The sequence below is a fragment of the Amborella trichopoda genome, chromosome 7 (assembly GCF_054954075.1).
Source record: "Amborella trichopoda isolate Santa Cruz 75 chromosome 7, AtrichopodaSantaCruz75HAP2 v2.0, whole genome shotgun sequence".
NCBI lineage: Eukaryota > Viridiplantae > Streptophyta > Magnoliopsida > Amborellales > Amborellaceae > Amborella > Amborella trichopoda.
The window spans coordinates 4243690-4315778 of NC_142342.1; the positions used below are offsets into that span (position 1 = coordinate 4243690).

Consider the following 72089-nt stretch of genomic DNA (forward strand, 5'->3'; position numbering starts at 1 on the left):
TTTATTTTTGAAGAATTTTTAAAGATATGATAAGCTAATCAAGCCTTGGAGCTGAGGTTTTATGAAAATAAAGTCAAACCTCACCTTGAATCCTTGTTTAGAAAGCATTTTTGGCATCTGGAATCAGATGGCTCTAAAATCAATTTTTAATCCCTACTACTAAAGTTGAAGTTCAAAAAATGGTATAAATCTTACATGAGTTCGTGAGCACTTATTTTTAAGAAGAAATAAAAATTCTAGATAATGTATTACAATATAAACTATTTTAGGTTTTGAAATAATTTTTTTTATAATCCTAGTTGTCAAGACCAAGATGATCAATTTGAAGATTTTCCGACGCCAAAATTATAGTGTTTTGAGGTGAGGCTTTATTTATTTTGATGGACCCTAGCGAAGCCAAAAATTATATTAGCCAAAAAAAAAAAAAAGAAAATTTGAAACCCAACTGAAGGGTTTTTTCGCTAATTTAGAAACCCTTACTGAAGGGTGCATTTTGAAACCCTAACTGAAGGGTTTTTTCCGCCAATTTTCTCCCTCAAAAAATCAACCCATTTCTCCGCTCACTATAAATAGCACTTACATTTTCCTTATATCGTTGAGATCGTTCTTTGCCTATTGTGGAGGCTTCATGACCAGGCTTTTTTCCTACTAAGCTTACCAAATTTCAACACGATTCTGTTTCTGATTCATATAAGGTTTGTGAGTTCAATCTACTAGAATGCTTTTTATCTGCTTCTGATTCATATAAGGTTTGTGAGTTCAATCTACCTGCTGCTTCTGATCCGTCAAGGAACTTAGTCGCTGTTGTCTTTGTGTATTGCAAATTTTTCTCCTGTTTTTGGTTGTTCTATTGCACTTAATGATTTTTTTTGGAAGATTTTTTGTATGATCATCGTTAAGTTATTTTGACGGTGGAAATTCAAGTGGGCGAATTTCTGTTCATCTTCAAATATTGTGTTTTTCTCTGTTTACAGATGTCTATTCGATGTTGATTTAAATGGATAAAAGAATATGAGAGGAAGATTTTTGATTCTGATAAGTGGATTCAGTGTTGCTTTTCTTCGCATTTTGAGATTCTCTGTGAAATTTTGATTTTTGCATTCGGAGAATAATGATTTTCTGCAAGGGGAAACCGTTGTGTAGGAATGGAATTGCTCGTTATTTTAGTGAATTTGTTTGTATTTTTCTGCTATAATTAATTATTTTAGTGATTTTCTCAAAATTACAGAACTTGTATAATTAATTTTTCTGCTAATTTATTTTGACTTATTTCAGTAAATCTGAATCTTTGTTCTTGAAGATCTTAAATGTACCATTCAAGTTCCTTAGTCAATTTTTCCTTTTAAGACTTCATATTTTCCCTTTTTTTTGGCATTTTTATATAGTTGGAAGCTCTAGAACTTTTGATGATGTTCATGCATCTCTCTATTAGATCTTTCCTCATGCATTTTTTTCTCCTATAGAGTCCATCTTTCTTGAATTTTTGTTCAATTTCCCATCTTGTAGTTGAGTCTTTAAATATTTGATGTGTATTTGCTGAAGGTATCTTGGTTTGTTTTGTCAAACTGCTGAAATAAGTGTTTGTTTAGTAGAAGAAAGGTGAAGTTGGCAATGACTAGAGTAATTACTGTTACAATTGCAACAGCAATAAAATGACAATGGAACCTTAAATGTCAAACCTTTTTTTTTTTTTTTGGTGGGGGGGTGGGGTTGTGTGGGCGGGAATCCTTACTTATGGATGTGATGATATTTCAAATTCTATTATTGTATGTATAGTGGTTACTACTTGATATCAATTCAAGGGGAATGGCATTTCCTGAATATTTTGTATTGTAATTGATACCTATTTTTTGTATAATCAGATCAGTTATCTAGATAATAGTCGCATATTCAACTTTTTTTGTGGGAATTCAAAAGTTAATTTGAGCATGGCATGCGATCCGTTATGCAAAAGTTTACGTATTCCCATTAAAATGATTACATGGTTTTGATAAGAACTAGTCGGATTATATCGATCCCTTCTCTTATAAAAATGAAAAGGGAGAATATCAGTGTTGGAATTCTATTGTGTATCACTTAATGACTTTATTCTCGACTTCTCTTTCTTAATTTTGTTTTCCATTGGTTCAGCCGTCAAGATGTCAAGAAAGATGTTGCGTGATGGTGATGTGGATGATTCTATGATAAAAGGCGAGTATGATTATGATTTATTTGTTATTGGAGCTGGTAGTGGAGGTGTTCGAGCTGCTAGGTTCGCAGCTGGTTTTGGAGCTAAGGTAAGCAGAGCATTGTTCTCATGCAGTGTTAAGAAAACCAATGACTCGGGCATGGGCTCACCCAAGTCACTCGAACCTGGCAGGGTAACAGGTGCAGATGCAAAAGACCAAAACTTGGGTGAGTCTCAATGAGTTCTGGTCCCCTTTGTATCTTATCCTGAGACTTGTCAGAGTTGGACCTCTGAGTCGGCTGAATCAGTGGACGATTGGAACTTGGGACCCTGTGGGGTCTGAGCCCATGTCCTTGTTTTAAAGCACTGAAGTCACTATTGTATGTTTCGAGTTTTGCATTTATATATCCTAACTGTTCCTTTTATTTGAACTTCCAAAATGGTTTTTAACTGATATTGATCCATTTGGATTTCTTTGCTCTTTTGAGTTGGTATCTCAATGAATGAGGAAAATGTATGTGCACCTATGGAGTTTGAAAACTTGAACTCTGAGAGTCTGAGTCTCTATTTGAGACATAACTGTGCCGATTCACTGGTCAATGAGTTTTTTCTTTACTCTAAATCTCCAAGCAAGGCTGCATATCATGCTCTAAAATCCTATTAAGGATTTCTTTTATGTATATTTCCGTTGCATTTAAAAATTATTAGATTATTGTTTCTGTGTTGTTATTGTGCTAAGTTGTTTGAGAACTATGCTACAAGGTTGCAATATGTGAACTTCCATTTGATCCTATCAGCTCGGAGGTGATTGGAGGAGTAGGTGGAACGTAAGTGTGTGAACTTGAGAACTTGTCATTGTATGCATCCTATGCCATGCTCTTTCTATGTAGTTGTGGGCATGTCTAAGTTTTATTGCTTTTTTTAATACTATTGGTTGGGACTGTACTTCTTTGGATGAATAAAAAGGTTTAGACTCTAGTTTGACAAAAATTGTTGAACTGCAAAACTTACTCTTCTATGTTTTTCATATTCATGCCATCTGAACCTTGTAGGTGTGTTATTCGTGGTTGTGTACCAAAGAAAATTCTAGTGTATGCGGCATCATTTGGAGGAGAATTTGAGGTGATTTCTCTCTTTAACTTTGAACATGTTCTAATGTCCCTGCTTTAGGAATCCTTTAATTGCATATTACTCAATTTTTTTTATTATGACAAATAAGTTTATTTTATATTATATGCGGAGGTACCAGATATATATTTCTATGATTGTTTTAATGAGAATTTGGATAATTCTCAGCCGCACTGCGGACCATATGCAGTCCTCATTCTGTGCTTTCTGCATCATAAGTTAGAGTCGGCATAATAACTAGATGCTAGTTCATGATATACTGGTACCACTTGGTTTCATCCATCGAGTTGTGCTTCTTGAAGTTTCAAATTCTACTTGCATATTGAGTTAATTCCTTTTTTGGTAAATAATACTACATTGATGTTGTTATAGATTCTTTAGGATTTCACTTTTAGATGCCATGAGGGTCCTCTTCTAGTCTGGAATTCATTGAATGAGTTCACATAATTGAAGTGATGGTATGCTTCTCGAAGCCTCATTACCTTGTCTCTGTTGGACCTTAATTGTCAACTAACTAACAAAGCAAAGATGGGATTGTATGAGTGAACCAACTAACACATTGTCCATGTTTTAGATATATGAGTGAACTAGGAACCACCAAAGAGACTCACTTAACATTCTAGACAGCATCTGCTATTCTCCATCTTCCAATTTATTGGGATTGTTGAGTAGTTAATATTTGCAGCCAAATGGGTCCTTAGTTTTGGAAGTAATCACAGGGCATAAGGATAATCAACTTCTAAGATCATTGGAAAACAAAAATGAACACAGGTTTTGGATTGCCATCTGAATCACAGGACCATGGACTGACTCGGACAAATCAATCGAAAAAATCTTTGAAGTTTGTCATATCCCAGATATGGATTTTTTTTTTTAATTTTAATTACTTAAGTTGGTTTGGGGCTCCCAACTGAATTTTCCGAGTAAATGGACATGCACTAGATCTATGTAGAGAACTGCCAAATTTAATCGATTTTTTCTATGTAGGGAAGGGCCAAATTTAATTAATTCTTTCTATGTAGAGAAGTGCCAAATTTAATCAATTCTTTCTTTTCTATTTTTGGTAGTGCTGCATACTTCCTCAACCAGTAAAATTTGAAATCTAAAACATGGAGAATGTGTTGAAGGTTCCTTAGTTCACTCATATATCTATATATGTAATCGATCTGGATGCCAGTTTATATTTAATCAAGCACATGAAGCTTCTGCTCTTTTTACTGATTACAACTATTATTTGTTAGAGACAGCCTAGACAATTGTATTTGGCCTTACCTTTAACACTACATTATGCATTCTTTTTCTTCTTCTGTTTACCTTGATGGTGTGTATGTCAATTCCTTCTCTCTCTCTCTCTCTCTCTTCCTTGTGGATCTAGAATGTCCAGGTGACTGAAAAGGTGGAATGAGATTTTTTTAAACCTATATTTATGACTGTAATAGTCTTGATAATTTTTTAAGAGATATAACTTTTTTGACTTGATATCTTGCAACTGTCAATCAAGAAGGTGTATGGAAATTGTGGGCATTTCAAACCATTCAATCAGTTAATATTATTTGTTTCATATGAAATGTCATCTGTTGTGTTGTTTCTAAGTTGAAACAGCTTTGTTGGACATGAATTTATTGACTTGATACACCACATCTTTCTCAGGATGCAAAACATTTTGGATGGGAAATTAATGAGCCAGTTGAATTTAACTGGAACAAGCTTTTGCATAACAAGGTAATGCAACACGTGTATCTTCAATAATAAGTTGTTGCTTTTGGTTTCTTATTGTACCACTCCATTTGAGTTGTTTATTCTCCCAGAAGTGATCTTTTTTGCCATAAAAAAAAAGTACCATTCTGCTCGAGTTGCCATAATAAAAAGTACCATAAAAAAAGGTGATTCTCTTGTCATCTTGAGCTTTGATCATGCTATGTCTGGGCATGGCATATTATTTGTAAGAAGTTGGTTCCTGGAAACAAAATCATAATTGAGATTTAGTACGTCCTCCTGAGGACAATAATCTGATTGGATATCTTCTTCCTTTTTGTGTGGTTGGGGTTAGGGAGGGAGAAGATAGTTATTATGGTTTTTTTGTCTTTGTATTATTTGAGTGAAAGTTCTCAAGGTTGAAGTATCACTATGCTTATCGAGTTTATATGTAGATATAAATGTTTACCTTGCTAACGTTCTTCTTTTCAAGGTATACCTGAATGCTTATTGTTGATATTTCAGACAAAGGAAATAAACAGGTTAAATGGAATTTACAAAAGATTATTGTCCAATTCTGGTGTGACATTGTTAGAGGGTGAGGCGAAGTTGGTGAATTCTCATACGGTTGAGGTTACACAAACTGATGGTACAAAAAAACAGTATTCAGCTAAGCATATATTGATTGCAACTGGTAGCAGGGCTACACGTCCACCTATTCCTGGCCAGGTATGCTGGTTCTGTGCGTCTTCTTTTTCTTTACTGTCATTGGTCTTTAGAAAATAATTACTTCATTACTATGTACTTCCTTTTTTAGTTTAGAACATGTGCATCATCTAATAAGCCTCATGTCTCACTCGCCACAATTCGAATTAACATGGAAATTTGTGAAAATATTGAACATAACAATACACTTTAGAACAATAATGGCTTTCTCCTAAGAGATAAAAAACAAAACAAATTGTTGTCAGACTTGCAAGCAACACAACACCTGGAATCATCCAAATCTCACCCAGCTCAATTCAGATTACTGCTAAAGTTCTCCGGGGACTGTGCATGTCTGAGTGAACCTTCTCCAATTATGGACAGTTGCATCTGAAAATAATGAGACAATAAGTAGTTCTTGTACCCCATGTGAAGTAAAATCATCGAATAGTCTCAAAATATTCAGACCAAAATACAGTCCAGTTCCATGCATGGGCTTCTTATTTCTATGAAAAGCCAAGGCAATTGTCTTATTATGCTCGTGAGGGGAAATGCTCCCCTCTTGCAGACTTTGCATGTGGAATCTCAATGGCACTTAATTTTATTTTTAGTGCTCTTTCTGATGACCAATGGAACGGTTCTTATTGGCATGCTTAGTTTTCTAAAATGAGAAAACAATATAAGTTCCATGTGAGAATTCAGAAAACAATATAAGTTCCATTTCGTTGGTTCTTATCTCTCTCTTCATACAAGAGGCAAGAATGCAAAAATTTTGGTTGTCATTATATTACCCAAAAAAAAAAAGAAGTTTGCACCTCATTAAGACAATCACATGTCAAGAAAATTGATGTTAGCTAATATTCTCACAGTAGCTTTTCTTAAAGATGAATAAACCTCTTTTGTGGGCATATTGAACCCTTGGCCTTCTCCAGCTTGAGGGCTTTTGTGACAGTCTCAAGTGTATGCATTAAAAATCTTTATAATTTCTCTCTCTCATGAATAACATGTATGTAAATCAGCTTAAATTCATCCATTCTACTCTTACCTTATTTTTATATAATCCATATAGGTCAAAATGAAGTATTCAAGTATTCTTTTTGTTTAATGTTCTGTTTGTACTAATAACCTCGTCAAATTCCTCAAAGCCTGCAATTTAGACTTTTTTATCAGAAGGTACTTGATTTCCTCAAGTGGATGAATCAGCTTTCCACGCCTAGTCATGTTGAAATGGAGAAACTGCTTGCAACAGAAAATCTCTAGTACATGGTCTAAGAACAAGGTCAACCTTATTGCCATTCCCATGACTGGTTGATAATCTTGCGAGCTCCTGTGGACCTGTGGTCTAAGTTGTTGGTTTCTTTTTCAGTCTACGCATGAAGAAATTTTATCCTTGGAAACTTCGTTATTATTGGGTTTTTTGTGCTTCTTTTATTCTTTCAGATGAGAACTTTCATTGAGACTCTTTCCCTCTTGGTTGAAGTGTGTCCCTATCTCCTTCCTTTTCTGGTGATTACTTGTTACTTGTGAGCAATTTGACTTTAGAAGTGGCCTAGAAACCTTCCAAGAGCAACAGCCTTTGAAGACACCACCTTATGTAGAAAATGATCCACATCTCGATACATCGAAAAACTGAAGTACTGAGTGCAATTTGTCCAAATCTTTCACCTGCATATGACACCTGCCCTAGGTCTTTGGAGCTTTAGATAAGAATACAGAAAACCCTTGTGCCCTTCTACTTTCATTCATTAACGTACCTTGTTTTTACCTCCCCCCTTTCCACATGATCTTGTGCTGAAGTGGGACTTTGCAATCCTTCACATGATTTTCTATGTCATTCATTTTTTGTTTCTTTAGTTTGTACTGTGGTGTCGTATGTGTGTGCTAGGTTAGATACAACCTAGTGTGGCATAGAAATCTGTGTCATGATTTGTTCTGTTCGTATATTTTGTTCATGGTAGTTTATACTCGTTTGGGTTCATTATTTAACTCCATTGTAATTTGTAGGAGCTGTCTATTACCTCTGATGAGGCATTGAGCTTGGATGAATTACCGAAGCATGCAGTAATACTTGGTGGTGGGTATGTGTTTTTCTTTTATTTGCTCTTCAACCCTTCTTGTGATCTTGTATCCTGAGGTGATCATAAAATTCTATCAATGATGTAATTTCGTATGTTTCAGGTACATTGCTGTAGAATTTGCTTCGATTTGGAAAGGGATGGGTGTAACTGTCGATCTATTCTACAGGAAAGAGCTTCCTTTGAGGTTTGGAATCATACTTTGATAAGTTTATTTCTCTTTACATGCATCTTGGATGGTGTGGATTCTTAGATTTCTCAAATAGTTCATCCCAGGGAGTGGAAAGTGGATTTACAATTTATATATGGTATAATTTGATATGCCTCGGTACTCTTGTATGCATGCAATGTGTAAGTGTTGTGACTGTTGTTTTGTTTTTTTTTTTTCCGGGGTGGGGGAGGGGTTGGTGGTTCCCTTTTAATTACTCATGGAAATTGGAAAAAAATATCCTATTGTTCAATGAAACGTTACTAAATGGAGGTAGACTTAGTTTAGTTGTCCCTTTCATATGCGATAAAAAGATTGGGGGAGGGGCTTTCCACTTTGCCTCCTTCCTCTCTCTGATCTGGCATCTGTCTTTATATACCGGAAAGCTAAAAAGGACAAAGGGGTGCTCTGCTGCTCTCTACTTTTATAAGAAGGGCAGAGTTTTTCGATGTTGTTGTCGAGATTGGCCTCCCTTTGTATGGAAGAGAAAGGAATTGAGGAATGTTGAATTATCCTCCATACCTCTCCCTCTGGAAAAAACAGGAAAGTTGTATTCAGAGTAGTTTGCTTATTCAGAGCATAGTTAGCAAGTTGGGGAATAATGATATACAGTGAACCAAAGTACTGGTAATAAATCAGTTTTGGTCAAAAAAGTCGGAGTTACAAAATAGGGAAAAATATGGATTGCCAAAAATTATGAAAGTTAAATAATTGTGAATACTTCGGAGTTGGCTCAAAAAATGGGTTGAAAAAATCGGATATGCAAAGATGGTATGTGATAGAATTATGATTTACAGTTATTGTAAAGATACATAAAGTCATTGAACAATAATTACTTGCCCTTACTTGATATCATTCAGGGTCCTACTTGGCAAATGTTTTGTCTAAATTGTTTTAATACAACAACAGTGCTTTCTCCACGGCTATGACACAAAACATACAATGATTTTATTGGGAGTGTCTATAGAAATAATAACAACAATACTAAGCACAACAATTACATCAACAAATAAAAAAAATGTAACCCAAGGTGTAGGATGATTGTTAGATAAAAAGACCCTTAGTATAGGATTACGACTAACAAAAACATGAAACTCATTAAATGTGAAGCAGTGGTCAATCTAAATCATTTTGTGTTACAAATCAATAAAATAGCAAAACAATTAAAAAATGGTGAAATAAGTGTTTTAAAAAGCGCTAGGTGGGTCCTAGGCGGATTGGGGGGTCCAGGCCGCCTAGTGCCCAGGCGGGCGCCCAAAACCTGGGCGGCCCAGTTGAATCCAAATAAGGATTCTGCAGTCCAGTTGAATCCAAATAAGGATTGTATAGTTATTGGAGTATCAGACTATCTGTTATATTCAAATTATACTACATATTAGCATTTAGCACACATTCCATAAGCATAACCATAATCCATAAATCGGTTCATACTCCATAATCCATATCCAATTAAAACTTAAAATATACCAACCAACCACATTATAAAACTATGAAAGCAATACTTGAAGACTCAAAAGAATCTTCAATAGTTCAAATGTTCAATACACAATACTTCAATCAAAGTTCAAACTTCAAAGTAACAAAGTTTAATAATTATTCAACAATCAACTTTCATTCATCATCAGAAAATCTTGGGTCAGCTGCATTGGCATCATATTCATCAGAGTCGATGGAGTTGTCACCCTCCTCGACATATTGCGACTCGTCTTTCTCTGTCTCTTGTGAATCTGCCTCTTCTTCCTTCACCCTTGTTCTCTGTGCAGAAGCTCTAGTGCCCCTAGGAGGGTCAGCTGATGTCCCTAAAGCATCCATGACCATATCCCATGTCAATCTTTTATGCCTCGACCTCATCATCATCAACTAACCACCCCATAGGATTGTCCATATTTTTTGATCTGATGGGGTCTCTATTATCTCTCTTAGCAAATCTGTCCTTCAAGAATCGATTATACTTGACATAGACAACTTGTATGCTCTCCACTCGTCCGAGGTAAACATTTGCCTTAACTGCACTATCCTCGAATGTATGCTATCTAGGCATAAGTACCAGGTCGCAAATCTCATGACCCCAGGCCTCACAATCTCTTTCTTCTTTGTAAAGGTACGCATCATGCTGAGGGTGATATGGTGGTTATAAATGAAATTCGTAACATACTTGGCCTTCTTCACTGCACCTGATATCTCGGTTAAACCGCCAAGAGCCTCAAGCATGAGATCTATACAATGTGTTGTACATGGTGCCCAAAAGATTCTAGGATAAGTTATGCGCAACAAATTAGATGCAACAACATTAGGTGCAGCATTCTCTGTGACAACCTGTTCAACAAGATGCTCCCCAATCTCCTTGATTCCGTTCTCTATCACTTGAAATATGTAATGGGCATCATGGATATGATCAGAGGCATCAATAGACCTCAAAAAAACAATCCCTATTGGACAATTCACAAGCAAATCATTTAACTTCTTCTCTTCTTATCACTCCAAGCATCAGTCATAAGAGAAACCCCATATTGAGCCCATGCATCTTTCTGAAGTTCTACAACTTTCTTCGTGGCATTCACTGCCTTTTTAAAAAAAGGCTCTGAAAGCTCATATGGGTTTGGGGGTTTCATCCTAGGGCCAAATTGGCCAATTGCTTCTACTGCAGCATAAAAGCTGTTCAAGCGAGTGGTATTGAAAGGAATGCTCACCTCATAAAACCATGTAGCCAAATAATACGCAGCTCTATCTCTCTCTCTTCCTTCTTGATTCTATTTTTCAATGGTGGTTTGCTTTTTTGTTTTCTCTCATGCAATCTCAGGGTCAGGCCGATGTAAGAAACTATCCATAGGGCTTCTAACCCGAGGCTTCTTAGTCCCAGAACCAGAAGCAATTACAACTCCCTTCCCCTTTCCCCTAATAATGGATTGGTCAACCTCTTGACATCCTTCCCCAATCCTTTCCTCATCACTATCATCATCATCAAAATTGACTCGAACCCAAGACCTAATATCTGCTATAGAGGCAATTCTCTCATCTTTTTTCATTTTTACCGAGTTCATAAAATTCTTTATTTGCTCTTTAATAGCATCAGGAATCCTTTTACATGGGGCAACATCCCTCTAATATCGGCAAGATGCTTCTTGAATCGGTTTATGCCCCCATTTCTATCCTTTTCACGAAAATTACATCTTATGCAATTTTTATCATTGGGATCTGGGTTATAGCCATATTTTCAACCGGGATCACCACTCCTCTTAGATCCCGAAGAAGACATCTAAAAAATAATGCATATTACTAAAGCAAGAAAAAAAATCACTTACTTTGAGTTTGATTGCGCAATCTTCAAACTTCCACCTCAAAGATGCTTTTAAATACTCAAAATCTTCTAAAACACCTCCAAATAACTTTGCAGAACATCAAAAAGTAAATATAATACCATGGGTGATGTTTTGATCAATTTTGGTTAACTTTGAGTAACCCTTCGATCTTAAAAAATTCACCACAATCTAGTTTTTTTGTGGTTTTCTCTCTCTCAATTTGGCTCAAACAAGGTTTAGGTTTCAAATGAACCTAAAACCCTAATTTTTGGGCCTTAAAAACAAAAACAAATGATGTAAAATGCCCTCACAATTTTTTTTTCCCTCCCTGGGCGGCTGCCCAGGGCTGGGCGCTGGGCAGCCGCCTAGGTGGGTTCCGTGCTGCCTAGGCGGTTGCCCAGGGACAGACCGCCCAATTTGGCCGCCTAGGCATGGGTGATGCGCCCAGGCCTTTCGGACCGGCTAGGCGTTGCGCGGTCCGCTTTTTGAATCACTGGTTTGAAATTAATCAAACTTCTCTATATAGAGAGCAAGTAACAAATAGCTTACTTGTACTGAACAATATACGTATGCAAACTCAAACCCAAATCCTAGAACATCAACCCTCATTCCTAGTGACTAAATCTTTAGTTTAAATTAAACAACACTGTCTCCTCTTTGTAATAGTACTCTTAGTTTAGAAATAAAGAATATTTTTCATTGAGCTATTCTTTCTCTAAGTTTACCTATTATTTTGATATATAGAGTTGTCTTGGGAGAACATATTTTTCTAGGAATGCATTGGCAGTGTGTTTTTTTTTTTTTTTAAATACAATCTTTAAAAAGAATATATTGTGAAATTTTTTATGGAATTTTTTATTATATCAATATTCTTAATTTAATCCCAATTTTAATGTACGGATCTCAAAAACAATTTTATAAAGATATCAAATCAATGAATAAGAAGAGTAAACTTATATGGAAGAAGTTTTTTTGGAAATTTTTTTGAAAAAAAGATTAAATAAGCCTGTATATCGGCTCAATAATAAAAAATGTGATTTTTTGAAGATCTTTTGAAAATCCAGGAGTTTTTAATGGATTTCAAAAAATCGGAGGATTTTTTGAAAAAAGCGTGTTTTAAATGGAGACTTGTTAACCATGATTCAGAGTAGTCTATTTCTCTAACCGACAGTATGGCAAATTGCAGACTTAGTTTTGACCTTATGGTGTTGAGAGCTTGGTACCAAATCCTTTTTTTTTCTTGTTCCCTTGAATGGAATGCAAGCAACGGTCTACTAAAATGGGTGTATGACATATGCACAAATCTTGTTTAATGCGTGTATGACCACATTAAACTTGAACTAATGGTTTCAGTTGCTTCCATCATCAATAAATGATTATCATTTTGCTCATAATTTAGTGCTAGATTCTCATATGTCAATAATGTCTGAACCAATGATTTAAAACTCCACTACTTGGGCTCAGACTCGCCTGAGTTGCTCAAACCCTGCAGGGTGTTTGGTCCCGTAAGAAAACCTCGGGAACCAGTCTAGTCTCATCAGTTACTGAGATAACTATATTAGTTTCGCATGGGCTTGTCCAAGTCTGTAAGAGACTCGGTCAAGTCGGACCAGGTGACTTGGGCTTGGGCCTTGGACCTTGGCCAGTTCTGGGGTCAAGTCCATGTTTTTAATCACTGATCTAAACTATGTTATAGTATATGAAAATTTTTAACTAGTTTCTTTTCTACTTAGAGGATTTGACGATGAGATGCGGGTAATGGTTGCAAAAAATCTTGAAACAAGGGGCATCAGATTGCATCCAGGCACAAACCTATCCGAGGTACTTTTAACACTTTGTGCTAATTACATATTTTAGTGTGAAATTGTGGATTTGTTGTCGATTTAGTGTGAAGATGTTACTAGAATCACTCGAACAATTGATTTAGAATTTGTCATTAATATAACTTCTTTTTTAGTTGGTCAAAACAGAAGATGGTATCAAAGTTGTCACAGATCATGGAGATGAATTAACAGCTGATGTTGTGCTATCTGCCACTGGTAATGTCGTTCTGACTAACCTTTTTTGTTATACTTGACTGTTCACTTCAAAGCATTCTTGCATTAGTTCTTTTTCCTTCTTCTAATTGGTGTGCTTAGGATCCTTTGGAACCTCCCAAAATTGAGAAGAGTTCCATATGTTTATTTGAGGCAGTTGTTTGTGTATTCTATATTTTCAACTTCTTTTGCAGTGTATAGTGTTTGTATAGATCTATCTATGTGGCCTCTCATTTTCACTTCTGCTTCATATTTTCTTAGTTGCTTGTGTATTATTGTATTATTTCCATACTATGCTGATTCTTTTAGTTCGCTCAATACAGTTGTCGTACAAATATCATTCATTGAATGGAAGGCGTAGACCTTTCTCTATCTGAACACCTTAATCTGTTAACCATTTAAAAAAATAAAATAAATTAAAATCTACCTTTAAGAGAATCTCTAGAGAAAGGAAATGTTCCACTTTGTGTACACTGTGATCTTAGTTTGATTGTCCCTTTTACCAAAGCGATCGCCAACTGTATCATGCACACATCAAATGATAGATAAAATGGCAGTGTACCATTTGTCTACTCGTTTGAATTATGTGAATCATTGCCATTGAAGAATATTCCATCCAAATACTTGTACAAGCTAAGATGCCCAGATCCTCAACCATACATCTTAGCTTCTGTCTGCTTATTTTAAGTTTTTTCCCCTGTTTTTTTTAAGTGTCCTATGAACCTTAGATTTTGGTGCATTCTGATCCATGTTTATAGTTAATAAGATTGATTTAACTTGATTAAATGCCCTTGGTTGAGGGGTTCATCATCCCCATCCTTTAGCATTAATGTAGTTTTTGGAATTCCTCTAATTCTTGAGACACCATCCCAGAGGATTCACAGACCAAGGAGCAATACAAGCCTCTATCATCTGTGGCCCATGCTTCATACATGAGCTATGTGGGCTTCAACCTCAAATTTTTACATGAGTTCATTTAGGGATGTTACCATTTCCCATCTCCATCTTCTGTCACCACAAACTATCCCCGACCTATCTATTAGGTTTATGACCTCATGGGTGATATTATCTTGGTTCCATCAATCCATCTCGAGGTTCCTGTTTTAGTTTCTAACCTTTTCTCAATTGATTTTGTGAGAATTTGGGACCTGATTCCCATGCAGGAAGGTAGCTTGCTGACCTTTGTCTAGCATAGGGTCTTGCAATGGCTTTCTTGTTCCTTGTTGTTTTTGTGTGTTGAACATGGAAGTATTCAGATTCGGGATTAAATCATATCAGAAATAGGGACAGTTTAGAAGTTTTATTTGGGGCTATAAATTTGGTGTTCACATTTTTCGATCCTTGATGCTCTCTAGATTATTCATTTAACTGAAACCTTGCTAGAGACTTTACCTTTGCACCACGTTAACTATAAATGTAGTTTTTTTGTTATTTTCATCTCTCAGTTCTTATTTTATATTTTTGGTAAACTTCTGCTGTCTGATATATATTATGAAGGATAAATTCATGGTAAATGAATTAATTGTCTGCAGCTAGAAGAATAATTTGAGATTTTGGATCTCTATTTGTTCAAGATTTTCTACATTAATCCTATTCCTAGCATTCAGTTATCAAATCAATCCCACAATTCTTGCTTATGTTATGACTATGTCAGTATATCATTGATGACTAGGGTTTAGAGACATTGACTGGCAGATGTATTGGTTTCCCTACACCATTGTGTCCATAATTTTCTTTGGCACAGTTGTGGCTTGTAATTACTTTTGTAATGCAATTCAAAATGGGCAACTTCAAAGTGATGTCCTATTTATTTATTGAATGTTATTTCTCAGTCTATCAAGATTTCCTTTATTTTCTGAAATACAATGTATAAGGATTGTACCAAGCCAGAAAAGGTTATGAGGATTCATTTCTTAGAATAGCAATCTAGTAAATTCCCTTACATGAAACCGCGTCTGTGTTTTGTGCATGTTATATTCACCATTCACCATAGTTCACTGTGTTTTTTTGAACCTATTGATTTGTACTTTTAGGTATGCCTGCATCATTTGGTCGGTGATTTTCTGTAATAATATTTGTTTGTGATTCATTTTAGGTAGACATCCAAATACGAAGAGATTGAACTTAGATGCTGTTGGTGTTGAACTTGATAGGGCGGGAGCTGTGAAGGTTATTATTTTCTTAATTATTTTCTCTTTTTTCCTTTTCTTTCGTTCTAAATTAATTCTCTTTATGATAATGAAGGAACCAAGACATTCAACTATTGGATGTCTGAAGTTTCACTATAATGCGACTACATTGTTGATGTGTCAAACTCTCAACGCACTACACTTTGATGTCTCAAACTCTCAACGCACTAAACTTTTGTATAGGTTGATGTTTCAAGGAGTTTTCTTAAGAAGCATCAAGTTCGCTTTCCACTTTAATTCGTGGGCATCTCTTAGTACAAGCCCATCTCTTACCGTTGTATAATTTGAGCTTGTATTGGTTTGCTTTACATGTTACAGGTAGATGAGTACTCTCGCACCAGTGTCCCCAACATATGGGCTGTTGGTGATGTGACCAACAGGATAAATCTCACTCCAGTTGCCCTAATGGAGGCAACCTGCTTTGCGGTATGCGAGTTTCATATGCGATCCTTGTGTTGATCATTTTATTTTCCTTTATATGTGCTTATCCATGAATGCCTTTATTCTGTAGAAAACAGTTTTTGGTGGACAACCAAGTAAACCTGACTACAACCATGTACCTTGTGCAGTGTTTTGGTGAGTTAGCTCTCCCTACTGCTAATAATATATATTTCTCTTTTTAATTACCTATTTCCATTTCTACCTTTCATACCTAGATTTTTAGGACAATCTAATTGTCTGATACTATTCTGAACTTTGGAAGTGTGTCTGATTCCATCTCACTTTTGGAGCTCCTCATGATTTATTTTGCTTCTTACTGGACATTTATAGGTCAAATAAGTCACTTGGAGATTGATCCACGTACTTTTCACTGCCAAAAGGGAATTTTTTAGGACACTCCATAAATTTTCTTACAAACTATACCCTGGAGGACCTTATCTTTTCGCCATCATGTGTCATACTCCCATGATCTAAATGAGAAACTCCCAGGCCAGACCTTGTGACGTCCATTGTATCTACTTTGGCCACAATCAAAAGATAAACTGTATCCACTGGACAAGTTTTGTTGAAAAATCATTGTCAAACCCACACTCCAATGTTCTTGGAGTCTTATATGAGATCCACTCTTTCATACTATGCGAACTTTCTGAGTTTTACGTGCTATGAAATTTGCCACAAAGTTATTATGATCATCATCATCTGAGCTTTATCCCAACTATTTGGGTTTGGCTTTTATGAAATAGATATGACAATAGTTTTACACCAGCTGCCAACCTAATACAACCCTCATTTCTCCAGGCGAGAAATGAGCTTGGGATTAGCATGGCCTGCTTTTGACAAAGCTATGCCACAAAGCTATGTTACTGCGTTAAATAAGTCGATTGGATATATGTTGACATTTGTTAAATACCTTACATTACAAGGTCTGTTTTTATGCTGAGTTCTTCTCAACTTGGGTATTAGCATGCTCTCCCTTATTTAAATTCATTATGTAACAATGATTTAGAACATGTGAAGGACTGTTAGGAGCATCCTTTATTGATTTATGCATTTCATTTTGGCTTGTAGCATACCTCCTCTCTCTGTTGTGGGCCTTAGTGAGCAGCAAGCTGTAGAGCAAGCAAAGAGTGATATATTGGTCTTTACATCAACTTTCACTCCTATGAAAAATACAATCTCTGGGTAAGGGTTTTCATTTTACCTATGTTGTGGTGCCTGGGTTAGAAAGAAACAAACTTGTTGTAGTACCATCTCTTGTTATTTCTTTTATGGAAGGTAACTAGCTATCATACTGCAAATTTTTGTAGGTGTTATTCATTCAAAGAATTTTACAAAAATGTTTTAGTTGTAAAAAGGAAAAGTAAAATATTTTATGCATATACCTTTCATCACTTACTGAATATCAAAGTTTACTGTAGCTGTTCATTAGAAGCTCACAAAACTGGCAGTGTGTGTGCATGTGTGTGTGTCTGTAAAAAACAATATGTAAACCCATGGGCTTATACTGTGGCATTAAACCCATTGGAGCTACCAGAGTTTGCTGGACCCCAAAATTTTCATTAATTCTCATCTCTTTCTAGCAATCAAGGGGGAGAAGAAAAAAAATGAAAAAGAGGGAGAGAATGGATTCATCTACTAAAAATGGTCCAAATTAATTCGACCCTAATAGTGAATGATGACCTTCCATTTTCGTGGATGTCTGATCTAGGTCTTCAAGAGCGTGCAAAATTTCAGCCAAAAAAGTCCCTTTAGCTATATGTTTTGGGGCTCTGCTTATACTATAGCTATAAGCCTGTTGGCCAGTATCTTTTCCCTCTTGTGTGTTGTGTGTGTGTGTGGAGAAACACACGCCAACATGCAAGACATACTTTATACCAACAAAGGATTCTTGATAAAAGAACCATAAATAATAAACTAGAAGTACCCATGCTCTCGATGGGCATGAAGTGGGGGAGGCAGTCACATGCCTAATCTCTGGTCTTCCCTTGAACATAGAAATGTTACATAGGAGGCCTTTTAAAAAATAGGCTCTAACCCATTTCCATTTGTGATAATAAATACATTACCCAATGGCTGACTTGTTTTTGCAATTACCTAGAAATGGGCAGATGCCCAGGCCTATGCGTGTGGGAAATTGTTTGGTTTGGTTATGTTGAGATCCAGATATTCTTGCTTCCTTTAGTGAGTTGTAATTAAGAGAGTAAGATAGTGGCCCAGCTGCTTGTCTCACACATATCATATGTGGTTTCTCTAACCTATAAGTTTTACATAGGAGGCATTTCCGAAAGTAGATTCTAACCCTCTTACATGTATAATAACCACATCACCCAAAAAGTGGCTTATTTTTCTTACGATTTCGTAGCAAAAGATAGATGCCTGGGCTTATACCTGTGCAAAATATGACGAGTTTGGTGCTATTGACACTCAGATGTTCTTGCAGTCCATTAACGAGATGTCACTGGAAAGCTTCTTAAGATAGTAGCTCAGTGGATACTCCAGTTTGAGGGGCCACATGAATATTTTTCATCAAATTTTAATCTGATATTATTGAAACCTACAGTCAAAATGATCAAAATGTCTGTCCGACGGACCTTGTCATACTTTCTAAAAATGAAAATTTTATGAACCTTCAACAAAGTAGAAAATTCGTCAATTTTAATTCACTTACTCGAGCTATTGATTTAAGTTGTAGTATCAACGGTGCACCAACAAGACATTTTAGATTTAAGACATCCTTGAGAAAATGCATTACTAACATGGTGATTAGCCTCTATTGCCAAAATACTGACCAGAAAGTCAGAAAACACAGAATCAGTCATTTCTGAAGTTGGGCACATGTGAATCGCAATCTAGAGATCATCAGAGGACTCCAAATCTTTGGATCCATGTGGTACATAATTCAATGTTGATGGTTGAAAGGCATAAATATTATATAATCATCAGGATTGGTTTAGATGTATTCTCAGTTGTCATCATAAAAGAGATTTATTTATTGATTCATATCTCAATGGTTACTCCTCATGGAAACATCTTGAGGAATAGGTTCTTAAGAGGATAGTTTATTCATCGTATGAGTTTTACGACCGATTGATTGAATTACTGAAGTCATTCGTAGTCAACCCAGAATTACGGCTTTGGCTGAGATGCCCAGACATGAGAATGGATGCATACACCGATTCAGTGAGCTAGAGCAAGACTTGCATTTCTCAAAATCTAGGATATGGATACGGATACGAGTATCTTATTTAGTACATCCATTAATATGTGGTATAGCTTATACAGTATATAAATATATTCATTCAACACAAACACACATTTATTTATTCATTTCTAGAAAGAGATTTTGTCACCTCCAGAGCAGACCGCTTCAGACGCCTAAAACCATGATTTCATGTATATCTTCAATTAAATTCTGAACTGGTTATTATTTGCAAACTTTAGTAGAATTTACTATTCATTTCTGATAAATTATTGGTTCACTCAGTCCATTTCTAGAAAGGTCCCATTTTAAAAGGGAACTTCTGTTTTATAAAGATTTCTAACAAGCCGCCTCACATAGTTAGTTGCCAAAGTATCTTATTCCTAGCCTAATGTAGTTGATTGTTTTTAAGTATGTCGTGCAAAATCATATTCCTGTTATAATCCATCAGTATCATTTGTAGGCCTTTACAATATGATTTGTATCCTTATCTTGCAGAAGGCCAGAAAAGACATTGATGAAGCTGATTGTTGATTCTGAGACAGATAAAGTTCTTGGGGCATCTATGTGTGGCCCTGATGCACCTGAAATTACGCAGGTATTACACTTGCTCGTATACCTATGCTGAAAGATTTTCATTCTTTTTCAAGGATTTTTTTTTATTCATTTAAATGTTAAATGATGATTTCTTTTAACTGGAACTTTTTGAAAATTTGTTTACTTCTGAGGGATGATTAATCCTTAAACAAAAACAATTACTGGGCTACGTCTTGTTACGATGAACATTATAAATTGATTTTGTCACTTTTCTTTTTTTTTAAGATATGAATTATGACGTCCATTTTAGTATAAATGGAAAATTAAAAGAGGTGGATATTTGCAGGGCATTGCTGTGGCACTAAAGTGTGGCGCAACCAAATCACAATTTGACGATACGGTATGTGGAAAATCTCACTAGTGATAGTATGCCGAAAATCATTTGTGGTAGACTAAAATAAAAACTAATAAACAAAAGAAATTGATTTTTTTCTTATAAACTTTTTTTACACTGGCCAGGCATAATCTGGATAGATTAGGAATATTTTGTCTAATCCTAGGAAATCCTTCATTACAGGTGGGCATTCACCCCTCAGCTGCTGAAGAATTTGTGACAATGAGATCTGTTACGAGACGTGTCACTGTTGGTACCAAGGCGAAAACAAATTTGTAAGTAATAGGATAATTTGTTTGGGGAATATCAGCTCATGCTTATTTGAGGGGGACTATCAATAAAACAATATAAAGCCGTCATATTGTCGATGAATAAAAGTATTTTATATTATTTTTCAAGTGGGAGATGTTGCTATTATTTTTTTAAATACAATGTTTATGTGATTATTTGGTAGTCTCTAAAATCTCTTTAGTTGTCATCCTCTCTAAAATGGGAACAATTGAATCCATTTGATGATTCTATGATTTACATTACATCCTTGTATTTCCTCTCATAAGTGGAACTTAGTCACGAGACATTGTATATGTAAAAGGTCCGTACAAAATGATCTGTATGGCCCTTTTTCTTCGCTAAGTCTGCAATGGTAGGCCAGGCAGTGGGCCACCAGCCGGGCAAAGTTGTCCCTGTCCTAAAAAAAACTGGGGCTTGAGCCAGAAGATGTGACCTGAGGGCCAAGGTAGTGGTGGCCTGATGGCCCTGCGAGGACCACAGGTAGCAAGTTTCCATTTAAAACAAGATTTTTTTTAAAAAAATGTCAAATTTTTTTAAATCCGAACTCTGGTGTTTGGGGAGATGCTCATGATCATTCCTTCCGGCATCATAATGTACGAGTCAGGGTTGCAACCTTGGATTTTCTTGTAATTATTTCAATAGTGCTTTGACTGCTTGGATGGATTGGTTGGTTGTGGCGTTCTATCAAGCATGTTTTTTTATTTTTTTAGCAATGTTCTATCAAACGTGTTTTTCGTTCGTGTGGTCCACTTTCCAACCCCGTTGCTGTCCAACCCATTTTATTGGACGGTGAATTACATTGTTATCTTAGACTTATAAGAGAACCGGGTCTGGGCTGGTTCGATCCAGATTCGATAGGTTAAGGACCCGTCACTTACCAGGTTGGGTTGGGTCCTAGGTGGTGCACATACATACACACTAGGCTAGATTCATCCCTCCTAGGACACAACTGGACTTGGTGAGGTTCGGGCTATGATCAGACCCGGACCTGACCTGCCAAGCAACACCCTGACCCAGTCTGAGCTGGTGAACTTCCGATTATCACCCCTATGTCGTCACGACAATATGGATCATTTGGTGTCTTTCTAAAAGTGAGGACAAAATTACTAAAGTTATGCAGAAAAGTACGCCGATTGCAAGGACTCATGGTTATATTTGGTACTGGGGGCGTGGTGGTAACACCCCTACACCCTAGTTATTGCATTGATATCAGTCCCACTTACACCACTCCAACCCTTAAAAGCCAACTCCTAAACAATTTTAAAAAAAACATAAAGGGGTTGAATTACTTTCGAGGAAGAAAAAAAAGAAAAAAAAAAGAAAACTCAAGGTTATACTTTTGAGCTCGTGGGTTTCATCAAGCTTCCCTACAAAAGAAAAGAAAGGGGCAGATCTTCTGAAGAGGTAGATCTTCTGAGATGATGGCCATAGTAGGGATTCAACCAGCTGTGGACATGGCCTGCCTGCCAAATCAACAGGGGCACGTGAAGTCCCACCTTGGCAGAATTGCAGTCCTCCCGAATGTCACCATTGGAACCTACCTTTGTTTGATAGTTATAAATACACAAGCCACGTTCTAGGGAAATGGGTGAAGCAAAGCAAATAGTAATAGCAAATTAGGGAATTATGAAAGAGAGAGATGGGTCTGTACAACATATGAGCATGACTACAATTTTTTCCCATTTATTGGTAGGAGGATGGGGCCATAAAGGCCTCTTTGCATTCTAATGTTAGGATAAGTTTGATATTTTCTAGTTAATCATATATCAATCTTGAACTATATTCATGTCTGTCTGCCTTTTACTTCTTCTTCTTCTTCTTTTTTTTTTTTTTTGGTGGGGTCACTATTCCTGCTCTCTATGGTCGCCAAAAGGGAAGAAAAAATAAGATAATGGAAAGGTGCTTTGGATACTTCCAGAGGGTTATTTTTTAACCGCATGAGTTTTGCCCGTTACAATTTTTTTTTTAAAAAAATAGGGGTAAGCTATGTGAAAATTGTCTCTTAGTATACTTTTCCATTTCACTACACTACGTTAAAAAGGTGGTTTGCAATCCAAACTTTGGACATCCGTATCTTGTTCAACTTGGCCATAGGTAGTTCTTGGTGTTTAAAGTGGTTCGAAGGTCCATCTTTTGAATAAGATACTGTAATTTTTTTTTGTAAGGGTTTTGTTAGGCTACTCTTATACATAGAGTGTATAATGTTCTCAATATTTGTGGACATTTAGATATTCTTTATTTGTATTACAAATTTTTTTAAGCTAAGGGGATTTTTGGTCATTATGAGAGTGGAATAGATATTTTTATAAGAAACTTATGGTATTCTATTAGTAGTTAAAAAATAATTAATACTCTATATCGGTGACATCACACATCGTGTTGGTGATGTTGTTGTTTTATTAAAAAAATATCTATTTTACCATTAATTAATTACTTAAAATACCCCTGGACAATAAGTTACTACATCATATATCCAAAAATTTTGAATACATTAATATATACTCCATATATAAGAGTAGCATAACAAAATTATTTTATTTTTAATAAGAGCTCACAATCATTCTTGTTTGTCAAATCTTAAATATGACGGTTATAGATGTGTCACTAACTAGACACAAAGTTCAAAAAAGAATTTTTCAAAGTGTGATTCATCCTAAGCCATTCAATTTAACATCTAATAGCTAGTAACAATTGTGACTTTCTTATGACAAATCCGGAAGAAATTATGCTCAAAGTTTGCAACTTTCAACCATATTTTAATTTGAGAAAAGAATAAATGGGGTAAAATGCAAAAAAGGAAAAGCATGAAAAGTTAGATCTCTCCTTAAAAAAAATGTCCCACAACATGGACCACTTTTGAAATTTCTCTATTACATAGAAGTGGCACATCTGCTTTGCCTTTTTGAAAATGGATGAACATAAGACAGAGAACAGGGAACCCACTACGAAAACACAGACTCACTTTGTACCCGCTGGAGAGAGACTGTGTCTCATCCCTTTGGAAAACCCTAGTTGTGAAGGAACATCATGTACTTCCCTTCAACATTAGATTTGATGCTTTCAAAGAACCAATTCATAATTTGAATGGCCAGGCCTTTTGCTTCTAAGATAGGGAAGAAAAGTATTAATGTGAAACGAAAGAAAGGCCATGCCATCAAATGATTTCATATTCGGTCTACCAATATTGTCGTGCGGTGTTGGACACGTAATGTTTTCACATGATTCAAAGGCAAAAGTGGCACGCCCCACACTGTTTCCTTTCCAATCTCTCACCCTTTCCTTTTCCAAAGGTACGAGCATCCCACTTTGCATTCACATGCTTTGAACGTTTACATCCTTGCCTCCAAATCCCATCTCTCTCTCTCTCTCTCTCTCTCTCTCTTAATCCTTGCCTCCGAAAGCCACTAGGGGTGGCAATGGACCCACGACGTGGGACCCGCGACCCAACCTAGGTTTGAGTATGGATCCAAAAATTGGAGTCACCGAGGGCGTGGAGTTTTGATCTTGAACCTGAACACTATTCGGATTTGGGTTGGGGACAGGGTCCCTGTGGACCCAACTTGGACTTGACCCGAATGTAATAATTTTTTACTAATAGTATAACTATATATTGTTAGTTATAGTATTTAAATCAAAAAAGTTTATTTAAGTATGATGTTCTAAACGATCAAATTAGGGCAAAGTTTTAACTAGAACAGGTTTTTTTGATGTCCAAATATCTTCAAATCGATCATCTCAACCTCAAGATGCATGGACATGAGAAAAAAAATAGATTTCAAGTTTTGAAAATAGTGCATCTTGTAATGCATTTTTGGGCCATCAAGATTTTTAGGTTTTTATAGATTTGCTCGATCTACACCATTTTTTAAGCTTTAAATTTTATAATTAGAGATAAAAAAATATTTTAAAGCAATCACAAAGATTTCCAGTATTGAAACGATATTTCTCGATACTATTTGAAAGTGCGCTTTGCTTTGATTGTTTGGAGCCTCAGCTTAATGCAAACCCCATAAAAATATATGTAAATATATAAATATTCTGATATTGGGTCGGGTCTGATTGGGCCCGGTCAGGTCTGGGTCCCATATTATATATGCGGGTCAGGGTCTAGATTCGGTGAATTTGGTTCAAAGTTTGGTTTTGAGTCCCATAATAATTTTTTCAGGTCTGATCCGGTGCTAGGCCTCGACCCGACCCGACCCCTACTCTCCCGCCTTCAAATGCCATCTTTTTGTACACCTTTCTTTTTCTATTCAGTCATACCTTTCCGGTCCTTTTATGGGAAGTTGGTACGTTACGGACATCGCATCTCGAGTCTCTCTCTCTCTCAAGTTTGATTAAGACAATGAAAATTGAGAATCTTGCATGTTTTTCCTTATTATTTAAACGTCTATTCGACATCAGTAAGATCTAGGATATGATTTTCAATCTTCATATTTCCTTATTTTAAGTTTTAGTCTTAGGTTTCAACACAATGATCATGTGAAGCACTAAAACTTGAGGCATAATCCTCTCTTTATCAAATTCGATTAGGGAAAAGTGATGAGATAGTGGAAATCAAACGTCTTAGACACTCGTGATAAGCAAACGCAATAAACACAATAAAAAATAGAGATCAAAATGGTCCAACTGTTCACTAATGGAGTCAAATATTGCTTAGAATCTATAATGTGAAAATGGGTATCTTGCATTGAGTGGGTCAGCCACTCGGGCAAAGAATAATAAGGATGGCAACTAAAGTAGTTGGTCTTTATGTTCCTAGCAAAAGAAAGGAGATTGAAATAAATTTAGGGTCGGCAACAGGCCCGGCTTAGGAAGACCATCCCTAGCCCGAGCCTGGTCGGGTTTCTTATGGGGTCTACCTAGACTGGGCCAAAGGGCCCCTGGCCATGGCTGTTGCCCTTAGGCCGGCAATGCTCAGCCTAACTAGACCCTAATTTTTCAGGGCTAGACGGGACCAGGCCAGGGTAAGGTAAGCCACCTGATCCATCATCTTTTTTCATAAAGAAAAAGTCCACATGGTGAAATAGAACAAATGGTTCTCTCTCTATAAATAAATATAATAATAATAATAATAAATCTTCATTGATGATTACTTCTTTCAAGTGAATTTGTAATCCTGTAACTTGATTTTCTTTCTTTTAATGAAAATTATTTGGTAACGTTTGAAAAAAAAGAAAAAAAAGCACCCAACCCATGGTTCTCTTTCTAAAGATCCCCACCCACATGGAGTACCTGAAAGAGGTTCACTTGTTGAAAGGAAGAAATTGGGCATGGAGTGCCCTTTTTCTCTGTAGGTGGAGGGGACACGTGGTGTTGGGCAAGGTTGACGAAGAGTTATGGAGGATTAAGGGGGACTGGCCCCCAAGAGGTGGACAGGGTGCCCATTAGTCACCCCTTGTCTGCCTTATCAATGTTCAATCAATGTGGGGTCACTTCAGTTTTTGCTCAAAAAGTATTGGAGTGTAAAGCAATGGAGACTCGATTTTATTGTGTGTTTTTTAGTTGAAAGATGGTGCGGATGTGAGATTTATTGCTGTGGGGTTAAGGGAAAAAAGGGGATCCCATCTTAAGTGGGGTGCCCATCTATTAAAGCAACCACACTCAGTTTGAGTGTGCCCCTCACATAGGAACCAGAATAAACGCCTGCCCTCTTTCTCTCTCTCTCTCTCTCTCTCTCTCTCTCTCTCTCTCTCAATTTTCATGGTCTTTGCGTGCAAATTTTTCAAGGAATTTAATTTTACATTATCTCAAAGGTGCTGCAACCTGCACTCTTACCTAACTCAATTCAAGCTTTGTGGGAATACAATGCTCAAGTTGTGGCATAGTTATTGGGGTCGCATGTTTTGTTTTCTCTCTCTCACGCTATACTCTCACTTAATCTAATATTAATGGATTTGGGAATTATTTTTTATATTATTCTTTTTTTGGGTTATTCAGTGGGGATGACATGCCCATACTTGTTTTTTAATTAGTTAGTAGTTTTTTAAGCTGAAAATGGGAATAGAAGCCACAATGTACAATTGAGAGGTATGGGGTGTGCTACAAGCACGCCCTACTTTGCTTTAGTGGCTCTCTTTAAATAACCTGCTTGCATTTATACATGCTTTTAGTTCATTCTCGTTTAATTTTCTTGCACTAAATGTTTGAGATAGTGTTTAGAAAATCAGTGGTCTAACTTGGAATTGGCCAAGTGGGGGCAGTTCTGGTTTCAGGGACCCGTGCTTGCCCAATTCTCCCTGTCATTTAGGGTTTTTATTTTTTATTTTCTTCATTAATGTAGGCCGATCTCACTCCGGACTCGTCTAAGTCGGGCCGGTTGAAACAGAAATATGTTTTGTGCTGAAGCTCTAAACCCTAGGGGTGGATATTTGGTAAATAAAGTATGAAAAATAAAACACGAAACAGATACCACAGGAACACAAGAAGGCAAACTGAAATCTACTATACCGATGAAAGTTACATAATAGATTTTCGGACAGAGTCACCTCTCTAAACCTCGACAAAAACCCAATCGAGCAAACATTTTAGACCTGTTCTCCCAAACGTCATCACGGTTGATCTTTCATCCCATATATATAAAGATAGAAATCCATACTAAATACGCAACTTTCTATAGATGTTGCATATCTTAAACAGTAACAGATACATTCAAGAGTCTTACTCTTTTTGGATTTCAATTTCTTTTAAAAAACTTATCAATATCAATCTCAATTCTACATAATATGATATTTCCTCATGTGGGTGATTTTAGATGGCATCAAATCCAACAAATTAGACAGACCCCAGGCGATTCAGGGTTGGATTCCAATTTTTTTAATCACCAGTTTAAGATATTTGCAACCTAAAATAACCACTTTAATTATAAATATCGTGGTAATTAGAGTGATAGTCTAATTCTTTTGTAAAGAGTTAAACTATCACTCTTTACAAAAAGTGATAGTAAAGAGGACAAGAAACTTTTGACCTTTGAAGAAATGAATATGCATTGTCATTGGTAATAATTCCATAGTAGTATACTCCATCCACAATGGGATAAAATTTTCACCAAGTCTATGCCTAAAATGGCTAGTGTTTGATCTCTCTCTAAATATTTGATGGCTTTGTATTACTCTTGCATAATCATTTTATGTTAGTAAGAAGTGGCGAAACAACCCATCGCTTTCTATTATAACTACAATAATCAAGAAAGAGCAAAGAAATTTAACTTTGTTGATGCCCTCAAAGGGGCCAAGCGTGTTTGCCACGCATTTTTCACACCTCACTTATTTCCCTTCCTCATACGCTATAAAATTACCGGCGACTAACACCCGGTTAAAATTTTACGTTTCACTTGATGGACATTTATTTTGGGAATTTTTAATTTTCGTCTTGAGGCGAGTGGTGCTACCCACATATAAAACATAAGATATCGCTATGGATTCGGTTTGTATAGAGCCTGGGCTCTAAACAATCAAATTAGAGTCTACCTCCAAATAGTGTCGAAAAATGTAGTTTCAATACTGGAAATCTTTTTTGATAGCCTTAAAATATATTTTAATCTTTATTTATAAAGTTTAAAGCTTCAAAAATAATGTGGATCGAGAGATCTATAAAAACTTGAAAATTGACGGTCCAAAAGTGCATTACAAAATACACTATTTTCAAAACTTGAAATCCATTTTTTTCTCATGTCCATACATCTTGATGTCAAGTTGATGAATTTGAAGATATTTGAGCATTAAAACAACCTCTTCTTGTGAAATTTTTTATGTAGGCTCGAATTTGATTGTTTAGAGCCTCGCCTCTATATAAACTTTTCCCCATCGGTATTATGTATTTGATATAAATGGATTCATTGAATACATTCAGTCATAATGTCACATATGATATAATTTTATTTTAATTTTAATTTTTTTTTACAATTCATCATGACGTGAGATTTGGATGCACCCACTCAGGTTGCACCGAACAAAAATAAAAATATATTTCTCATAAAATAACATACCCACAATAACCCTACAACTTTTATGGGCTTTTTAGTCTATTTTTCTTCTTAAAAATACTTTTTCCGTATTTTTATTTAAGGGAAAAGTTTATATAGAGCCAAAGTTTTAAACAATCAAATTAGAGACCATATCAAAAAATTCAATAGATGAGGTTGTTTTGATGCCCAAATATTGTCAAATTGATCATCTTGACATCAAGATGCATGGACATGAGAAAAAAAAAAATAGATTTCAAGTTTTGGAAACAGTGTATTTTGTAACACATTTATTGACCGTCAATTTTCATGTTTTCATAGATTTGTCGATCTAAACTATTTTTGAAGCTTTAAACTTTATAAAAAGAGATGAAAATATATTTTAAGGCCATCACAAATATTTTCAGTATTAAAACTACATTTCTCGAATTTCATTTCAAAATGATCTATAAAATAAATTAAAACTCCAATGCCGTGAGGCATCTCATCAAAATCAAATACCAAAAATAACTTATGATATTAGGAAAAAGTATATAAGGGTGATGCGCTACGCAATCAAAATTAGGCACACATAAACAATTCACTAGAAAAGGTTGTTTCGATACCCAAAACTTCTCAAATCGACCATCTCAACCTCAAGACCTATGAAATGAGAAAAAAGTGATTGGAGTCTTAGAAATACTGCATCTTGTAATGCATTATTTATACTGTCAATTTTCAAGATTATCAAGTATTCATGGATTTGCTTGATCTACATTATTTGTGAAGTTTTAAATTTGATAATTATATCTAACAAAGATTCCTAGTACTGATATAACATCTTCCGACACTATTTCAAGGTGTGCCTTACTTTGATTATTTTGAACCTTAGCCTTATACAAACACACCTGTGATGATATTATGATGCAAGGTATGTAGTCATTCATTCAAATCAAACACCTAGAAATTAGAGTGGTGCCTCGTTCAAAATTCGCCTTATGCAAACACACTATAATATTATGATGGTATGCAGTCATTCATTCAAATCAAACAGCTAGAAATTAGTATGATGTCATGTTCAAAAGTTTCATTCATTCAAATCAAACAGCTAGAAATTAGTGTGATGTCATGTTCAAAAGTTTCCGTACATTGCTGGATTATTTTACGACATTATGTGTGTTTTGCTTGAATGATTACGTGCAACTCTAGCATCTTGCACTGTTCGTAAATTTAAGCATTCACTCTCGTTTACTGTTCGTAAATTCAAGCATTCACTCTCTTTTTTTGTCATTTATTATGCAATTGGAGTTTAAACCCGCCATTAAAAGTTAATTACATTTTGTTGGTAATTTTAATGTAAATCAAAGAAACTTGCTACGTTCTCTTTGTTTTCTATTTTCACCCTTCCACACCCACTACTTTTTCTCCTATTTCTTACCCATAATGTCTCTCAAAGGTAGGGCTGGCAAAGGGTAGGGTCGGAGTCGACCCAAAAAACTGATATGGTACTTGGGCTAGGACCCGATATCATCGGATGTGGACGTGGAACCGAAAATATAGTGTGGTACCCAAACCCATACATGATCTGAAAATTAAAATATCTATGTATTTAATTATATTTTATATATTGGACCCAAAAAATATTACATGGATTTGGACTCGAATAATATTCAGGTCCAAGATTCCGACCAGGACTTGACCTGTTGGGTCCAATTTTTGGACCCACACCCTGAACCAGCTTGGGTCTACCCCTCAAGTCCCGAATCGGGTCTAGGTGTATTGCCACCCCTACTTAACGGTAGCCAATGGTACCTACCCCTCTCACTAAGGTGGCAATGGACCCGCCTGAGCCCAACCTTGGCTCTTGTCCTTATAGTGCAGTCCCAACTCCGACCTTAGCCTTGTTAGAGCCGGACTAGACTGGGCTTGGCCAGGCCTTTATTTTTTAGGGCTGGGCCAACCTGGTCGGGCCTGGCCACCTCATTCCAGCCCTACCTCTCACACATTATGTGCCACTCTCTCTCTTAAATGTAATTAATGGTAACTACCGATTAATACTCCCTCTCTCTCTCTTAAAGGATTAATCTTTTGACTCTCGCTCTTCTCCGTTGCCCCTCTCCCCCTCTCTCTCTCTCTCTTATTTTCACAAAGGAATTTATTCTATGTTTAGAGAGGAAACGAGGCCAGAAATCTTGTGATTATTTTCCACCAAAAACTGTTTTCAAAGAAACAGAATTCCCAAAAAAGTTTTAAAAATTTTTTTTTTTTTTTTTCCGCACATTAAGAAATGCAGGCTCTTTAATAAATCTATTTTTAAATGGATTTTTCGAATTAATTTTTAAAGATATATAATCGATGATGAATATGAATAAATAAATAAATTTTAAAAACTAAAAAATAATAATTCTATTAAAAAAACATTTAGACTGATAGACCACATGTTTGCATCCATCTTTAAGATGGATGCTTTATACTTCTGGACCGCAATATAGAAATGCGGTCCAGCCCGCTTGAAACAATTTTCCTTTTCTTTTACTGTTAATGCAGCTTCTCGTAAGGCACGTGCCACCAACTGCTTCTATATATCCCATCTCAACCAAAATTTCACTCATTTTCCATTCTCTCTCCACTCTCTCTCTCTCTCTCTCTCTCTAAAACTCTGTAACGTTTTAATGGTGGAGATTCTTGTTTTTTTTGTAAGGAGTCTCTCTCCCATGTTCCTTTTATCTATCTGCGAAGCTCCTTTAATGGTTGGCGTTACCCATCTCCCTTTTTTAGAAGTTTGAAGTTAGACTCCAGTTTTGTGACAGTTTCCTATAAAACTTCTACCAGTCCTTTAATGGCGGAAACGCAAATACGCGTCGTATTTCTTGCGAAGAAAGCTTAAGAAGACTGAGATTTTGCCAATGAATCCTTCCATTTTTCCCTCCGTGAAGCTTTTAAGTGTCCTTTAATGGTGGTTTGAAATCGCTGATGTGATCTCTGATGAAGGCAATTCAGTTGGACTGTAATTCTGGTTCCATTTCCTTCCAGTTTCTATTATTTCAAATTCTCTTTCCAGTCCTTTAACGGTGAAAGGCTTGTATTCCTCTTCTTAATCAACATCAAAAAGATTCAATCTAGACTGTAGTAGTGTAATTCCACGCAATTTCCTGCAATTTTCCATGTTTTTTCAAGATTTTACCGGCCCTCTGAAAGCGAAAAGCGTTTGCGCCTCATCCCAATCTTCCTGAAAGAAAACTCCATCTATACTTCAGATTCACCTCCATTTCCTTCAATTTTCCATGTTCTTTGAAGCTTCTCCCTCTCCTTTAATGGCGGAAACTCTAAATCCCTTCTACAACCTCCCTTTCTCTGATCCTTTTCAGCTTCTTCAGAATCCATCTCAAAATCTCACTCCATTATACAATCCAGGTACATTTGAACCAATTTCTTAGAAGAAAATTGCCATTTTCTGTTTATTTATTGATTTATCTGCATTTTTTGCTCTTCTTTTTTTTTCACACTTGTGGCTCTATTGTTGCAGGGTTTAATTCGATCCAGAGCTTTCAAGAAAACGAATTAATTCCTCGCAATTTTAATGGGTCTAGAAAGAGAGGGAGAGAGGGAGATCTGGTTCATGCCTCAATGGACGGTTGGATTTGCCCGGGATTTAGATCAACGGTGGAAACGTCTAGTGCTTCATCCTGTACAAGTAATGTTACTATCGATCCCGAAATTCATGCTAAAATTCAAGGGCAACATCAAGAAATTGAAAGACTTCTTCTTATCCATGTAAGTTTTTGTTAAATATTATTACTGTTGTTATTTTTTTTGTTGGTTTATTAACTTGCATTTTTCCTGTAATTTCTACTTTGTTTCTTTTTTGGGTTTATTTCAATTTCTTTTATTCAAATAAACCAAATTTTTGGAAATATACCCCACTTTTTTGTCCTCCTTTATTACTTACCCTAATCATGTGATTGTTATCCTTAATAAGACCTTTTACTTTTATTTACTATATTTAATTCTAGTAGTTCTCATTTAAAAGTACCTTTTTGGATTACTACATTTGTTTTAAATTTTCTTAGGGCACATTGTTTCGTAAGAAATTTTTTTCGTAAAAGTATTTTCATACGAAAGAACTCTTTATGTAATTAGGTATTGAAAATTTTTTCATACCAATTGGTCCATAATAGAAAAGTTTATCAAAAAAGTAAACCAGTCGCGTGATAATTTTTTGTACCAAATCATGTAGAATAGTTCTTTCATGTGAAGATATTTAACGATCAAATTTTCATACGAACCAAATACGTCCTAACATAAATACTATATATATATAAATGATGTACTTTGGATATAAAGAACTCAGAATCACTCTTATCCCTCATATTTTAAATCGGTTGTTGTAAGAGTTCAGAGTTTAAATCTGTGGTGGTAAGAATGGTATTGACTAGACAAATAAAACTTTCAAAGAAATTTTTTTTGACTTCTATGATCCTTCTCAAACCATCTAATTCATCTTGTAGTTAGAAGTAACTACAAATTTTCTTACACCAAAAAAAAATGGTCTCATAATTTACAATCTTAATAATAAATTGAAATCATTAAGGCCGATTTTTTTATACCAAAAATAAATGATCTCATAATATACAATCCCAATAATAAATTGAAATCATCGAGGCGAGGAAAAGGGTTCTTCTCGGTTTCATGCAACCTTTTGAACTCTAATGCATCAAGATTCTGTGATACCCCGCAAAAAATGACCATTATGCCCTGTTTTAGGACCTATCCCTTTTATTTTTCTTTCACAAAGACTATTCTACCCCTCTTCCAAAACAAAGAGTTTTCTTCCTCAATTCTAATCGCCCTCGTTCTCTTCGTGGAAGGACACAATATGCCACTCTTCCAAAACTGCCCCTCTGTTTTTTCACACAAAAAAGCCACTATACACCCTTAGTCGGCTACTCCCCACAACTAGTCACATAATAATTTCACCTTCTTGAAATCACAATTTTCCGTCATAACCACAGTGCTTCATTTTAAGGGAAAACATGTAATGAGAATATTTATTTTTGATATAAGGTGATTATAATTAATCATGACCATTGAATGTGAAATTGGATGATTACATTTGATTTATTGACCAAGCTCAAAATTTAAAAGAAATTTTTTTGATCTTTGTGATGCACCTAAACTATTAGATTTCACATTAGTTATAAATAATTGCAATCTCTTTGTATTAAAAATAAATGGTATCTTTATATATAATTCCGGATTCTAAAATTCTGTCCAATTTTTGTCCCAGTTTAAAGGCGAATTAGTATCTGAATTTCACCAAAAACATTTCCTCTTTGAACAATTTAACACCTTATTATCCATAGCTCTAAATAATTTCAAAAATACTCATAAAAACTATATAATCTTGAGTTGGAATAACTATAAAGGAGTAAAATGTTAAATAGTACATCTCTTATGGATATTTTGATAAATATTGCAGACGGAGACAATGAGATTCAAATTAGAGCAAAAGAGGAGGATATATTGGCAAAACCTGATGATTTTAGCGGAGAGAGCAGTTGCCAAAATAATGAAAGGAAAGGAGGAGCAGATAGAGGAGATTTCAAGGCGAAATGCCGAACTGGAGGAGAAATTAAACATCCTCCAAATGGAAGGCCAAATTTGGCAGAGCCTCGCCAAGAGCAACGAGGCGACGGTGGTGGCGCTGCGCCGTGACCTTGACGAGGCAATGGCCGGACGGACAGACGACGACGTCGTCGGGGACACAGAATCCCGGTGTGAAGGCAATGACGAGGTGGACGGAGATGGGGGGTTTACCGTTGGGCCGAGGTGTAAGGCGTGCGGGACGAGGGAGAGGAGGGTGGTGGTACTGCCGTGCAGGCATTTGTGCGTTTGTGAGGGGTGCGAAGTGGGTTTGGAGAGGTGCTTGATTTGCATGGGCAAGAAGAGCGCAACCGTACACGTGTACATGTCGTAGAGTTGGGACGTAGATCGATGGCTGTGATGCCTTTAGTTTTTGTTCTTTTTCTTTAGTACCGGAGAAATTAAGCGAAGAAAATGTACAAATGATAATTGAAACTGTATAAAATGTTGTACTTTCTCCTCTCTCTTTCTTGTTCCTGGACATTGAACCTAACCATTCAGCCCTTCTTTTCTTTTCTTTTCTTTTTTAAATAACGTAAATATCTAACCTACTAATTATTTGAAAGAGAGGTTTTACCAGGTCTTGTGAAAAAAAACCTTAAAGTGTTATGTCAAAACTTCGCCAGAAAACACTTCCACCTACAGTAATGAAATTTATAACTCAAAAAATAGTGCATATCCCAATGGATGGCCTAGATAAAAATAAAATTGATGGTTCAGATAATGTGTTACAATATATATATTATTTATAGAGCTTGAAATCTTACTTTTTCACAATTTTAAGGTTCTTTAACACCGTAGAATTTTTCTTTGACACCGTAGAATTTTTTGTGAGATTTGAGATGCGGTTTTATTATTTTTCAATAAGGGCTAGGCATTATTTTAACATTTTCAGCAGTTCAAGTATTAATCGTGTTTATTTTACATATTTTTTTTAAGGGATTCTTGAAGTGTGTTTTGATCAATCTCATGTTTTTATAATGTTGACCTGCAATGGATGTCAATTCCTCTCCTTGAATGCTCTATGAAGTTGTTGCCAAGGTTGATAATGGAATTAATTCTTTGAGGTTGCCAAGCGCTGGTAATCGATCCTGGCCGACCGCAGAGAGGGTGGTAGACCCACCAACCCGTGATAATTGGGTTGGGTGGATCCTGTCAGTGGATTTCTCAGTGGTTCGACTAACCAGCCAATTGGCTTGGCCCAAAACCAAGTAGACCAATGGGCTGGGTCAGGTCGACCTCAACAATAAGAACAATCCGATCCGAACTGACCTGTTTACACCACCAGACATAGTGACAGAAGTGGGGCGGCGATAAGCAAGGCTTCCAATGGTATATGGGCGGGGCAATCAATGGTGGAGAGCACTTGAATAACTTTCCCTAACACTGACAAATTGCCTATGCATCATGGTGTCACACTAAGTGCTTTCTCCTCCTTATTCAAGTAGAATAGATGTTTAAAACTATTTCGACCATTAATTGTCTATAGAGATCAATGTTTGCCAGTTTATGTGGGCGTCGTCATCATCATGAAAATCTTTTTTCAATTATTTGGAATCGGTTAGGATTTATGAAAGTTTTGATAAACTTTTACATTAGTAGCTTGCCCAACATAGCCCACCTCCCTTACTCAAACAGATACGTTTAAGAGAAAGTTTAAGGTCCTCACCCTCCTTAAACCACTCCGCTGATTTATGTGTCACTGTATAGCAAGGTTATTGTGCTCTTATAACACACAATTAGTAATGTTCAATGGAAGCATTTGACAATTATCTCTTTAAATGCTCACCAATTAGTTTGTAATGCGAGGATTAGGTCAAGGACATGTTTTATTTAGCAAGAAATGCTCACATAGTTGAACTACCTACTTATTTAATTTCCCTCTCCTTCTTTAAATATCATTTGTAATTGGTGTAAATCTCCTTACAGAAAATCATTTTTTGCAGCTAGACTGCCAAGATACCTTAAACATCATGAAAAAAAAAAAAAAAGCGAGTAGAAAAGGGTTTGTTTTTTCTTTCAACTTCTGTTTGCTCCTTAGGTCATTTGTGTAAACTTTGTGATAATAGGAATTTCTTCACATCAATGTTATGGAGATTCTCGATGCTCATTAGATGGCAAAAAGTATATGAATGTGATAATCAAGGTCCATTATAAGTCCTATATCCTAATTTCAGCCAAGTCACTGTTAATCTGATTGAAATGATCCAAGCATTAGAATACCATCTATAGCGTGAGGCATCCAAATTTTAGAACAGTGTTTTGATAAATCGTATATTTCAGTAGGGACTAGCCCAAGCCGGACCAGATCAGGAGGCTGGCGATTTGGGCCAGAATACCTTAAGATTGTCGATGTCTCCCAATTTTCTCTTATTTTAACTTTTTTGTTAAATATGCTCTATCCAACTCGAAATCACCCCAGTCGAACTGGGGGGACTTGGAATTGGACCCCAGTCGAAACTCCATTCAAATTTTTAAAGCGCTATTTTTTAGAGTATACGCCTTATTTACAATCATCTCTTTTAAGGTTTCTGTTAACGGTCACAATGATTGTATGTGTTAGCCTTCTAAAATGTTTGTTACACCTACTGCTACTGCTACATCACATTGCAAGCTTTCTTTACATAATGAATTTATAATAATGCTTAATCAAATTTGAACCACTGTTTTGCCGTCTTCTTTTTTGTTTTTAAACTTTTATCTTTGTCAGTAAATACTTTACAAAAAAATTCAAAGAGCATTGGCCGACAAACCAATTTGCGAACTGATTCAGTTTTGACTACAAAGGTCCAATGCATGAGGATATTTCCAAGATATAGAGAGCAAAATAAAAAAAAATAAAAAAAAACAAAAGGATAGAAGATAGGGTGAGATTGGGATGACACATGACATCCACATTCGGATGACCCAACAACTTTAATCAATAAAAACAGCAATGTTATTGTCTTGTGGTCTATGGTCCATTGGTGTGACACCGATCTTGTATGGAGAAAGTTGAGGGTACGATATGCAAAAGCTGACCTATCATAATGAAAGATTATTTCTCGTTGTTGTTATTATTGACCAATGGCATATTCTATTGGGGAAACATTTCCACATGTTTGCGTGCGCATAGGACATGCGTTTCGGAGAAGTTCCGATTTTTGATGTGGAGTTATAACCAAATGTATTTTTTTATGTTATAATTAATGTGTGACATTGACATCTTCACTGTTATAGTTAAAGGTATCAATAAGCCAATAACAAGCGCGACTTTAAAAAACTATAGCCTAAGCCACAAAACGTAGCCCTAGGGCTGAGCTAGCTATCACAGCCTAAGATAGGGCCGGCTAGGGTCTAGGGCAAGGCCGTGATTCGGGTCGGCCGGGCTCCTTTTTTCCTTTATTGTCTTCCATTATATTTGGCTCAGTTAGGCCTTAATAAGGCCGGGGCCAAAGCCTCCTTGGACCGGTGTGGACTAGGCCGAGCCTCAACCGTCACTATAGGGACTAGAGCTAGGAGTGACCCAGACCATGCCTGGTACCATTGCCAGCTGTACTCTTAGACATCCAATCAAAATTGAACTCTTCGATGTCTCCAAATCTATATAAATTACATGTGCCTAAGATCCCTGAAATACTCTATTCTATGAGTACCAAGTATGGTACTTTTTTCAAGCGTGATTGCAAGAGTCTCAAGTCATATTGGGTTAGGGCGTGAGGGCCACGGCACTAATGTCCAAGGTTTGAATCCAACGTCACCCACCAAAAAGTTAAGTAAGAAAAAGCAAATAATACGCGTTAGTGGCCCACAAAATACTAGGCAAATGGGCACCGCGTCAAATTGGGATGAAAACTTTTAGGACACCCTCTTCCAATTTATCCTTATATACATACACAAAAGCATGGAAATTCCCCCCACAAGACAACAGGTGGTCCTCTTTAAAGTGAGCCACTCTCGCATAATGCTTCCCCCCCCGGTTGTTTCCAAGAAAATGACACCCTTTTCCCACAACAATTTCATAGGGCTGCGGCCCAATCAAATTAAACAAAGTCTCACCTCAGAACTCATCAGAAATTGCAGTTCCGGAGTCGAAAGACCTCCAAATCGTTCATCTCGACCATAACCATTATGGTTGTGAAAAAACTTAAGCTTTTTTTAAGCTCTAAAAAAAGTGTATACCATAACGTATTATCTAGACTGATAATTTTCAAGTGCTCAAAGGTCCACATGATTTGTACTTTTTTTTAGCTACAAGTTTCATAATCGGTGGTAAAAATTGACTTTAATATCATCATAGAGATTTCCCGAAAGTATTTCCAAGGCAAGGTTTCGAGGTGAGGCTTTAGTCTTTTTCTTTTCGTAAGGGCAAGGCCATGTAAAAACGACACCCACACACATATATATTTCATAGGCTCTATGTGTGATGTGTCTCTCTCTCAATGCCATTTTTTTCCACTGGATGTTTATCATTGGCTACAAGTTCATGGACAAGTTAGAGAAAAGCGAGAGAATTGTTGCATTCATATTGCTAATGGGTGGCTGGCTTAGGCGACTAGGTGGGACCGGACCTGACTTCTAAAGGAGCTGAGTGAAATGGGCCCCAAAAAACAACTTGTTATTTGAAAAAACAAACAAGGGAGTGAAAGTCTATGCTAACATCCATGCCTTCTATAGCAAGGAGAAAGAATAGGAAAGGAGGTGTGATTTTCTCATGGGTTTTGGTTGCACCAAAACCATCCATTTTACCTTTCAAGATATTGGTCCACATGACTTTCAATGGGAAAGAGGACACCCACTCACATGTTTTGATTTTTATTTATTTATGTTTCCTTGGGGGTAATTTAGTGGAAGGGTTAGATAACATGAAACCCGAAAAAGCTATACTGTGGCATTCTGCCGCCTTGACCATCTAGCTTTCTATCATTCCTAGATATTTTGATGTCATTTATGTGTGAGGATTGATATTTTGTATTTTGTAGAAATAGATCTATCAAGATAGAGTCAAAAGGATAATTTCAAAGGGCCAAAGGCCTGACTGGCTTAAGATTTGAAAGAGTGTTTGGTGTAGGTAGACTCGCTTGACTTGACTTTTACGGGGGTTCGGGGGCTGTAGCCTCCGAAAAAAATTTTGAATATCCGTACAAAAGTATTTTGATAATTTGTACTATTTATCTATGACTCAATATATATCCGTACATGGGTATTTTGCTAATTTGTACGGGACTGTATATATTGTAGCGATGAGGTTCTTTTTAGGGTTAAGGGAAAAACGTTGATTTCTTTGTAATCAGATAACATATATGCGTGAGGAAAAGAGAACTATTAGAACCCTATTCTCCATTGCCAGTAAAGAAGCTCTCATCTCCCGTAGATGTAGGCACGTTGTCGAACCACTTATATTTTTGTGTTGTGATTGGTTGTCTCTTTCTTTTGTGTTTGTTTCTTCTTTTTTGTTTTTGTGGAATTTATTTTGTTTCTACAATTTACGAACAAAAAAACATACAAATGAAATTTCTCTTTCTTTGAGCTTAGTTACAGTTATCTCTTATAGATTCATTTTCTCTATCGTAATAAGTTTCAAACACGATAATAACTTGAAAACATCCCAGTAAAAGCCAATTTATCTCAATATTTTCAAGTTTTTTGGTTATTAACATGATAACAAAAGGAACTTTTCTTGATATAATGTGCATATTTTGAAAGTGAATTTGGCAGCTATAACTTGGAAAAAAACATATCTAAAAACAACTCTAAAATCTCAATAAGATAAATGAGGATTGCAAGGAATCGATGATGGATAAGTAAGTTAAGACCACTAAGTTTGTCAGTAATTTTTTATATTTTAATTTTATTACAAATAAGAAATTAAGATTATATTTTATTATTATTAAACATATTTATGTTTTGATTATGTATAATTTGAATTTTCCTTTACTATACCTATTAAAAAACATAAGTTAGAAAGTACTGGATTTGAACGTAAAACTTAAGGGTTGAGGGACTAAAAGAGTTTCATACCACTAGGAGGATCACCTTTGATGTAAAATCAGACAAGAAAACTAACAAATGTACCTACATATAGTAGAATTTGGACGGTCAAGATACGGTAAGTGCGCCTAAAATGGCAGGATTTAGGTGATGATAATGGCGGTTTAACTCCACGAGAAGTTTTGGGTGAGTCTGCCAGTTCATCTGTCGGCAGGGATTTTCAAGGGTTTTAGGGCTTCAAAAGCAGCACAATAATGCGGATCTTTGAATAACTCGAACAAATTTTTGAATAACTCGAACAAATTTTTCACAATCTCATGATCGTAGCGGTCTACGCGACAGACATTAGGGGTGGCAACGGGTCAGGTCGGTTCTGGGTCCGGCCAGCGGATCCGGACCTGAGAGGATCCGAACGATATATATACATGAGTAGTTATTTCATACAACGGTTGTATAGTAATATAATGTAACAACTTTCGAAAAATCCTATTAGCCCCATTTGTTTGATCCAAATTTCATCCTAATAAGCAATTACATAAAAAGAAAACTTTGCAAACACAACTTAGAATGTATTTTTTTAGACCAATTAATATAGGTTATCCATTTTGTTGAGATGCTTAGATCTAGGTCTTAGAACGATCTTTTTCGTTCCAAATTGTTTAGATAATTTTATTATCATTAGATTAACAATAGTAAAAAAATAAAAAATGATTTTGAATTCACAAAGGCCTAGATCTTATAATTCATCAAATGGACGGTCTAGATTCATTGTTGGAGGGGACTCATTTTGACCATATATAGGGTGAAAAATATTTTTTCCTTTGTTTAGATCGATTATTGAGATGAAGAGAGTGTGTGCAAAATTTTGTGCCATACTAATTTTTAGAAGTGTGGTTGTATTATACCATGATAAAATTGTTGCATGAAATCACTGCCTATATATATGGGCAGTGATTTCATACAACGGTTGTATAGTAATATAATGCAACAACCTTAAAAAACCATGCTAGGGCCAGTTGTTTGATCCAAATTTCAAAAGAAAAAGTTTGTATAGGGTCGAGGCTATAAACAATCAAATTAGAGCCCGCCTCAAAATTCTCACTAGAAGAGGTTGTTTTTATGCCCAAATAATTTTAAATTAATCATCAAGATGTATGGACATGAGAAAAAAATAGATCTTAAGTTTTGAAATAGTGCATCTTGTAACGCATTTTTAAACTGTCAATTTTCAAGAATTTCATATTTTTGAAGCTTTAAATTTTATATGTAAAGTTGAAAATATATTTTAAATTATCACAAAGATTTTGAGCATTCAAACCACATTTCTCGGTACTATTTGAAAGTACGCTTTACTTTGATTGTTTAGTGTGTGTGTATATATATATATATATGGGTGTGGTTTTTATACGATTGCAACCTTAAACAATCCAATTAAGGTGCACCTCCAAATTTTATCATAATATATATTTTTGTTTTAAAAAAATCTATGGATATCTCAAAAACTATTTTCATAGCTAATTATAAAATTTTAAATTTCAAAAAAGGTTAAAATCAAGTAGATCTATAAACATATGAAAATTTTTAGAATGGACAGTCTAGATAATATATTGCAAGATACGCTATTTCTGAAACTCAAAATCTGTTTTTTTTTTTTTTGTTCATATTCATACATTGCAACGTCAAGATGATCAATGAGAGAGTTTTTCAACATTAAAACAACCTTTTCTGGTGGATTTTTCTGTAAGGTTGCAACCATAAACAATCCAATTAAGGCACACCTTCAAATTTTACCATAACATATAATTTTGGTGAATTTTTTTTTTGGATTATCTCAAAATCTATTTTTATATCTAATTATAAAATTTTAAACTCCAAAAATAGTTAAAATAAAGTAGATCTATAAACATATGAAAATCTTGAAAATGGACGGTCTTAAAAATGTATTGCAAGACGCACTATTTTTGGGACTCAAAACCTTTTTGTTTTCTTATATTCATACATTTCGATGTTAAGATGATCAATTAAAGAGTTTTTCAATATTAAAACAACCTTTTCTGATGGATTTTTAAGGTGCATCTGTAATTCTACATTTTAAGGTTGCATAAACTTTTTCCTAAGGTTGCAACCTTAAACAATCCAATTAAGGCGCACCTTCAAATTTGATCATAACATATACTTTTGATGTAACATATTCTTAGAATTATCTCAAAATCTATTTTCATATCTAATTATAAAATTTTAAACTCTAAAAATGGTTAAAATCCAGTAGATCTATAAACATATGAAAATTTAAAAAATGGATGGTCTAGATATTGTGTTGTACGACGCACTATTTCTGGAACTCATACCCATTTTTTCCTTCATAATCATACATCTCGATAACTAGATGCTCAATTAGAGGGTTTTTAAACATTAAAATAATATTTTTCGATGGATATTTTAGGTGCATCTGTAGTTCTACATTTTAAGGTTGCAACCTTATATAAACTTTTTCCCATATATATATATATATATATATATATATATATATATATATATATATATATATATATATATATATATATATATATATATATATATATATATATATATATATATATATATATATATATATATATATATATATTTATTTATTTATTTATTTATTTAAATATTATTAAAATATTAACACTATTCAGGTTGGGTCTGGGTCAGTTCTACATGGAATCGAACCCAAATAGTGCTCTAGTCCTAGATTTGGATCTGGACCCGACCATTTGGGGCTAATTTTTGGACCCATACCCGAAACTCGGTCGGTCCTGTGTCAGGTCCGGGTCCGGGTCCATTGCCACCCCTAATAGACATGTAAATTTTTGGATTTTGGAAGGGTAGATACTTTGTAACAAGTTGGTCCCACTAGACACCTAAACCAAATGTTCACGGTTTTTATTAGTCCTAAGGCTCCTATTTAGATGTGCATCCCCTCTTCATGCTCTATTTTTCAGAGGGATTTTGGGCTTAATTCTTTAGGGTATATGTTCTCTAATATGAAGATCATTAATATGCAAAAGGTGTGGTTTGACCTTAAACAATGTATACCCCCAAACAATGAAATATATTTTTTGTGTCGAAAATTCTAAAGATGGTGTGAGAATTTATTTTTATTTCTATTCATAAAAATTTTAACTCCAAAAATGTTTTAAATCAAATAGATATGTAAATACATGAAAATTTTAAAAATAAACGGTTTAGATAATATGTTGCAAGTTGTATTATTTTTATGACTTGAAATCTGTTTCACCGACAATAATTATATCCTCTTCTTTTGCACTAATGCGAATCTCATTTTCTCCGTCTGCAATCTTAATCAAAATATCCATAATAAGAGATGCACCATTTAATATTTTTTTCCATATTGCAAATTGGAGACTCAGTTTCTCCTTATTTAAACATCTCGATGTCCGGGTCATCAATTCGATGTTTTCCCAACATCAAAACTAACCTTTTGAGATGAATTTTGGAGGTGCACCTTCACTCTATATTTTATGCTGTCATCCTTATATAAGCTTTTTCCATATGTAAAATAAATACATTTTAAAAACTTGAAAAAAAGTTTGAAGAAAAATTTTGTACATTTCATTTTTCTTTTTTTGGAGAGACCACCACTCTACATCCATCTTCCTATGGTTCCTAATTGCATTCTCCAGGCGCTTGAAAAAGAGAATGTCTCAAGATTAAACATAGACAGCCGAATTTTGTGAGGGTGAGATCTAAGTGTCAAAAAACTTAAAATTTAAAATTTATTTTTTGAAAATAACCATCTAGTGATTTTTATATGGTCCCCAAAAATTTAGATTCAATAAGTCCTCCCAAGTAGGTGTCCTACCCGATGGAGTATATGGACAGTACACTCCCACATAGCGTAGGCACTCACGTAATGTACACCCGCGAGTAATACTGTCCATTTATTCCCCTTGTTAAAAACCCTTCTAGGGTTAATTTTAGGACCCCAAAAGTTGGGGATGTGACCTTTTCAACCCATAGATTAACTCTTGACCCTCATTGCCACTGTCTAGGCACTTCAAAAAAAGTTAATGTCTCGATATTGGACAGAAACAGTCAAATTTCTAGAGTATAAGAGAAGTGTTAGAAAACATAAAGTTTAAATATTATTTTTTAAAACAATCATTCTTATACAGTTCCCAATTTGAATTCAAGAAGTCCTCCCAAGTAGGTTTTCCACCAAAGGGACTAGATGAACAGTATAGCTCCCACGGGCGATACCATAAGCACTCACGAGATGTGCAATTGTCCAGCATTCCCCACCTTGATTTGAGGTACCAAAGTGCATGAGACCATTTCCTAGCTAAAGCCAAATGGTGTTACTTATTTACCAGTATTGGAATGAGGTAATGGGATTGTGAAATGCCTTACTCATGGTGAGTTGTATTCGAGAATCATCTTGGACCACTCAAGTTGTTGTGCCCTTGATTCTTATTGCCAACATATTGTTCCCGCATTTATTTCCAAAGGTATAGGTTAAAGTTTATATAAAGTTGCAGCCATGGTCATCATCAACATCATCATCAGTCTTTTTTCGGTTATTTAGGGTCGGCTATATAGTTTTTGGTCTGCTATTCTACTTTATTAAGGATCATACTCTCGGTGAGATTATAAGTCCCCATATATTTTCTCTCTACATGTAACCATGTCTTTTTGGGCCTACGTCTTGCTTTTTTTGCAACTTCTTAATAGGTGTCGTATTGGGTTTGCGCTCCACATGACTAGCCCTCCTAATAAGTGTTGTACTTTCTATCATCATTTATTCGAGTCACACTTAATTCTCTACAATGTACTCATTTCGAATTCTATCCCTTCTTGTCTTACCACTAATTAATCTCAGGTACACTCATCCTATAGGTTCTTGACCGCTTATCATTCTGCCCTATAAAGTAAAACTGATATCACATTTATCCTATAAAACTTACCCTTTAGCTTCATTGGTATGCGGTAATTATATAAAACTCCAGTTGCACTCTCTATTTCGCCTACCCAATTCTATGTGTGACATCTTTCTCAATCTCTCCATTTTCTTGGATTATAGACCCAGTATATTAAAAATGCGTTCTTTTTGGTATTTTTTTACCATTAATTTTAACTACTTCCTCATCTTTACTCCTATTATTATTAAACTTGTATTCTAGATACTATATCTTAGTCCAGCTAGTTCACCTCCAAAATCTTTTGGAAAAGTGTTTCACTATTGCAGAACTCTTCAATTGATTACCTCAATCTCAATGTATGGATGTGAAGAAAAAAAGAACTTTAAGTCCTAAATATAGCACTCCTTGTAGTAAGCTATCTAAACTATATGTTTCCAAGATTTTTAAGTATTTATGAAATTGCTTGATCTTTGTCATTTTTTAAATTTTAAATTGCACAGCTAGAAATAAAAATCGATCTTTAAACCTTCATAAGGCTTTTTAACACCAGAGCTATATCTCCGAACAAATTCTAGAGGTGCCTTACTTCTATAATATAGGGAAAGTGACATACAAATCCTACCCTTAAGTGTACATTGTATGGATAAACAAATGGTACTCTATTTAAAAGCCGTCCTAGCCTTTGTCTATTATTGAGAAGGCGACTCCGGTAGGGACTCGCTGTAGTGCTGATTTACAACTCGGGCAAATCTAAGTTAGACTGCAAAAGTTTTAACAAATACTCTAAAATTATCAAAAAACAAAATGATAGACTCGAGCAATTCTAGAATTTTTGACCAGGAATCGCCTAGATCGCTTTTGATCTAGGCGATCTCTAATAAGTCTTGAATCGGGCAAAAATTTCTTTTTTCCCAGGGTATATAATCATTCAATTAGAAAGGGCCTTAACAATCACGGCAAGGTATAACTCAAAATATCATTAGATGTATTTTCAGTGCCAACACTCTTTATCATGACTTAAAAGCCTATTTTTCATACCTATAATGAAATTGAAAGCTCTGGAAATAGTGCAAATCTAGCAAATCGATAAGCACTTGAAAATCTTGAAAATAGACGGCCTAGATAATGGGCTACAAGATGAACTATTTTTAAGACTTAAAATTCATTTTTTCTTTTATATCCATATACATCGAGGTCAAGATGATCAAATGGAGAATTTCCTAATTACGAAACAAGCTTTTTCGATGGGTTTTGAGGTGCAATAAGGTTGACATCTTACCTAAACCAATTAGTAAGAAAGCATGAGTTTAGAGAAAATTAAGGCAATGTTTACGGTAGGTGACCTATGGAGAGAATTTGCGATAACCTGTTTTGGTGTATTAACAACAACAAAAACTACTATTATTGTTGCTTGCTGTTCTTATTATTATTATTATTATTACTATTATTATTATTGTTATTATCATTAATAAGGCTAACAATCTATCTAAATGGTAAGCTTTCTCTCTCTTTCTTTTTTTACATAACTATTACTCTTCCATACTCCCCTGGTCACATCTCTCACTTGGGATAAGTACATTTTCTTATGATTAAGGGATAAGTAAGCTTTGAAAGAGATTTTAAGAGAGAAGGGCTTGGAGAGAAATGTTGAAAAAGAGAAACCAATGAGAAAGATAGAGAGAAGAAAATATTTTTAGGATTTCCTATTTATTATCCTCGAAATATTTTTCTCACTCTTTGCAATCCATGCAAAAAATAATAATAATAAGTTATTAAGGTTATATGATACCTTTTAAATCATATTTTAATCAATACTTTTAATTCTTTTAAGTGTACTTTGTATCACATCAAAATTATTTGTAACTTGATTGGATACACTCCTTCATCACACAGGCTGTGTATTAATAATTGCCATACAAACTGTGGTAGGATCACATCTCAATAGCTGTGTAGGGAACCATCATTATCAAGACAATGCATCAAAAATAAAGACGAAATTGTCACATTATTCTTGCACATACACAAATGGCCCATGTTTAGTTTATCTTCATCAACCTAAACCTAACATGCAAGCATGGAGTCCTGTGGCCCACTGGTTAAATGCAACACACGCGCATTATTACCTAAAGGCTACAAGTGATTAAAAAGGACAAACCCCATTCTTTCTTTTCTTTCCGTTTTCAGTTATTCTTGTTGTTTACCTCCAAGTTCTAAGTATCACATGTTTTTTTTTTTCTTTTTTTTTTTTTGTGCCAAAAGATTAGATGCTATTGTTCTCAGTATCATATATACTTCTTTCAGTAAAAATTTTATTTAGGAGTTTTTTTTTTAAGACCCCAAATTTCGTGGATCTTGCTTTTTTCAACCTAACCACCAAACTCAAAAAAAAAAAAAAAAAAAAAAAAAAGGAAGAAGAAGTTACAAAAGATTAAATAAAAGAGTGGCCAATTTGTTGTCCGATAGAAGTATCTCGAAACTCAAAATTTTTATTTTATTTTTATGAAATATTCGTCTAGTAATTTTTAAGTAGACCCAAAGTTTAGATTGAAAAAACAGTTTTACGCTAGGGAATAAGTGTACAATGTGCTCCCATAGGAGTTTTGGGTTGAACCTTCTTGATGGAGTAAACATGGAGATGAAAGGGGAAGCTGATAAGGGTAAGTAAACTATCTCATCCATGTAAGAGGGGATGCCTCCCACTTGTTTCTGATGTGTGTTAGTGTGTTAGGAGACATACTCATTGAGATACTATCCATTTTGTTTGGCAATAAAAGAAGGGGGACCATTTATCCAACTACTCATATTGGACCCATCTCATCCTTTTCTCAATGGTGGTGGTGGTGGTTGCAAATGGGAAAGGAACATACATAACAAAACCAAAAAAACAAAAAAAACAAAAAAATGCTGGAATTATTATGAAGTTTGGTGACTTTATAAGAAAAATTCCGATCATTAGAGAGTATAGAAAAGAAATAATGATTTAATAGATTTTTGGCTAAGTTTCCTTATTTTGGGTAAAAAAAAATGAATTTGATGGTCATTATCATCTGATCCATTTTCAAGATAGATGCCACCATAAAAGTGACACACCGATAATAACATGGATTGTATACTTATCCATAATGAATAATGGCGAGTGTTCAAGAAAACATGAAATCCCTCTGATTTAGAGCTTGGGATATCTTTAAAAAAAACCTAAAAAAATAAAATATAAAATAGTAATTATGGCAAAAAACACTCACCAGTTTTTGCCCAATAGACATCGAAATCATGTAAAAAAAAATTGTATAACATATCCTTATTTTTTACTTTTTTTTTTTTTTCGATGTTTTTTTAAATGCCCCGAGTTGTCCGAGTTGTACACACAACTCGGGGGGTACTGGGCTGAGTCCCGACACACTGATCCTCCTACTGGACCGCCAACCTATGGCCTCGGCAGTCTGGTCAAATGGCAAAGCAATTGATAACCTATTGCAATTGGGAGCCCAAATTGCAATTGATCCCAATTCTAATTTAAAAACGAAATAAGGCTTATAGAGTCAATTTTTAAATTTAATCCAAATCACATTTTAGCTGCAGTGTGGCTGGAAACCAAACTTACCCTTAATGCATGCAACATTTTGCAATTCGGTCCCAAATGCCAATTGATTCTCAATAATAATCTAAAAATCAAACAAATGCATGTAGGTCCCCGCAACATAAAACTTATATATTTCCCCAACTTATATATTTACCCTTATCCAACCGTCCATTCTGAATGGAGGGTTAAGATTGCCCTAATCATAATGTCCCGTCTCTACACTATTTTACTTTAAATTTTTTTTCTACAAACTATTTTAACACCAATTTTTATACATCCAATCCTTTATTAAACTTGCACTAGCGAAAAATATCAAAAAGAAATAATATTTCCAATAATATAAAATGACCAAAATACCCTTTCAAAGTTTCAAGGGGTATTTTGATCATTATATTTTATCGAAAAATTATTTTTAATATGTTTTTATAGGTGCTCCCCAATGAAAAGATGTCACATACCAAATTTCATATTCATACAATTTTTATAAAAAAAATAAAAATAAAATATTTTGAGAAGATCAAACGGTGAGTGGCTCTTATAATCAAAATTGAACGGCTGGATAGTAGGAGAAGCATAGATCTTCTATGCTGTAGGAAAAATATAGAAACCTTTTCCTTAAGTTATATAATTTAACATAAATCACAAGTTAGATGTAGCGTAGCTGGAAATAAAAGAGGCTTTTAATGTTTGTATATTCTCGTTGTTTGGAATGCCATGTGGGGCTAGAGATTAGTACAATAAAGTACATGTTACAAAGGCATGATTGGAGGGAAAGATGGAAAAAAAAATCCATGAGCCTCTGGGGACAAAGGACAATAATGTAACCTGGCTTCTATTCATTTAAGGAAATTTATCAAGATAAACCTTAGAGTTTTTTATTATTTAACATTTTATCCATATCTTTTCATTTAATAAAAAAATTCCATCCAAATGCACATGATCATGAGATGGGATAGTTGAAAATAGTAAATAGTAAAATAATTGAAAAAATTTTCATTCATCTAACAGGGGAGCCTGAAATCAAGGGTCCCCCCCTAATCTATTTAGAGACAAGCCTTACTACTGATTTTTACACCTCAATTTCCCTTTCTGCACCCATGTTTTGGCATTATTTCAGTTTTGTCCCATAAAAGGGGTAGAAAAAAATAAAAATAAAAAGCACCCAAAAACTACCGAGTGTCAGGCTTTAAATGAACCTCAACCCACAAGTTAAAAATTTATTAATGTTAAAATAGTAAACCAACTTCTACGTGGATTTTGGAAGATCAAATGCAAAGCAAAATAAATATTAGAGAGAGAGAGAGAGAGGGACACACAGATAGCATAGAACAACTTGGGAGTAACTTTGGAAAAAAATTTGAATAGTTCCACTCTCATCAGTTCCCAATTTAGTCTTTAGATAAAGAAAAAAAATTTTATAACGTTGCGGCTTTAAACAATCAAACGCACACCTCAAAAATTCACTTAAAAAATTGTTTCGCTAAAAAACCTTCAAAACCAATCATCTCAACCTTGAGTTACATGAACTTGGAAAAAAACTAACTTCAAATTTTAGAAATAGTGCATCCTATAATGCATTATTACCTAGACCATCAATTTTCAAGATTTTCAAGAGTTCATAGATCTGCTTGATCTACACTATTTTTAAAGCTTTAAATCTTATAATTAGTTATTAAAATAAATTTTCAAGTCATCACAAAGATTTATGACATTGAAACGACATCTTTCAACAATATTTGAAACTGTGCCTCACTTTGATCATTTAGGGCCTCACCCTCATACAAACCACACCCTCAGATAAAAAACTGACTTCAACTTGTGAAGTTTTTCACATTCTGAAATTTTGAGATACACTATAGAATGACTGATAAATACTCAAAAAGAAAAATGATTTCAAGTTTCACTTAGATCTGAAGTTTCTAAATACTTAGATCTGACTATCTAAAATTTAGACGGTCTTGATTCAATCTTAGACCGTTATTTTTTAAGTACAGGGTGTGTGTGTGTGTTTTTTATTTTAGAGTTGCTTGTCGCTAGGTTGGGGAGGTTCCATCCCAAAAATATGAGTCCCAAACTACTCGTAAATAGGATTTTGAGGAATAAATACACAAGATGCTCCGGCAGGAGCATATAATCTTTTGGCTAAAATTTTATGCTTCTCAGGTTTAAGGCCCTAGTCGTATCAATTCAAGAGCTAATCCCTCACCTCCCTCAAATCTTAAATAAGTTTTACTGAAACCATGCCCAAAACGATAGAGTTCTTTCCTTTTAAAAGTTCAAGGGGTACCAAGAGTAAAAGATATATTCACCAGAGCCATTCCCCTTTCTCTATCCTAATCTCCCTATCTCCTATTCATTTATTTCTCAATTTGTCAGGGTTAAGGAAGACTGATGACAACATCAACTACTAGGGCATTGAAATGTGTTAGAGAGAGAGAGGACACCAAGAACTAGGGCATTGATAGTGTGTATGTGGGTGTCTATGTGTGTGCGAGAGCGAGAGAGAGATTTGCAATGAGAAGTGCTGCAATCATCCTAAAAAGGATAAACTCCCCAAAATATTCTCACATGACTTTGGATGTGCTTTTCATGGCTGCCACTCACCATAGGCTCCTTCAAAAACATGGGCCTGTTCACAACTGCGTATTAAACCACTACTATATCTACCTCAAATGCATACATCCTATGGCAAGAAATCATCGTGAGCTTCAGAAAAGAGACCGGTGATTCATAGTGCCATCATCAACACCATTCTTCAAGTCTCTTAATACATCTAAGGCCTATGGAGCACCCTACTTGTATCATGGGACAAATTTTGGGGACAGAGTTTCTCACAACTTACAGCCTTGTTTTAAGATGTTACATGGGAATATTACATGGTTCCAGGTGGATCGATTCTAAGATGTTACGATGGATTAGGAGCCTTGGATCCTTGTGCTACTTCACTTTAGCTTTTCTAATTCAATTCAAGCTTAGCTACCCGAAACACGAATAACAGCCCAAAACATTGAACCGACAATTAACATGGCTGACTTAATTGAATAGAACTATGTATGTGTCCCTAGAGGTGTGGGTGTGTGCGGAAAGAAGGGGGAGGAAGAAGAGAAAGAGATTTGGAATTTGCATTAAATCACTCATAAATTCACTGTCTGGAGGTTTCTCCATGTTCTCGAGCAAGAGATGCTGAAAGGACACTGAGGTCGCGATTAAAGAAAGTGAGGGCAGATTCACATTCTGCAATAATTCTTGTGACCGTAGATTCACGCCTAGGAGCATCATCAACTGTAGATTCTGATCCAACAGCTACAGCCGCATGTGAATCTCGAAGATTCCGCAGGTTGCACAGGAACTACCATTTTCACGAATATGAGCAAAAGAAAGTTACCTCAAAAGGAACCAAAGAATCATCAATTGTGATAAGAAACGAAGGCGCATCAATTCATGTAGTTGATTGTTTTCTCACTGCTCTTTTGTTATTGCTAGTTCAAGGTTTCTAGGCATAGCTAATAGCTTCTTCAGCAAGGAATGCATTTGGTTCCCTAATATACACACACCAATCATAAATAAAATACCAGTATTACGAGAGACCGTACCTTTAGGAGCATTTTATAGGCCTCCAGTAGACGATTTGCAGCAGGACCAAATCCATGCAACTGTGGAACCTCCATCATGTGTGTCCAAGGACGGATTTCCTACAAAAAGCCATTTAAATGACTTACATCAAATTCCCCTCAAGTATACATTAACTTCAGCGCAGAACGTAAAGCCAAAACCAAGAACACTGTGGATGCTAGAAGTCTTAACAGAGTGGAGAGGCAGCTCAATCATAAGGACCGGGACATTCGGAGAAAATTATGGATGACAAAAGACACCTGGGAGAAATCATTGAAGGAAAAAAATGGTTGGGAAATGAAAATGTTACCTTTGTGTAAATCAAATTAAAGGACCTTGCCGTTTCAAGAAAAGATTCTAACTGCATCCGAAGCTTTAACTCAGCTTCTGCATATTCCTCATCTGGATTGTAAGCATGCTGGATAAAAAGAAAATAAATGTTATTATATAATATATAGAAGAAGAATGCGGAAAACAGCGCCAAATTAATATGCGCATCAATTCAATCAAATATCTTGGCAGGAAATTGATCAACAAAATTATTTCTTCCTTACAATTTGCAGAAATAGTACACTATTGACCTGGAAGATATACAAAAGTATCATATAAATGGTAACGGAAAACACTGCCATGTGCTTTCCAGATGCACAAAATCCCACTTCATGATAAGTTCAATAAAAGGGAGAAGAATGGGATTTCCAAGAAAACATAGAGAGAAAAGGGATTTCCAACATAGAAAGATTTATGTAAGGTGACCAAACTTGAGTGTTGCCCAAGCAAACGACCATCAAATCATGCAGAAGAGCCAGATAGCATTAAATAAACCATCGACAAGGTGCACTAAGGTCATTTTCTCTATGATCAAGTTACTAAGAATGGAAGAATGCCCCCATACTTCCCACGGGCTACATAATAAGAAGTGAGCATATAATGGGAATAGGGAAAACCTTGGAAGCTAACTCCTGTACTGCTTGTTGTAAGCTAGACAGCTGTTTTGAATGTTCAGAGAGCTTTAACTCCAGCTCAGCAATGTCAGGCCTGCACACAAGCTTTGGTTTAAAAAGGAAAAGTTGCACTTATTTTGATCTATGATCTGAATAGACTCAATAATTCATTATAAGGACTTACTTCATTAGAGGAAAGATGCAATGCACACAGTACCTTCTAGGAACAACTCAGGATGTACAGGAGAAAACACAGTGGAATAACATGCAATGCATATAAAAACCATTCAATATACAAAACAGTATGAACACTATATACACCTATCAAGGATAAGTCTTATGCATACATCAAGGTGCACAAAAACAGAGGAGATGCATAGTCACCAAAAAACAAAAAAATATAAAACGATAAGGAATCAGAATCATGAGAGGGTTTTGCTTGCACAATGATTTCATATTCACCTACTTGATAAGAACAGCATGTCTACAATGTGAATATTATGCAGCACAAGGAATAATAAATTTCAGAAAGTCCTACTGAAACATTAATTGGTGAGAGATAGATGCACAATTGTCCATTGTAGAGTACATAAATGTATTAGGGAAAGTTCTGCAAGTAGAGACACACACAACATACATATACATGTGTACTTACAAATATCCATACATGTGTATGTGTGTTTGAGAGCATGAAGTGGTGGATTCCCAATTCATGCGGATTACCAAAAAATTTTGAGCACGTGTTGGCAGATGATTACCATAAAGTTAATGACATCATTTATTTTATATCCAGCTAATCTCAATATTAGAACCCGAAAGTGTCTAAATCAATTATCAAAATAGGTCCATGCGATGTGGCATCTGTGACTTCAAATAATAATGTAGGTATGGCTGTAATTGTCATGCAGAAAATATTGGTTCGGTAAAAATTTCAGATCATTCTGATGTGTGCTGGAGGTAATCAAAGATTCACTATTGGCCGACAAATTCTGGCAAGTTTCACTCGTAACTCATCACACATACAAATTCTTGCAAGCTTCACTCGTAACACATCACACTTGCACAGTTGCACTCCATGTACTCATCCAAATCATCTAAGACACAGGTCAAAATCTAAAATTCCAGAACAATCAGTATTGAATTCTTTGAGAACTGAACAATTTTGGAAAATTTGACCAATGGAAAATTTTTTTTTGTCGGCTCCAGTTTAACGAGAATGAACAATACATATTCTCTTATAAGGTACAGTCCCCAATGCAAATACATTTGAGGCTCAATTTCTACTCAAGTCAATAGAAGAGAACTTAGCAGAAATTCCTTTAAATTACTTCATCACGTTTTTTTTTGAAGTGTCCAAATTATTGAACTTTACAGGGAATTCTAAAAATTAAACTCCGGGCTATAGGCCATCATAAGAAAGCAAAAAATTTCGTAGTGTAATGTATCAAAAAGATTACATATCAAGATTGATATAAATTCTCTAAAGAGCAATAACATTTTTTTTTTTGAAAGTCTAAAAGGATAGTGACTAACAAAAATCAATAAAGAATATCGAATGATCCAATATAAAGGCAAAATATCATTTTATAGATGCAAGGACATAAAAATAAAACTTTCTTGTGAACATAAAGAGCGCAATTGAAAATAGTGATTATGGAGCAACTCCATTTATCCAGACTTTTGATATTACGTTCATCTATGTAATATCTCAATTATCCTTTCATAGACAAAAAAATTAATGATGTAGAATAGAGAAACATAACATGCCACATTCTCCTAGGCACCAGTGTCTTCACTAAGTGGTTGGGATGCTTGGGCCACGACACATAATCCAAGGTCTAATTCCCAGTAAACACCAAAATAAAAAATGAAAAACAGAAATTCTTAAATCATACAAGTCAGACTAGATTCAGGTCCTCATATAGTTTCACATAGAAGATCTTCAGCAAATAAAATGGAATAAAGTACATGTCTAAAGATCCACGATATTCGTGCTATCCTGGTTGTTCATTCTTTAGTCACAATCTGGTCTAGATACATCTCAACTCTAACCTCAATTTCAAGAGAGACTGGGAAAGATACACTTACAGAGGAAATATGGATTGAATCTGCACATCTGCAGGGAATAGCTTGCATTCTTCCGAGAATATTTGAGCTTGCTTCTCAGCGATAGAATCTAATAGTTGTATGTCCTTCGCCACCTGTTCATCGACACTGGGGGGCAAACCAAAATTCAAGTCAAACGTCAAACATAATAATATAAGCCAAAGCATTTAAAAATATGAAATGTGAATCAACTGGAAAATAACCATTCACATAATTATAATCACTTTCTTGAGCTTTATCACAAAGCAAGTTGATCACAACCATCAAATGAAAAATATAACGAAGGAAATGTAACTTAACCTCCACTCTGGATGGTCTGAAGTGAAGCTTGCCTCCACAAGGTCTACGATATTACGTAGCATTTCAGCACGATCTTCATAACTACCCCTTCCCTATAAATCATGCACACCATCAATAATCCATCAGGTAAGTCTCATAACCCCAATTCAGAAGATTGAGCCGATCACAATACCCTTGAGGTTGTTCACACCACTCTACAATAGCGCATAAGAAAACAAGCATATATTAGTTCTTGAAATTTTTGGAATGCCAACTACCGCTGAGATTTGAGAGTTTGTATGCTTCTTTTGACTTAAAATTTACTTAATTAGGTTATTTTCAGTAAAGCATAAGGATGCAATTCATCGGACCATGGAAAGGTAAGAGATAATTCACTCTGGGAAGCCATAGTCACTTGGGGATGTCACTGCCCAATGAAATGATGGCTGGCAAGGTAACACCGTAGGGCCCAATATTGAGGAACCTATTCCGGTGGGTTAACCTGCCATCGCATTTTATCATTTCCTTGGATGGCTGCAAATCCGTGAACTACGATGGTCTTCCATAGTTCATTGCATTAGAGTATACTTTCTCATCCAGCCAATGTTTTAAAACAAGGAATCGCTCCAAGACTCGGCGAGTGCCCAGAGCAAGTCTTCTTGGCAAGTCCCAAGTTGACTAGAGGAGGCTTGTCCAAGTCCAAGAACAACATTTAAACAATCCCGAAAAGAGGGAAAATCATTAGCACTTTCTGAAAGTTTATATCCACAATGAAGAACGAGGAAAATTAGATTTTTTATTGGACTTTGGATCTAGTGAATCCAAAGCTCTCAAAATTTTCAGCCAAACCCCATTTCAATATTCCAAATCTCACAAATTAGAGATTTTGAGGGTTGTTTTCTTGAATTTCTAGGTTTGGATTTGAAAGAGGACACAAAAATAGGCCTAGGGACAAACTTTTACGGTGCCTGGAGCTAGGGTTGCTTCAAACAAGAAAGAAAGGTGAGTCGACCAAACCCAATTTCGATATTTCGAATCTCTCAAGTCCAAGAATATGATTGTTTTACTTTTCGTTGCATTGCATCCAAGGTTTGGATCTGATAGAAGATACAAACTGGCTAAGGGACAATTTCTAAGGTTCCTTGGAGCTAGGGTTTAGAAAAAAGCAATGAGGAATGGATATCCACCACACTTCTAATTTATACAAAAGTGTCAGCACGGCAGGACTCACCCTAGTTCCCTGGCCTTGCCTGAGCCCAACAAAATCTCGCCTGAATTACTGTAGCAACTAGGATGAGTTGGACTACAGTAGGGGCCTCAACTAGTTGAGAACCCCCCAAATTCAGCAGAGTGCCAGATCACAGTAACTCACCTGAGTCCGAGTCTGAGTCAGACTCGGTGAGTTTTAAAAAAATGCATTTGGCCATCCCATATCTTCATCCTATGCTAAAAAATTACTTAACCAAGCAAATGCAATCTTTGTGACACAGTGCACAAATTCTCTGTTTTCAAATAGCATTTGGAGTACAAATGTCAGACAAATAATGATAGGAATGCAATGATCATGTAAGAATGGTTATATAATGAACAGGTGCCAAGTTTAAGGAAATGACACTTGTGCCATCCAATAATCAGGAATAAAGATACAAACAACACTAAATGTTCGACGCTTAACATAGTAAACAAAATGCCAACATTATTCTTGTACAAACATATACATCTGGGGTAGGTCTGTGAGAGTGGGTGCAATCAAAGAGAGTTATAAAAGAAATATGTTCTACAAAAAGTAGAAATTACACAAAATTACTTATCTCCAATATCAGTGGAAGGTCATGGCAAACATTACTAATGAAGCACAACACAGAATGTGTAGACATACTTGGATAGCTTCTGTGTCAATTGTTGGTGTGATACCCAAGAAGTTTGCTATCTCTGCCAAATCTGGGTTCCAACAAAACAATACAAAAATCAATAAAGAAAAAACAACACAATTACAAAAACCCGCAATTGACATACAATTAAAGCATTCACTTAATTCAATTCCTACCATAATAAGAACGGGAGAAAAAAGTTAGTTAACCAAAAAGAAGAATAAATTTTTTGGCCAACATAAATGCTAGAAAAATTCAAACCACTAAAGCCAAAACGAAAGAGAAAGTCTAGGAGCCAAACATAATTTTATAGGGATTGTCTACAAAGAGACCATTTATCTTTTGTATAAGGAGGTCACAATCATTCCTACTCATTAGATGTCAAATTGGATGGCTTGGGGTGAGTCACGAAGTCTGAGAAATTGTTTTTTAGAACTTTGTGTCTATTCCATGATACTCTTACAACCACCTATTTTGAAATTTAAGGGACAAGAATAATTGTGACCTATATTCAAAAGATTATAAAATAATTCAAACACTCACCAATCTTTGCCAAATTCATCCAATTCATATTTAAAAAGATTATAAAACAATTCAACATTTTTTAAAAACATTTTATTTGAAATTTCGTTTAAAACCCCGAGCTGTACACGCAACTCACGGAAACTCAACCTCGCCCATAGGGCGATGCTGGGTTACTCAGCCAGAGTTCGAGTCGACTCGGGAAAGTCACGGTACATTGTTTCTAAAATATGCTAATATTGGTCTTCACCTAGAAACAATTGAAAGCTTGACCATCCTGAAATAATTATGAAAATCAAATTCAGATGAATTTGATATGAATCAATAGAAGGAAATCATACATTGTATACGTGAAGTTTCTTCATCATTTACCATTCCATCAGCTTGTAAGTTTTGTTGAGTGAATGGTGGTTTATCCCCTAAAAGCCTGCAAAAACCAAGCTTAAGATATGGTCTCTTCCAAATTAAAATAAATGGTTCAAGGGAGAATGTTGAAATTTAGAGAAGGAGAAACAATTTCAAGCAGAGCAATTAACATATCACTTTGAAAGTCTCTTAAATATACAGTCATTCTATGACTCAAATATACTAGAGAATCCTTTTGTTGATTACATCAATCCCAACTTCTATTTTTTTGTCCAATGAACAAATGGTCAGTCTAGTTTCAATAGACACGGGTTAATAAATTATCAATTGCAGGTGTTGTCTTAAACAGTAGATCAGGAATCACCTTGATGATAATTGAACTCATTGATAGCAACCCCAGAAATAAAAACATTGATGTACTAAATAGGTTTAGAATTTTCACATCTTTTTCCATAAGTAGATAGCTTCTAAAGCTATCAGTTCAGTGAACAATTGGGTAGATAGAAAGAAAGAAAGAAAGATAGATAGATAGATAGATAGATAGAGAGAGAGAGAGAGAGAGAGAGAGAGAGAGACATGATTCATATACATAGAAAACAAAAATTGGGTATTAGGAAATTCAAAAGAATAGGGACTAGAGAATCCAGAAAATTGAAAGAGAATCCTAGAAAAGAAATGTGATCAAATGAAAAGAGCCTATGAGAGGGACAAATAATACCTGAAAAAGAGCCATTCTAAAAGGCCATATCTCTCCATTCCTGCAAATAAAAGCGACTGAGCAGGTACATTTGCCCTTGGGTAGTTAAGGGCAGCCAGTTTTTGCTGGATCTCCTCCATTGGCTTCGCCATCCTAGAGAGAGAGAGAGAGAGAGAGAGAGAGAGAATAAGTTTGAGGCCCTGGATAGGCAAATCCTGGGTTTCTCTCAAATACTTGGTTTTGTATATTCTAGTATATATAAAAGTTGATTTTGAAAACAATGTTGTTTGGCTGGCTGCTGAAAGAACCCAGCATATGGAGAATACCCTGTTTGGCACCATGAAGATGAGAACCAGGTTTTGGCTATTTGTTGTTAATGCAGTTTAGCCATTCATTATATAAGTTCATGATTCCCAAGTAATACATGGCCAATAAAAAGATTTTTTGGGAATTAGTTATCATTAATATAACAAATAAATTAGACAGTTCCAATCCTATTTTGCGATATTTATATGGGTAGAATTATGATTCTCTCTCTCACTCTCTCTCTCTATCAAAATCAGATTTCAATTCAGTACATATAAACCCAAGCCCATGAAGATATACAATTAAATTTTCTTCGTGCATAAGCCATCATCTGATAGATTAATGTTACCAGAGTCACAAAGTATACAGATATACAATGAAACAAGATGGTGACTCAACAATAATAAAAGCAACCATTCATTATCAACAGGTCTGCAAAACTGAACTTGCACAATATTTTCTTTTGATTGTCAAAGTTACGCACTGGCATCGACTTCTGACCAACAACATTGCATATAGTTCTTTATTTACAACCAATTGCTATCTCTTACAATGAAAGTTCAATGATTCATTATACGATGGAGAATTCACTAGCACCAGATCTCCAAATTGATGCCTAATTGCCTATATATAACTATATAAATGACTAATATAAACATTCAGCTTAATGAACTCATTGAACTCAATCAAAACCTTCAAGACTGGCAGATGCCAATCAATTTACTGCTTTTATGAAGAGGAGCATGAAGAATTGAACAGAGAAATCCTGTATTTTGCTTGAAAACGAATTCCCATTGAATACTCTGAAGAATAAACGCTGTGCACAATAGAATTCAACCAAGTTGGTAAACAAAAGAGCTAGAGCTCCACGAGTCTAAACAGAATTCAATCCAGTATCTGGTAAAGTATTGCAAGCTCCTTTCCCAACACCAATCTAGAGATGACAGAATTTTTACAAAAATTGTGATGTCCATCTGTAAAGAGAACCATATTAAAAACTCCATTACATATCACCATGTACACCTCTGTAAATGAGTGCCACACCATTGGTTCATAGTTTATACTATAGCCAAAATTTAAACTTCATCTAACAAAAATAAGTATTAAAATGATGAGAACTGTAATGAACAAAGAATCAAAGAGCAAGCGTATAAATCAAATGGAGCTAAAATCACAGGAAACCTTTATTCTTAACCCAAGACAATTTTCAAATGCATAAAGACCAAAAATCGAAAAAAAAAAAAAAAAATGGTCAACTAAATTGTACCAAATGCAGAGGCACCTTTTTTATCACTACTTATAGTGCCGGAAAACCACCCAATTTGAAGACGTCGATATGAACTCAAAACCAACATATTTAAGTTAAAAAAATTAAAATAGAAATGTTCAAAGTATTTCTTCTGTATTGATCAAAAAATGAAAATTTTGAAGAAATTAGAAAAACACTAATGAAGAATGGATAAGGAAAGCTCAAGAGAGAGTTGATCCAGCAGAAATTCCATAAAAGAAACACCAGTAATAATCCTTAACACCAGCTAAGAAACACCACTTGAATATAACAATAATTTTTTTCAACCATAACCAGGTATAACCATTTAAAGAAACACCAGCAAAGTACCAGAGAAATCACGAGCAGGGCACTCCAAAGTAAACAACCGATGTCATAATGATAGCTTAAACTCTAAAATATCAGCCGCTTCCACAAATACAAGAACGTATCGTTGGATTCAGAAAATCAGAGATTTCATAGATAAATAATCTCAAATAGCTGATTTAACAGAAAATCCCCAAAAAAGTCTAACTAAGAAGCCACAAATCACACGGTTGCTACAAAAAAAAACCACAAATCACATAAATTGGGCAAAAAAACAGGTATTGACAAATAATTTTCAAACATCATGCGGAAAATCTCATTAAATCTTAGAGATTGAAGAACCCACAAAACCCTTGCAAGTTAAACAGGTTTACAGAACAAAAAGTCACGAAGTAGCATATTTTTCCATTTTAGGGAACGAAATTTTTCAAGATCCTCAGAAACCATACCTGGAGCACTCGTTTTAATGGATGAAGGGAGGTTGGCGACTCTAAACAAAACCTAGTAACAACGGAGCTCGAAATGTTGATGATGCTGCGAGCAATGACTTTTGTATTTTTTTGCCTTCTGTTTTTGTGAAAAATGGAGAGGACAAGCTCGCTGCAAAGGGCTTGCAACAGCGGAGAGAGAGCTCTGCACATAGAGAGGGAGGAGAATAATAAGGAAAATTGTTTCATGCGGGCTGGACCGTATTTCTACAATATGCGATCCCAAGGGATAAAGCATCCGTCTCTTGAAGATGGAAGCCATCTTTAATGGGAAATGTTTATATCCTTCCCCAGGAGAAGTTCGATCCTCCCCCCTACCAACCGGCCGTTTAATTTTGATGAGGAGTATGTCAAAGTATTTTATTTTAAATTTTTTTATACAAATTGTATAAATACAAATTTTGGTACGTATCATCTTCTTATTGGGATATACCTATAAAAAAATATTAAAAATAATTTTTTGATAAAATATAATAATCAAAATGCCTCTTGAAATTTTCAAAGGTATTTTGGTTATTTTATTTTATTGAAAATATTTTTTTTATAGTTTTTGTTAGTGCGAGTTTAATAGAGGAATGGACGTCCAAAATTTGATGTCAAAATATTTTATAGAAAAAAAATTAAAAATAAAATAGTGTCAAAATATTTTATAGAAAAAAAATTAAAAATAAAATAGTGTAAAGACGTGACATTGTGATTGGGACAATCTTAACCCTCCATTCAGAATGGATGGTGGGATAAAGAGAAGATAGAACTTCTATGATGTAGGGAAGCATAGAAAGCTTGCCCAGAAGTAATTACGTGGTCCGTCTAAAACCTATTGAAACTAACTATATCCAAAATATTTTTTTCATAAAATTCTTATTTTTATTTTTAAAATTTATTTATTTATTATAATCCTAAAATTTTATTTCATCTCTGACTGTAAAATTAAAGATTAAAAAATAGTGTAGAGCATCTCTAATTATAAAGTTTAAAGATTCAAAAATAGTGTAGATCAAGCAAATCTATGAACTCTTAAAAATTAATGGTCTAGATAATACTTTAGAAGATGCACTATTTCCAGAATTGGAAATCTATTTTCTCTCGTGTTCATACATCCTGAGGTCGATGATCGAATTAAAGGTATTTCAGCATAAAAAAACCTCTTCTAGTGAATTTTTGAAGGTGCGCCCTAATTTGATTGTTTAAGGCCTCATCCATTTATAAACTTTTTCCTTCTTTAAATCTGGTGATAATGTGGGGCTAATTATACTTATGGACTTGGGGGACAATCTAATGAGGGGGACTTTTATGACCTCAAACCTTTGGAATCACCTTTGCATGTCGTTATGATCAAATTCAATAAGAAAGGAAAGAAAATTTGATTTTGAGATTTATTGATTTATTTATATCCTAAATTATATGATGTACTAATTTATGTGATAGATGTAAGTAAGAATTTTTTTTATATTAGGTAATAATTTATTTATGGTAAATAAGAATTTTTATTTCTATTTTTTGTCTATCTTTTTAGATCTTATAATATAGGAGTGTTTTTTGATACAGTATTACTCTATTAAGATGGATAATTTTGAATATTAAAACAAATAAAGTAATATATTATAATTAATTAACTATACATTAATAATGTAAATCTTGTCATTTATTTATTAATTTATATATAATAAATTATGGTCATTTTGTGCCATGCATGTTGCAAGTATTGTGTCCTTCTAGCCTAGCGTGAAATAACTATACTTCTAGTTAGATTTGTCAGTCTTAGTCTTAAGTTATGCATGTTGCAAATCTCATGTCTTGATAGCTTGAGATTGACATGGTAATTGTAGTGAGTTAGGAATTGAGTTGAAAATATGATGCATGTTCATGTATCCGCCTTTCAAATTACTTACATTCATCATTTTTTGGCAAGGTGATCAATAGACAAGTCAAATGGACCGTGAAACATATGGTAATCGTTTTTTCTTTTTTTAAAACTTTATTAAACAATTTATTGCCTTGTATAAGTCTGGAACTCATGTAAACCATGATGATTGTAAGGTGGTCCTTTTTTTCACTAGTTTGAATACAATGGTCAACCGACAGCTAAATAGGGAAACGATGTCTCAATATTCACATTATTTTTTAAATAATGAAAGTACATAATGCACCATTCCAATTTTTTTTAAAACACAAAAACACTATTTTTAGGATTTTTAATTATTTTTTTAGTTTATTTTTTTAGGATAAAACCAGTCAATCCAGATTGACTATCCATTGATTTAATCCAGTTTTCAGGGTAACCAATCTAGCCACCAATCAGTTTTTTAAAACCTTGTTATAACAAATGTTTAGTCCATAAATCAAACATTCATATAAACAAGCATCCTAGAAAACTTAGATGGACATTCCAATTTTATTTTACAGCAAGGTTTCAAAACCCAAATCCATAGGGTGGATTATCTACCCCAAAAATCCATGTATTGGTGGATTGATGATACAAATTGGCCCGATGATCAATAAAATATTTAAAATAAAATAGGGGTTTATGGGTTAGGGATTCACTGGGAACTAAGGAAATATCAAATAAACTCAAAGTAAGAGATAAAATATGAATGGGAGGTATCAATACTTTCTCAAAACTGATTCGATCTCGTCTTATTGTCAATCTAGATTATGGGGTTTTAAAACATTGTTTTATAGTATATTATTATGCTTTCCAACAAGTAAGCTGACAATAATATTAACCAACCTGCCATGGCTAATTTATACAAAAATAAATAAATAAAAATAAGAAAACATAATTTTGTAGTAGGGATAAACGACAGAGATAGCACCTAATTCTGGTTTGTATGAAGAGTAGTTGGGTAGATCAATGGCCTTTTTCAATGTTATTGGACCCACCAAGTTAATCAGACTGGGTCCCTTGTCAAGTCGAGTACTCTGGTAAAACTAGAATTAACTAAAAAAAGAAAAAGTTTATATAGAACCAAAGCTCTAAACAATCAAATTAGAGTCCAAGGTTGGAGCTGAGTTTAAAAATATTGGCATTTAAACTATGCCACGAATGGATTAATAGATTTTTCTTTCTTGTTTTTTTATTAAGGTTAAAGGTAGATTTCAAAAGATAGAGGAGCAAAACTTCATAGTTATATGGGAGAAGAAAAATGGGAAAATTACTGAAACTCCCCCAAAATCAACTTTTTAGACTCTTTACCCCTCCTTTAAAGTTTCCTTACTCTTCTTTTAAGAAAATAAATTTTTATTACTAATACCACCCCAATCTAAAAAAACGTAAGTAAATACAAAATAAATTTTTATTACTAATACCACCCCAATCTAAAAAAATGTAAGTAAATACTAAAATACTCCCCTCCCCCTACCCCCCTTGTTATTTTACCCTAAATTTACTCTTACTCTTCCTGTAACAGTTTACGGTTTCCTTTTTCTTCCTCGCGTTTTCACCGTTAGCCTCCCTTACCTTCTTCTTCTTCACGATTTGGTTTCTTTATTCGTTTTCACCTCGCGTTTTCACCATTGCCTTCTCCTCCTTCCTCGCGGGTTGCAGGTTCGTCTCCTTTCCTTTTCTTTCCTCATAGTATTCTCATTTTTTTCTTCACAGATTTTCCCCTATTGTTTAGGTGAGTTCTTTATTCTCATTTCTTCTATTCAAATAATCTATTCTCTCTCTACAATTGAAGGTGTCATTCCCATCTCAAGTTTTTTCTTTCCCACGAGTCTCTACGAAGGCCCTACAGAGCATAGCTATATTCAAACGAGGACCATCACGGACCCAGCTCGATTTTTAAGGTTCAGGTATGAAAGAATAGTTCATTTAAATATTTAAGAACATTTTTTATCTAATATTTATGTTGTAACTTCCACTTTGCGATTAAATATTGGAATGTGAAAACGTGTTTGTTAATTGAGTGAAATTGTGCATCCAAAGCTTGTTAATTGTGTTGAAATTTATGTTGTTTTTTATGAAAATGTGGATGAGAACCTTTCCCCAAATTGTGTTGTTGGTTTTTTATTCAGCCATATTTGCTGTATTTAATTTGTCATTGACCATTGAATGAATGGATATGTAATTCTTAAGATGTATTGATTTTTTATTTAATTTATTATGGGTATTGTCAATGTCTCACTATTGTATTTTTAAGGTATGAATGTTATTGGTGGTACTAATTTTTGTCTGTTTTTTTTGTATTATGTTGATCTTATAGATGTTGATCCACTATATTTATTTTGTTTGGTTCAAATTTAGTAGCAATTCTTGTTTACAATAATCTTTTATAAAATTTCGGTAGCTGTTAAAATTATTGAGGGAATGGATTGATAATGGCTTATGATGAATTGAATGTTTTCTCTTAATTTGTTATGGATATTGTCATTCTATCTATATTTGTCATTTTTAGATATGGATGTGATTGAGGGACTAGGAGCCCATGTTTTTACCTCTAGTTTTGTACGTAATCTTTTGCATCTAAACAAATGGGAAGCATATCTGGTTGTTGCCCTATCTCTGCTTACTTAAATTCCATTTTCCCTTGCCTGCATGCTTAGGAAAAAAAAACTCATTTTTGTCACATACAATTACCCCAGTTGTCAGTAGAGTTATGTTAACTTCCAAACTGGCCCTAGAATTGAAGATGAGCTTACTTTGATTGTTTAGTGCCTTGTACTAACCACCCCCCCCGGGTCTATTTGAAGATGAGGCCTTACTTTAATTGTTTTGTCATTTTCTTAGTAGTAATTATTATTACAAAAAGATTTCTTAAAAGATCACAATAAGCATAAGTCAAGTTCAAGGCTAGTATTTATGATGTTGTATATACATTGTATGGATTAAATTACTACAAATTTTGTGCAGGACAAAAAGAAAATGGGTAATAGCAGATTAATTCATTACATGTTTGGTGCAGAACTCTGAACAAGTGGCGATGAGACTTTAGATTATATTGGTGGTGATGCATTTACCTTTTTCCCTGACTGTAGAACTGAGTTAGATGACTTGCGAAACTACGTGGCAGAACGTTTCTCACTCAACCTGCATTTGATATCATTGAGGTATTTTGTCTCGGAAAATAGAAAATTTATGGTAAACCTATTCATTAATGATGATATTGGTAGGATGTTGAACGCCCATGAAGGCGAGAATCAAGTGTTAGTGTATGTATTTCATGGGAGCTAGCATAGTTGTGGAAGTACTTTAGATAATACTATGACAGTCGAAGAGGTCAGACCCCCACAGCCATCAAATGTTTTCGTAACTGGTTTTGAACAAAGCAATGTACCAAGGTTGCTTAGCACATGAGAGGATGCACTTGTTGGGTAGGACAACAATTTGAACCTTTAGAAGAGTTTCGTAAAAGCCCTTAGCAAGTTTGTTATAGCAAACCATTTCGCATACCGTTTCGTTAATAACGAGGGGTATCGTGTAAGGGCAAAATGCAAAGGTGATGGATGCAAATGAGAGATATATGCTGCGAAGCTTGGCAGGACATATGTTTTTCAATTCAAAACATGGATAAAAGACCACTCATGCAATATTGAAATAAGCACTGATGTACAGAGAAGAGCACCACGAAAATTTGTTACATCTTTAATCAAGGACAAATTAAGTGACACCGCGTACTACAAGGCTAGAGAAATTATGACTGATTTGTCTCGAGATTATGGGTTAGAAGTACCTTATTAGAAGGCTTGGCAAGGAAAATAATCGGCCAACAAAGACATACATGGTTCGTAAGAGGAGGCATACATCAATTACCAGCATATTTAAACCGTGTGATGGAGACGAATCCTGATAGTTATACGACATGACAAATATGGCCAGGTGGTAGATTTCGTCGATTGTTCTTAAGCTTTTATGGGTCAATACATGGCTTTAAAAATGGATGTCGTCTACTTATATTGCTCGATGGGACATCACTGAAGTTACGTTACCATGGGACTCTACTTACTGCCAACTCACTCGATAGGGATGGACAAATGTTTCTTGTTGCATTCGCAATTGTGGATGCCAAAAGTACCGATAACTGGTTATGGTTTTTGGAATCTCTAAATATTACTATTGGGACAGATCGTAAAATTACTTTCTCATCAGATAGACTCATTGGTCTAGTTGATACTGTCTGTCAAGTTTTTTATAATGCTCATTATACCTTCTGTAAGCGTCATTTAGCAGAGAATTTAAAAAATGAAGTAAAACACATATTTAATGATGTTAAGAAGGCAATTGTATGCGCATTTATCAGAGTATGTAGAGTATATACTCAGCAAGAGTATTTTGATAAGATGATGAAAATTAAATCACTTTCTGAGGACGCATTCAAGTGGTTCATGGAAGCATCACCAAATCATTGGGTCACATCACAGTTCAAGGGTAATTGATATGACCAAGTAACAACTAATGTGGTTTAGTTATATAATAAGTGGATCCTAGAAGCACGAGATATGTCAATTCTCCAGTGTATAGACTTAATTAGGAGACAAATCATGGAATTAATGGCCACTCGCAATTTAAAAGTTGAAAACTGAAGTACAACACTTTCCCGAAAAGCTCAAAATGAATTAAAAAAAATCGTTAAGCAATCACTTTCCGTGACGGTAACTGTGGCATCAAATGGAGTAGTGTATGAAGCAATGGGTGATCACTTTAATTATATGGTAAATATTATTACACGAGAATGTGAATGCCAAGGTTGGCAAATAACATGTTTGCCTTGTAAGCATACATGTAAAGCTCTTCAAGTAATGAATAGGGATCACGTTGACTACTGTGAAAAATATTTTACAGTTACAAAATTGCGTTAAACATATTCTGTACTTATCATGCCAGTTACTTTGATCGACTTGTCTGGACATAGTTTATATAGACAGCTTCCTCCGGAGGAAGTACGAGTGCTTCCACCTCACTTAAGATGCCCCCCTGGCCGATCTAAAATGAAGCGTATCGAGTCGCAGGAGGTACCAGTGCGACATATTCACTGTAGTCAGTGCAAAAGAATAGGTCATAACAGGGCAACATGTAAAGCACCCATTTGAAGGCATGTACATGTAAAACACATTTACTTATGGGTTACATTTATTTTTTTGTTAATACATATACTCATGTTATTGTATTTATTATTCTATTTTTTGTTGTTGTTGTAGCATCCGCTTGTCATTATTTATTGCCAACTCATATGTACATATCCTCTTAATTGATGTAACGATGGAATATCCAAAACAGTCAAGAGGAACAAGGGACCCATCCACTTCATTTGATCAAAGGAAAAATGTACAATAGTCTATTTAGTCTACTTTGTGATTGCTATTATTTTGGTAATTCTTATATTGTTTATAACAATGTATGTCATTTCTTATTGAAGTTCATTTCAGAAGGAAATTTTTTTTCATATTAATGAATCAACAAAGACCCTTGGGAAATGGGAGCTAGATCCACGACAGATAGCTTTGGTTGAAAAGACCAAATTGAGCTCCTTAATAGACATTGGGGTCTCCAATAGCGATTGCAATCTATTAAGGGCTTTTATAGGAAAATGGTGCAAGGCAACAAATACTGCATGTTTGACTGTTGGTGAGATGACTCCAACCTTGTACGATATCTTATATATATTAAGGATACATGTAACAAGAGAGCTTATAACATTCATCAGACCTACAGACTACAAGGCTTTCATCATGGAGTACTTAGGAGATTGCCCTAAAGGAGATAAATTAAGTCGTCTAAAACATACTTGGTTGAGGACAAAATTCGGGCAACTACCAAAAAAGCCTACCAAATTAAAACTTATTCAACACACTCGAGCCTATCTCATTTATTTAGTGGGCACAATGATATTTGCCGACTCATCTCAAGGGTCAACACTTACAAGTTACCTACAACTATTTCAAGATCTCGATGAGGCTGGGGAGTATGCATGGGGTGCAGCAGCACTTGCCTTTTTGTGTCGTTCATTATCAAATGTTGCAGACGGGGAATCACATTTTAGTGGGTCAGCAACATTACTACAAGTAATTTTCAACTTTCTTTAGTCAATATTTAGGTATATGCAGTCTTATTGGCTTCTAAATAATACTTATATATTTTTCTCGTTTGCAGTATTGGATTTATAAGCATTTTCCAGCTCTAGGCACCAAACCCAAAACTATCGCCATAGAAATGCTTAGAACTTTCAAGTGGAAGAAACAACCAAGCTGTAAAGGCCCATTAACAATGTTTGATGACATCTCAATTGACATGGTTAGTGTTATTGTTTTGTTGTAAGTAATATGATTAGAAGTAAGTTTTTTATGATATATCAATTAAGAGTGTTTAATGCAAAGACCCGTGAACAGTGTTGTGTTATGTTATTGTTGTAGGTAAATTGGCAACCACATGAGGACTACACCCCAGTAGATACACTCAGTAAGGAAAAAGCATTGTGCCGATCATATTTTATCAGTTTTCACATTACAAAATATTATATGCCTGATCGTGTGCTGCGGCAATTTGGGAAGATGCAAGCTATTCCTGTTGGGCCACCCAAGTGGGAGAGGAGAGAGAAGGTCAATCTACATCCCGCTAGTTGGATTGATGAGTTGGCTAGCAAGATAAGCGACTGGCTAGCTAATACATGTTCATAAGCCCATGCATAGGCCAATTTATTAGAAATTCATCATTTTTTAATTCTTCAGAGCAGCCCGACTAAAATTGAAAGTGCTCCGACAAAAAGAGAAGGAGGGTTGGCATTTCAAGCAGGTCACTTCGGTCCGGCTAAAGTCTCACTGGATTGATGAGCGCTCCGGCATTCCTTATAGATAAGTCCGGCATTCAGCTTCCTAGACAAACGACCAGTCCGACACTTCATCGCATTGAACCGACAAAAACCTCACTGGAATCATGTACGCTCCGGCATCCACAGTACAGCCGCCCTGCAGTTAAGATCCTGGAAACATGCGCTCTGGTGTTCTCTAAACTTGGTATGGGAATTTCCTTTTGTGTCAAGGCCAGTCCGGCATTATACCATGTAAGTCTGACGATTGTGTCGACCACTCAGGCAGGATTTCAATGCATTTTGGAGCTCCCTTACTGGATGCACTCCGGGATTGTTTGTATCATCGATCCGAAATTTCGTGCAGGTCACTCAGGCATTAAGCTTCTGGGACAAACGACCAATCCGACACTTCATTGCATCGTACCGACAAAAAGCTCACTGGAATCAATTGCGCTCCGACATTCGTAGTACAACGACCAGACAGTTTGGTTCTTGAAAATTATCGATCTGAAGTTCACTTGAAGCGGTCCGTCGATTTTCTTTTGTGTCAAGGTCAGTTCGGCATCACACCACAGTAGTCCAGTGATTGTGTCAACCACTCTGACAAGTTTGCAACGCAGTCTGGAGTTCCCTTACTAGAGGCACTCCAAGATTGTTTGTGCAGTCGATCCGGCGATAGTGAGCAGTGATCCGATGTTTTCAAGGGTGCACCGGCAATTTATTGGAGCAGTCCGGCATCTTACTTACTGTAATGTGTGCACTCTGGCATTCATGAGCAGCGACCTGACATTCTTATGCAGCATTCCGGCAATTCATGTGAACAGTCTGGCGTTAGCTTATATATCTCAGACCGCGCACTCCGGCATTTTTCTGTGGTAATCCGGTAATTGGATTACTGTAATGTGCACAGTCCGGCTTTCATGCATAGCGACCCAGCATTTTGGTGTAGCAGTTCGACGATATATGTGTGTGGTCTGGCAGTTGCCTTATTTATCATAGACCGCACACTCCAACATATTATTGGATCCCTCTGGTAATGTGTTTATTGTAATGATGTGCAGGTCAGCATTCGTGAGCTGCATTCCAACGTTCTCTTGGATCAGTCTGGCATTGTATGTGCTTAGTCGGGCGTTATGCTTTACCTATTGGAGTGGTTCCAATATCTGTGCGGTACGGCCTTAATAATCTATAGCCTGGCGTCTATTTAGTCCAGCAAATATTTAACGCAGTCCTGTAAAAATGTAATTGGGTCTGTCCAAGTGATTTTTTCATACACTGATAGTACGATGAGGGTCATTTTTGTCAAATAATGTCTAACTTTTTGACTTTGAGGGGTATTAGTAATAAAAGTTGGTTTTCTTTAAAAAAGAGTAAGGAAACTTTAGGAGGGGCGTAAAGAGTCTAAAAAGCTGATTTTGGGGGGTAATAAGTAATTTTTCCAAGAAAAAATTGCAAGTTGGACTCCCTACTTCTAAATATGAATCCCAAGAATTTCCACATACAACCCAAACTCTAACCTCGAAGTAGGGGTAGCTAGGGCAGCTCGGTCCTGGCTGGCGTAAAAGACCCTCAGGTTGTGGTTGCTTAGGCCTAGCCTGGCTTTCGGGCCATATTCCCTATTTTTTAGGGTCGAACTGACCTGGCTGAGCCGGGCCACCCACCATATTGCCACTCGTACCTCAGAGGTTTAAGCTCTATCCATTGTCTAAGAACCAAAATACTCCCCCACAATGCACCTCCAAGAAATACAATCATCCCAAAAATTCCCAACCCAAGCCAAACTTCTCAAAGGAAAGCACCTTCTTTTTTGCAATCTCCTCATGGGTTAGGATTTGAACAACACACACCCTACACTGAGTCGACGCCCATATGAATAACAAGTAGATCATGGCGACATATAGGAAGTTGACGGCACATAACCAGCGATCAAAAGTAAGAACAAAAGACCGATCCGAAGAAAGCATAAGCGAGGGAAGATGGGGGAGAAAGGGACCTTAGAAGTAGGATGAGTAGGAGACTAGCTCAGCTCACTACCTGACCATAGGGATTTCAAGCACTTGACAGGGAGCATAAACAACCCAAACAGGGCTAATCTGGTGAAATGGTGTAATGCATCTCCAACTATCAAAATTTGAGCCT

General features: G+C 35.4%; 4 protein-coding genes across 6 annotated transcripts; 3 read left to right on the forward strand and 1 right to left on the reverse strand.

Moving 5' to 3' along the window:
- Positions 1–594: 594 nt before the first annotated feature.
- On the forward strand, positions 595–20536 carry LOC18447241 (glutathione-disulfide reductase). Of its 3 annotated transcripts, none has more exons than XM_088872390.1 (17): positions 595–749; positions 2131–2276; positions 2930–2994; positions 3220–3289; positions 4946–5017; positions 5516–5719; positions 7700–7773; positions 7874–7957; positions 13011–13098; positions 13235–13316; positions 15409–15482; positions 15821–15928; positions 16014–16078; positions 17012–17125; positions 19641–19740; positions 20026–20079; positions 20257–20536. In XM_088872390.1, the coding sequence occupies exons 2-17, from the start codon at positions 2139–2141 to the stop codon at positions 20350–20352; spliced, it is 1488 nt and encodes a 495-aa protein (XP_088728516.1). In that variant the 5' UTR covers positions 595–749; positions 2131–2138; the 3' UTR covers positions 20353–20536. The 3 variants fall into 3 exon arrangements, 2 of the variants coding, with proteins under 2 accessions (XP_088728516.1, XP_088728515.1); XM_088872389.1 differs by having other exon boundaries at positions 595–695; XR_016059530.1 differs by lacking the exon at positions 17012–17125 and having other exon boundaries at positions 595–695.
- A 10520-nt stretch (positions 20537–31056) lies between these two features.
- On the forward strand, positions 31057–34411 carry LOC18447242 (putative BOI-related E3 ubiquitin-protein ligase 3). The gene is made up of 3 exons (XM_006857343.4): positions 31057–31720; positions 31833–32080; positions 33786–34411. The coding sequence occupies exons 1-3, from the start codon at positions 31591–31593 to the stop codon at positions 34281–34283; spliced, it is 876 nt and encodes a 291-aa protein (XP_006857405.2). The 5' UTR covers positions 31057–31590; the 3' UTR covers positions 34284–34411.
- Positions 34412–51520: 17109 nt separating this feature from the next.
- AUG7 (nuclear matrix protein) lies at positions 51521–61585 on the reverse strand. Its single transcript, XM_006857344.4, has 10 exons — positions 61168–61585; positions 58840–58971; positions 58097–58182; positions 57242–57303; positions 55384–55475; positions 55066–55191; positions 52981–53071; positions 52344–52451; positions 52015–52113; positions 51521–51770 (listed from the first exon to the last, which is right to left on the reverse strand). The coding sequence occupies exons 2-10, from the start codon at positions 58968–58970 to the stop codon at positions 51564–51566; spliced, it is 1002 nt and encodes a 333-aa protein (XP_006857406.2). The 5' UTR covers position 58971; positions 61168–61585; the 3' UTR covers positions 51521–51563.
- Positions 61586–69027: 7442 nt separating this feature from the next.
- LOC18447244 (protein MAIN-LIKE 1) lies at positions 69028–71074 on the forward strand. The gene is made up of 5 exons (XM_011629879.1): positions 69028–69207; positions 69296–69436; positions 69556–69741; positions 70730–70825; positions 71012–71074. The coding sequence occupies exons 1-5, from the start codon at positions 69028–69030 to the stop codon at positions 71072–71074; spliced, it is 666 nt and encodes a 221-aa protein (XP_011628181.1).
- Positions 71075–72089: the final 1015 nt, after the last annotated feature.

What these genes read in the sequence shown, in the direction of transcription:
- LOC18447241 (XM_088872390.1), top strand. Translation starts at nt 2,139, where the DNA reads ATGTCAAGAAAGATGTTGCGTGATGGTGATGTGGATGATTCTATGATA. An exon ending in AGGAAAGAGCTTCCTTTGAG is followed by an intron (nt 7,958 to 13,010) that starts GTTTGGAATCAT and finishes TTTTCTACTTAG; the next exon opens with AGGATTTGACGATGAGATGC. An exon ending in GTACCTTGTGCAGTGTTTTG is followed by an intron (nt 16,079 to 17,011) that starts GTGAGTTAGCTC and finishes TTTGGCTTGTAG; the next exon opens with CATACCTCCTCTCTCTGTTG.
- AUG7 (XM_006857344.4), bottom strand. Translation starts at nt 58,970, where the DNA reads ATGGCGAAGCCAATGGAGGAGATCCAGCAAAAACTGGCTGCCCTTAAC. An exon ending in TACAGGAGTTAGCTTCCAAG is followed by an intron (nt 52,452 to 52,980) that starts GTTTTCCCTATT and finishes CTTTTTATCCAG; the next exon opens with CATGCTTACAATCCAGATGA. An exon ending in CCTATAAAATGCTCCTAAAG is followed by an intron (nt 51,771 to 52,014) that starts GTACGGTCTCTC and finishes TGAAAATGGTAG; the next exon opens with TTCCTGTGCAACCTGCGGAA.
- LOC18447244 (XM_011629879.1), top strand. Translation starts at nt 69,028, where the DNA reads ATGATATTTGCCGACTCATCTCAAGGGTCAACACTTACAAGTTACCTA. An exon ending in GGTCAGCAACATTACTACAA is followed by an intron (nt 69,208 to 69,295) that starts GTAATTTTCAAC and finishes TCTCGTTTGCAG; the next exon opens with TATTGGATTTATAAGCATTT. An exon ending in AGTGGGAGAGGAGAGAGAAG is followed by an intron (nt 69,742 to 70,729) that starts GTCAATCTACAT and finishes ATTCATGAGCAG; the next exon opens with CGACCTGACATTCTTATGCA.
- LOC18447242 (XM_006857343.4), top strand. Translation starts at nt 31,591, where the DNA reads ATGTTCTTTGAAGCTTCTCCCTCTCCTTTAATGGCGGAAACTCTAAAT. An exon ending in CACTCCATTATACAATCCAG is followed by an intron (nt 31,721 to 31,832) that starts GTACATTTGAAC and finishes CTATTGTTGCAG; the next exon opens with GGTTTAATTCGATCCAGAGC. An exon ending in AAAGACTTCTTCTTATCCAT is followed by an intron (nt 32,081 to 33,785) that starts GTAAGTTTTTGT and finishes TAAATATTGCAG; the next exon opens with ACGGAGACAATGAGATTCAA.